This window comes from Arvicola amphibius, chromosome 2 (genome assembly GCF_903992535.2).
Source record: "Arvicola amphibius chromosome 2, mArvAmp1.2, whole genome shotgun sequence".
Classification (NCBI taxonomy): domain Eukaryota; kingdom Metazoa; phylum Chordata; class Mammalia; order Rodentia; family Cricetidae; genus Arvicola; species Arvicola amphibius.
This window is the reverse complement of record NC_052048.2, coordinates 56,869,887-56,939,899: the sequence shown is the minus strand read 5'-3', so window position 1 is coordinate 56,939,899 and position 70,013 is coordinate 56,869,887. Positions and strand designations below refer to the sequence as shown.

Here is a 70,013-nt window from a genome sequence, read left to right as displayed (position 1 = left end):
CTGGATGGCTGCCATAGAGGACTCCTATGATGTCACAGGGAGACAGCCACAAAACTGTTGTGGCAGGATTGTAGCAGGACCGAGGAAACAAAACAGCTAATTGCCCTCAACCAAGAGACTCATTCAGCATGTTATAGCTGGGTTGTGGAATAGTATGAGGTGTTGAAAAGAGACCAAGGGAACCACAGGTGTTCACATGGACATACCCCATTTTCAGCGCCGTGAGGGACACTTACAGTATACGTCTCTATAGTGAGTTTAGGAACAGCCTGAGAGCTAGATTAGGGATGCATCCTGAGAGAGAGCTCCATTCAGGAAACAGTCATCCATCTGGAGGCCCTGGGAGAGGAGATCTGGGTGGGACATGGCTGCCTGCCACAGGAACCCCTTCCTCTATGATCACGTAACTTTAATCAAACTCCCAAAGCCCAAGTCATTCTCTCTCTGGTGCCCACATTTTTGTGATGGGTGTAACCTGATTGTCTTATTAGTCACTAACCACAGGCAACTGGCTTTATTACCAGACCCACCAAGTTCTGCTCTGGTCAAGCCAAGGTGGCCAATGACCATGGGAGATGTAATCCCTTGCGTTCTGATTGGCTGGTTTGTTAGAGAATAAAACTCTCCAGCTGGTAACTGGTCACTGGGGAACTTGGTGAAGCTCTTTGTACCTGTTGGGAATTTTATAGAGAACATACTTCTAAAATGTGTGTTAAATAAATATCCTGCAGAGTGCGAATCAGAGAAGGTACTGACTTCAAAGCCAGGCTGCTGATTGGCAGCTCAGTCAGGGCCATTCATGGATTCCTGACAAGTGGCTAGCCCTTGGAGGCTCATTCCCCACTCTACCTCCTTGCCTCAGGTTTTTGGAAGGGCAAAAGTCTTGGACTGAGCTAACCAACATAGCCCATTCCAACAAGAGTGATTAACCGGTTCAGGTATGGAAACCCACCTTAAGCCTAGGACTGCGCTTGGTGCCTTAAAGGCCGATTTTGTCACCAGAAGGAGTGGCCTTGGAGGAAAATCAAAGACGAGAGATGAGAGTAGAGGATTTCACTCTGGGGACACATTTGAACACCTGGATCCACCCTTCTATTCTAGTATGGAACCTCCTTTCCCCTTTGGCGTAAGTATGTTTGAGTCAAGCGCTCTGTGATTTGTGGAAGGTCTACCCAGCCCCTTCCCGACTCATCAGTGATGGCTGTTCCCGACCTGAGAAGTCCACCCCTGCTCCTCCCAGCTCCCAGCATCACCCTGGTGTGCACCATCTCGATCATCAGCACCTTCCCTATCTGCCTTTGTGCCCAGAAGCTGCCCTGGTCTGAAGCCTGGTATGTCATCTCTGCCTGTTCCCTTGAACCAGCCTCTTCCCACAGTTCCCTTGGTTCTCAGAATTCTCATGAACTTTTTCTACAGTGTACAGGCTGCCTTCTTCCTCCTTTTTCAACCCTCCCTCCAAATGACTGGCCTTCATGTCCTTGCCACTGCAATTGCCTAGGGCACCTTCTGCAGCTCCGCTTCTAGTTTCTTTTTTTTTTTTTTAAATACTTATTTATTATGTGTACAGCATTCCTTCCATGTGTGCCCACAAGCCAGAAGGGGGCGCCAGGTCTCATATCGCCCTGACACTGGAGGAGGCAGAATTGGTGCCCCTGCTTCCTAGAGGGGTGAGGAGTCCCGGAGAGGACAGACCTGTGCAAGGAGAATCATTTGGACCTCTGGGTTGCCCCACCTTGATGCTTCCTAGTACTTCTCATGGCCTGTGTCTTTGTATTACAGTTGGAGCTCTATGTGGATAGGGAAGAGCTCTGTCCGCAGGCTGCACAGAGCCAGGCACAGAATGACTGGCCAGACATTGCTTGGTACTGAGAGCACTCAATATGAACAAACTGTGTCCTGAGTATTCCATACATACATAAGCTCCCAAACACTGAGATTATTTTCCACGGAGGACTCCAGTAGCTGAAGCAGTTACTGCCCAAACTCACTGAGTTCTCCACTGTGCAGGAGAGACAATGTCTCTGGGTTACAGGGTGGTGAGTGCAGAGTAGGGGCCCAGACCTGCAGCTAGGCAGCCTGACCACAGCCTGGTCTGTTCCTTCCATGCTCTACCATCCTATCTGGATAGGTGGTGGGCAGATGCTAAGGTTGTGACCCCTTTGGGGGATCTGGAGCAGTCAGCAGGGTATAGAGACTGGTCTCAGAGCCCAAGCATTCGGGAGCCTATCCAGGACGGAGGGTGCTGAAGGAATGAAGAACCTCACCAGGGGATTCTTGGCTTCCAAGGGCTGGAGCCTGCTGGGCAATGTGATTTCCTCGGTATGAGTCCCTGACCGGTGCCTGAGTTTGGCTTTAGTAGGATGCCAGGAGGAAGAAGAGGCTGAAGGTCTCTAGGAGGAAGCTAGTGGGAATATACTGGAGGGAAACTTAGTACAGACAGCTGGGACAAATGGACAACCCACATGGAAGGCCAAGGTCCTGGAAGGCCAAGGAGGTCAACATGTCTGGCGCTTTAGCGTGGTCACTCCCAATAACTACTACCAGCTTGGGTCCTAAAGCCTAAAGGTGACAGTGTGGAAGAGAATCCTTATGGGCTGTATAGGCCATGCCAGAAGCCTGTTCTGCTCAGTCCCTGGTATAGCCCTGGGTCAGGGACATGAACTTAGGTCATGGAGTCCATCCAGGAGGAAACAGTCATGGATCCCAGACTGAGAAGGAGCAGACAGATGCGGAGGACCAGAGGGCAGTCTGCACCCCCAGCCAAAGTCACCCCCAACAGAGTCTGTGCAAAGAGGCTGTCTCCCACTGAGGTTGCTGTAGTATATGTGGGACTGTGGCATTCCTAGCTCCATCTGACTCCTTCCTCTGGGTTCAGCTGGATATAGGGTCTGAGGACTCCCACCCTCCCTACCCTGGGAAGGGGTTTTGCAACTGTGTCATGACTTGCTGTGCTTTCCAGGGTTGTCAGAGCTGAGAAAACATACCTTGCCGGGTTGGCCTAGGACTAAGGAGCCTGAGACTCCAGAGGAACCTGGGGCACAGAGCCTCAGTTTTGTCACCTGTGAAGTGGGGACATGCTGTTTAAGCTCCAGTGTGCTGGACTGAGACATGAGATGCCCATGTTGCAACATGAGCTCTAAGGACTGCTGGTTCTGCAATTGAGTTAGTTTGACTTGTTGTGGAGCTTGGAGAGATCTGGCCACTTGGATCAGGTGGTTCAGAGCACGTGAGCCTTGGGGAGCAGGAGAGGTGCTGCCGGCTGCACAGCTCTGACACAGGCTGGGATTGGAGACTGGGAGCTCAGGAAGGCTGGGAACGGGGCTCAGTTTCAGGAGACTCTGGCCAAGCTGCCCAAGCCCAAGGAAACTTCCTGCCGTTTCCTGGTGTCCCTGTGTTAGTGCTGCTATGCTGTCATTGCCCGACAGCAACACACAGGGTCCTCAGCTCAACTGCAAGTGTGGGAGTAGAGGGGGTCCATCACCTCTGGGGTGATGTGTTCTTGTGGCCACCGCAATCTTCAGGTGGTTATGACCCCGAACTCATGAATTCCCAAAGGTAGGTGGGGTATCCTTACAGGAAGATGGAGGTTGTTTGCAGAAGTCTCTCTGTTTTCTCACATTTCTGGCGATTCCCTCCTCTCACCCCCAGGCAGCATGCAGAATGTGGCTGGAGAGGCTTGGGTCAGGCTTCAGGGCAATTAGTAGATGGGTGGATGAAAATATGTGTGAATCTGGCTGTGTCTGTCTTAGAAGGGAAGAAGTCATTCCAAGAATTCCCGAGCCTGAAGTATTAGAGCAGTAGTTTTCGATCTATGGGTCGCGACCCCTTTGGGTGTCAAGCAACCCTTTTTCATGGGTCATCTACCAGATATCCTGCAGATCAGATATTTACATTAGAATTCATAACAGTAGTAAAATTGCAGTTATAAAGTAGCAATGAAAATAATGTTATGGGTGGGGATCACTACAACATGGGGAACTGTATTAAATGAGTTGTAACATTAGGAAGGTTGAGAATCATTGCCTTAGAAAAAAATATTGGTGGGTCCACCTTCATCAACTGAAAAAAAACCTACGTAAAAAAAGCACCTGACCAAAGTATAGGAGTGTTTGTAGAGAAAAGGATGAACCCCCTTTCTGTGCAAAGAATTTCAGAAAGAGTGCTCGCTTCGGCAGCACATATACTAAAATTGGAACAATACAGAGAAGATTAACATGGCCCCTGCGCAAGGATGACATGCAAATTCGTGAAGTGTTCCATATTTTTGCACAAGAGAAAATATAACTGTAGTGCCAAGGCTAAGAGACAAAACACTACCAGGACCGGGCAGATGAGGCACGTAAAAATTGTCTACCGAAGATTCAGACATGGATTCCGTGAAGGGACAATCTCTAAACCCAAGAGGGCAGCTGTTGCAGCATCCAGTTCATCTTGAGGATTTCAATCTGTCATAAAATAAATGTGCTGGTTTCCAAAATGAAAAAAAAGAATTTCAGAAAGAGTCTACTGTAGATGCTGAGGCACCCTTCCCAGAGTGAGGGTAGCCAGGAGGCTGGGCACCCAGTGCCAGTCAGCTCTTTGTGAGGCAGAGGAAAGTGTGCCCTTCAGGGATCTGTCAGCACAAGTATCAAAAGCATCTAGAGATGCATTGTGCCCTGTCCCACTGCAACTTCTTGGAGGTGGATAGGTGCCCAAATCTAAATCCAATGATACTCTTCAAATGATTTTTTAAAAAATAATAAAAACATTTAGAAATGGTCAGAATGGAAGGGACTTCTGAAGAGACGCTGACTGCAGCTGTGGGTGTTTGGGAGACACAGAAAAACGCCAGGGCAGCTCACAGAGAGACAGTAAGCAGAGTGTTTTGAGGCATCCACATGCTGAGACTCACACATTTATTCACACATGTATGCATAGATGCACTCATTGAGGCAGATGCTCATACTTAAATTTATTAATACATTCCTACATGCATTTATTCTTTCATCATATATACATTTGCATAAAACAAAAGTGATTGAAATAGATTCTTCTGAGAAGACATTTGCTGGTATAGACAGTTTGTTTTATATTCTCTACTGTATTTATTTAAATCAGAGCCAGCCGCTAGGATTTCACAGGTGGGAAAACTAAGGCTTAGAATGGATAGAGGCTGCTCAGGACTAGTGTTTCTGCCTCTGAACTGCCTGTTATTTGACCTTTGGCAAGTCTCTTCCCTCTCTGGGCTGTTCTGGAAAGGTAGGGGGCTCTGGGTATTCCCATGGTGAGATCTTCATTCTGAGTTTAGCACCCTACCCCAAGCCAAGAGAGCTGGCCTGAATGGCCAGGCTGGGTCAAGTCTTGTCCCTGGTGACCAGCACTTCTGAAGTGCCAGAAATTTCATCACACCAGGCAGAGGGAAGGGTAGGATGAATCAGCTGGACCACAGAGTCAGAAGCCGACCATTCCCAGACGGAGGCGTCAGGCTGTCAGCTTTCTTGGAACATTCAGGGAACTCACGGAAGAGTAATGACTCCCCACCTCCCCAGGGAGTTCCATGTGCTTTCAGACCCTCAGCGTACCTTGCAAAGGGGCACTTGGTTTTTCTTCATAGTGCTTGGGACAGTGGAGGAAAGGCAGAGCATGCTGGTTGCATGGGACCCTGCCTTATCATGGAGCCTTAGCTGCTTCAACTGTAAAGCTGAACCAGTGATGAAAATCTGGGCATTGTGGGGAGGGGCCTGAGAAGTGCATTGGGTGGGCAGTGGGGCCTGCACATGGTCGGCCATTTTGCTTCACTGAATCAAGTTTACAGCCAAACTTTTTTTTTTCAGGAGAATTTGTGAACAAAAAACTCCTGGTCAAATTAGCCAAAGCCTCAAATGAACAGTTAGTTCAAAATTGCAACTCGGACTGGCAGGAGCTTCCCGAAGCAAGTATTTCCTTGCCCCTATAGTGTAAGCCTGCTATTGGATGGCTCTGGGCTGAGCAGGAAGGACTTAAGCGTCTACTATCAGGAAGAGCTCCTGTGTTCCTGTGCTGCTCCGAGCTGGTCTCTGTTTATTCTTGGCAGGTCACGTGTAAGACCATGGCCACAAGCTCAGTCTCCATCAAGGAGCAGAAGCAAGTGTCCTCTTTGGGCTCCACGCGTACTGACCCTCACTTAGTTACGTCCCTTCCCTGATCCAACCACTAAAGCTGGGGATAGACTTCTCCAGCAGGCCACTCCTGGGCCAGGTGTCCAGCCAGAAAGTGGGGGGATCCTCCCAGTCCCAATGCATCGTGTAGACCCAAAATAGAGACAGGAAAGTTCTGCAGAGGCCCCGCTACCTGGGGATGTGACTGTTGAACTAAATTGCGGACTGCATAGGTCTTGTAGGAGCCACACACCCCATTCCTCCACAGTTACAGTATTGCACATCTGGGCTTCCTAGCAGAGAGGTTAGCTAGGAACAGGTCAGACTGCTGTAACATAGGGACCTGTGCTTTGGTGCATTTCCAAGTGAAGCACCAGGGTAGGTAAGGAAGCTTGTGATACCCAAGGGTTCCTTCCAATTGAACAGGGCATGACCTGTATCCAGCCAGCCGGAAGTGAAAGGAAAGGGCAGGCTTGTCTTTTCTTGAAGCTGGTCATATCATTCCTGCTCCTCTCCAGTGGTTCAGAATGTTTATGGCTGTGGCATCAGGAAATGCAGTCCTTAGCCAGGCTCACCTGCCCATATGAACTTACTATGGATACATTCTAACCAAGCAGTGGGGAGGTGTCTAGTACCAGCCACAGGTAGGAAGGAGTTGCCTGGGTGGAACAAATTCATGGTGAGCTGGAAGGCAGAGAAGTAGAGATGTCCCCAGGGGGGCAAACCAACTTCTCACTGGTGAAGACCACAGTTCCAGCCTTGAAGATGGGGGTGTGAGTGGGCGAAGGGCTAGAGAGGTGGGGATCCAGATCAGAGAGGGCCTGAGCCTGGCCCTAACCACTAACTGTGTTTCTATGTATCCCATACCTTGCTCATGTCAACTGCTAGTTCTTGTCCCAGGTCTCCCTGGGGTCCGAGATGTGTGGAGTGGTGGTGCAGCCACTCTGGGGAGGCGGCAGGGTGTAGGAAGGACACGCACAGGCAGGAATTCCAGTTGCAGGTGTACTACTATCTAGAAGGCTGGGGAAGCTTTGGGGGCTCTAGGTGGCCTTTCTCCTTTTTCTTGCAGACACCTCACCCTCTGTGAAGGGACAATGTTAGGAAGGCATCCTGTCCAGCTGTGCCATAACCTCTCAGGTACCTGGGAATCACTGAGAACTCAGATGCTCCACTCCACCCACTGAAGCAGTGGACTTAGGCAGTGCAGACATTTGTATTTCAGATAAAGACAGAAAGTACCAGCGTATCCTGTTCATTGGCATACACGGCTATCTGGGGTGGTGCTGCCCAGTGTCTGTGGGACAACAGGATGGAGGGTGATGCCCCCCCCCCCCATGGGTGGGCTGACCTCTGAAAGTCGCTGGCTGTCATCTTTGAAAGTTATCTTCATTCAGTTTCTGCTGCTGTATGAAGAAAAGAGTCTGATTTAGCTCAGACTCTGGGAGAGCTGCAATTACGGGGCCAGCATCCTGGGGAGGGCCCCTGGGCTGCACCACCTCATGGTGGAAACTCTGTGAGAGGGACAGATCACATGTCAAGACGGGAAGTCAGAGGAGGTGGGGTAGGCAGGCTGGGTCTTTACAACGGCTCACTGAACTGGGTCTGAGAGAGACTCATTAATCCCATCTGAGGGTGGAGCCCCCCACCTAACCACACTCCACCAGGCCCGCTTCCTGAAGATTCTATCACTGCAATATGTTCACCCTCAGATCACCCCCATCTCCAGGAACCTTGGGCACACTCAGTTCTCAGGAGCCTGAGGACACTTGAAGGGCATTCAAGCCTTAGCAGAGCCGTTTCTGGCCTGGAGAGACAGCGCTCTCCACTGGAGGGTCTTGGTGACTCTGACACCTCCTGTCCTCTTTTCCTGGGTCACTGGGGAACCAATGGACTGATGCTACCTCACTGTGGATGCAATGGTAAAGGAAGGGCAGGAGAGGAGGAGATGCGGCATGGGTGGGAACATCAAAGAGCCACTATTGGAAGCTGAGAGTCACATCAGTCCCCAGAGGCAGGAGGACAGCTTCCAATAGGAGTCCTGGCCCCTTGCTGCCTGCACCAGGATGGTAGCAAGATTTGGGTCCCTGTGGGTGCTCTTTTCCCTTCAAGTTTGAGTCCCACTGACATTACACCTTTTATCCCACAAACAGCCCAGGGTGAAGATTTGACATGAATATAGTCACAACAAACATAAAGCCAAGGGTTTAGCATGTTGAGGCATTGCTTCCAGCATCTTCTACACAATCTAACATGGGAACCCTGGAGCTGACTGAAGGCCACTCAGAAAGGACTTTAAGACAAGGCTGTCTAGCCTCAGAGCCTACCTTCTCAAACCCTTAGATGGTGTCCTATGCCTTTACAGAGGGGCAGAGGCCTTCCTGAGGCCACCAGGTATAGATGCAGTCCCCTTCCCTCAAAGATTATGAGCCTTTCCTTCCAAGTCCGGTTGTCTAGGTGGTATAGGTGAGCTCCGCGTCTGCTGTCTGTGGCGCCTCAGTGCCTGGGGAGGCCAAGAGATTGGCACTGGTGTGAATAACACCTCTGCCCCCCGTGACACTCTGTCTGGGCCTTATCAGCCTATAACTTCCTTCAACTCTGTATCAGCCAAGCCCCGGCCCCAAATTCCTGACGGGTGATGCAGACCTTGTCATCGATAAGAGTTCTGGCAGGCTCTAGGCGAGCCACATCTCTGGCTCAAATGACGGAGGTGGGAAACAACCTCTGCTTTATCTGGTGGAAAGACAGCCAGGCCCTGGCTCCTTGTCTGCAGCCTGAGCCTGAATTTTGCCTGTTGTCTCTCCTCCCTGAACATGGGACCTCGGACCTGTGGTGGGGAAAGAGTCCACACTTGCTGCATTCTTGCTTTTGGTCACCTGCTGTTTATTCTCATTAGCTAGTTACTGAGCACACCCCATTGGGATTTCAGCTCAAACCCTGCTGTAGGCTTTGATGTCTTTTTGTTCAATTTACAGTTGAGGAGGTCAGTCAAAGCTCAGACGGAAGTGACTTGCCCAAGTTCACATAGCTGCATGTGTTAGAATTCTTAGCCGCTAAGTTATCTCAGCCAGGGAGAGAATACAGCCAAGTAGCAGGACACAGTGGCTCTGATGAGGTCTCAGGGAAGGAAAGTGAGGATGTTGTAGCTTTCTCAAAGGGAGAAAGAGCCAGCACTTGGCTCCTGAGAGAGGTTTTCAGGCAGAGTTTAACAGCACAAACAAAGGCCCTGCCTGAGAGAGGCCTTTCTGGAAAGGACCCGCAGAAGAAGGCCTGTCAAGTTCAGATGGAAGCTGAGGCAGGCTGGGTGAGGCTCACTGTCTGCTTCCTATCATGCACAGACCCTTGGCCTGCTGAGAGTGGACAGTGGCAACCAGAATACCTGCCTCGTTTAAGGGGTGGGGAGACAAGGACCCAGTAATGGTATGCTTAGAGGTTATTACTTGACGTGTGTTGACTGCCTGCTGCGCCCTACGCTTTGGATAATAGGGTTCTCCACATCTCTCTACCTACAGGGGTCAAGGGTACTGGCCAAGGTATACCATGTACATGCAACACAACTAGGCTGGAGAAAGGGCAGGGTGATCTAGACTGTGGAGAACTGAGGTGTGGGTGCACCCTTGCCTAGTTTCTGCAGGCCTGCCTCTGGGCAGCTTTGTGCCTGGGCACCTCTGGCCATCACAGCATGCTCGAGGGTGCTGGGTCCAGAAGAAGTTGAAGGGGCGGCGCAGTGCTGAGACATCTGAGAGTCAAAGTGTAGCCAGGATGCAGAAACGTGCTGCCGATACGGGGTGCCGAGAGGGGGCTCAGAGACCCGAACAAGAGAGCCCGGCGCGGGTTGAGCCAGGGGCCGGACGAAGACGTCTTGGCAAAAGCCAAGCCCCGCCCTGAGGCGGGACCTGTAGGGCGGGGCCTCAAGGCCTGGCTCGTCCCGCTCTTCCCCGCCCCGCGCCGCGCGCAACCCGGGCTCTGGATTCACCGACGGCGGGTGCACCGATGGACAGACGGCGGCGCAGCACAGCACAGAGCACCGGGTGAGTACGGGGCCCTGAGTGTCCACGCCGCGTTCCCTCCTGGTCGGTCATCTTCCCTTGACCCCTGGCTGCATCTCTCTGGCCTTCCAACCCGCAGCCTTGTCCCTCGGGGTCTCCGAGGATCAGTCCCCACCACCACCAGAGCAGGGAAGACTGGGCCTCTCAGTCTGGCACCACCCCACCTGTAGTCACACACTGCCACACACGCACTCACACTCACGCTAGCAGAAGTTACCGCAAGCTCTGCAGAGGCGCAGGCCACCACCCCAACCCTTAGTCCAGAATCTCTCATGCAGGGGCTGTGCAAACTCTCCCCTCCCGCATCCATCCCTCTGCATGCTGTGCTTTAATGCACACCAGCCTGCTGTTCAGGCATCCCTCAGACACGCAAATGTGGCGTGTTACACACGTGTGCTTCCAACACCCATAACAAGTTTGGTCCAACACCGGTTGTTGTGGCATGCTTAGTGCCATCCACTGTTTCACACACATCTCCCACACTGGCCTGAGGACACAGAGGGTCCCCACACTCAGGTGCACAGACAGCATCATAGTCCCTAGCATCTCTGGTTCTCCTGGTAAGTGGGGGCCTTAGCTTAGTGGGAGAAGGAGGGTGGCTGCTGGTGTTATTCTTGGCTCACACTTACTGTGGCCTGGGTGGCTGTGGGGGGCCCGGGAGGGGCTCAGTCTTCAGGGGTGGGCCTGGCTCCTCTCAGCCCCTTGGTTCTCTTCTCCATCACCCTAGTTTCCTAGGCAACGGTGTCATATCTTCCTCCCCTGCTGTCCTGAGATCTTGCCCATCTGCTTTGTGATGATGGGCACTCAGGTTAGTCAGAAGTTGATCTGAGCCAGCGGGTGCCCTGGGACAGTTCAGAGAGACACAAAGGAGTCTGTGGTGTGAGTGAATGTTGCTCAGAGAGCGGTGAACCAGACCCCCCCCCAGGAGAGGCTGGGTGGCTTTGGCGGCAGCAGAGGGCTCCCTGGGCTTGGCACTGGCTGTAGCTGATGCATATTTGTGAAGGAATTATGGGAGCTCTGGGCCTCACCTTCCTGAGGTGCCAAGGGTGAGTGGGATGCAGGACCCCCAAGGGAAAAGGCAGAATGGGAGATGTTGCCAAGGGCAGGTACTCCTTGACTTCCCGCCCACCCCACCATCTAATATGTGGAAAGCCTCTGTCTTGAGACACAGACCGGCCAGCCCCAGCCGTGACTGGCTCTGCATGTTTTGCTTGGCTCTCGACATGCTATTATTGTTTTTAAAAATCTAATTAGCTGCCAGCATTTACTAACTGGCAGCTTTCACAGAAAAGCCTGGATTTCCGTCTTTTCTTGAAAAACACAAGCTCTGGTGGCTCAGGATTCATATGCTTTTGTGGCTTGCTTCAACCAGTGCTGGTTGTATGCCACCCTTAGGGATGGGCCAGGTGCGCTTTTGGGTGCAGTCCCCACCAGGCCTTCCTTATGCTCTCCTGTCTGACCTTTAGGGGCCTATTTGGCTGAAACCCTTTGACTGCATGTGATCCCTTGACTCCTCAAGGGTGGTCCCAGGCTAGGCTCTGCCATGGCAGGAAGCCTTCAGTGAGTCTTCCACCATTCAGGACCTTGTTCACTAGAGGTGGGAGTGTCCAGGGCTCGGGTCTACAGGGGATCCTTGTGATGGGGTAGACAGTTGGTGCTGGTCTATGGGGCTGATGGCCTGGTGTCCCCACTGGAGGAAGTTCAGAAATCCTGCTAGATTTGAGGTAGGCCTCGCATAGCATTCTTTTCTTCTTAGATCCTGAGAGGCACTCTCTGAGGCCATATTGGTTCTGATCGACAAACAGAGAAGAGAGGCTCAGAGAGAGTTCAGCAAGCAAGGCTAAAACAGAAAAAGCTCTCTGCCCTTCCAGCATTGAACCCTGAGAAAGGGGACCTTGCCATCAGTGACTCTGGAGCTTCCTGAGTCTGATCCGTCCTGACACACAGTAGGAGCCTGACAAATGCTCCCGCATGACTAAGGAGAGGGAACTGCTCCTTAGGATCATGGTGGATGGAGCTCAGGTGTGAGGTTACACACAGCCTTGCCCACAGGGCCCTATCTGAGGAGTGCGACAGTCCCCTTCGCTGTGATTCCTGTGGCCTCCAGGTGGAGAGCACAAAGTTTGGGCACACCCGTGGCACTGCTCAGGTGCCTCCCCTCAGACGTCTGCTGGCCTGACATCTTAGAGTTAGAAGCTAGGCTCTGAGCCAGTCTTCTTAGTATTCCCCCAGCTGGCCTTGGTGAACAAGATGTCACACAGAGAGGGGACTCAGGATGCTGGGCAAGCCAAGCTCACGTTCTTGCAGGCAGCTGCGGGGTGTGTAGTGCAGGGTGTGGTGACCAATGTGTTATTCTAAGCTGAAATTTCTGTGGTCTTCCACACTCGTCCTCTGTATGTGGCTGATTTCAGGTATCCCCTGTGACCTGTGGCTGCCTGTCGATGGCTCATGGAACATGGAGAGGGAGCAGCCACTGGCCTCCCTTAGCAGGTTTCCTGCGAGAGAAGTGGTCTAGAGCCTGGCTGCCCCCTGCCCGCCTGGGCCTCACCCTTCCCTGGGTCTCAGCATTTTCTTTTGTATCGTAGCAATGTCTGGAATCTTCTAGCACTTGTGAGCATGCAGTGAGAAGGTGGGGATGGGCCACTGGCTAACGTTTTGTCCAGGTCAGGTGTGGGTGCAGAGCTCCACGGGGATCTTTGAGGAGGACTCTCTAAACTGAAATGTGGTAGCCACGGTAACAGGTAGTGAAGGGGGCCTACGGTAGGATTCCCCTTGATGCCTGTGAGGCAGGAAAAGGGAAGAGGAGGAGCTTTTGTGGGAAGGAGGCTGTAGGGAAAGAAGAGGTGTGAGGTACGCAACAGGGAGTTTGGGACTTCCTGGGAGTTTTTTGTTTGTTTTATTTTGCTTTCTGAAACAGGGTCTTACTATGTAGCTCTGGCTGGCCTCAACTCACTACGTAGACCAGGTTGATCTTAAACTCCCAGTGATCTGCCTGCCTCTGCCTCCTTAGTGTTCCAATTAAAGAAGTGTGCCAACCTGCCCTGGAAGTTCCTGGAAGTTTTGGATCAGGAATCCCCAAGATACAGGTTACTGTAAAGATGCTCGGAAAGAGTCTGTGTTCCAGAGGCTTTGTGCCTCTGCAGAATGGTGCCGTGTTGCTGCTGAGCCCTCCTCAGAGTCAAGCCTGGTGGGCTACACAAAGCTTCCCGCGAGATGAAACAGAGGGAAGGCTGTGTGGAAAGATCTAGAAAGTCTCCTGGAAGATAAAAACAAAGAACTGCTGCTGTGTTGCCGTGCTGCCTTGTGTAAGATCAGAATACACATTCAGGGGCCTGCATGTGCAGCAGCCACTACCCTGAGGGGAAAGGCATGGGACAGTACAAGAGAGGTGAGACACCCTACTGCGTGCCTTGTTGTATCTGGAGTTTGGAGCCTTGTTGGTAAGGTTGGCTCAGAACATGCAGGAGAGGCTGGGGTGTTGACTAGTAGTTGAGTACATCACACAGAGCTGAAAGCTGTCAGTGGATGGGTGTTTCCTTTGAGTGAGGGCTGGTGTCCGTATCCCTGTGTTCATGACCTCGCTGAACACACCGACTTCTCCCTGGCACGACCTGGGAAAGTTTCCACAGAGATTACATTATATGGTGCCAAAGTCACGCTTTGCTAAGTCCAGCCAGTGAGCAAAAGGAAATCCCTCCCCTTTCTCCCTCCCTCCTCTCTCCCTCTCCTTTCCTCTCTCCTTTCCTGGGGTGTGCACTCCTGGTTAATCCCCGGGGGCTGTCTGGAATGGGCATTTGGCATTTGGTTGAGAGTGTGTGTCCTCATTTGGTCTTAGGTACATAGCCCAACTCAGGGGACCGGCTCAGACCCCACTCTCGCATGGGAAGAAGCTGGTGCAGAAAGAGCCTGTTTGGCCTCATATGAGATTCACAACGTTGCACTTGTTCAGGTCCATTGGCTCACTCAGTCTTGAAGCCTCAATTTCCTTCCTTTCTCAGCTTTGTCAGAGAAGACGTGCCTTCATCCTGCAGGTGTTCACCAAGTACCATTGAGTCCTGAGGATAATGCAGTGGTCCAGGCCACATCCTCCACATCTGGTGGGAGATGCAGACCAGAGGCAGGTGGTGCACATATCCATGTGAGCAGAGGAGCATATGAGGTTGCCTAGAACAGGGTCTGAGGGTGGGGTTAACATTAGGGACCCCACCCTGGGTACTGCCACCAGGAGAGACATTAACACAGAGACATGTCAGGAACAAGTGACCAGACCCAGTTATAGGATGAGACCCCTCCCAACGCCATAACTTATCAAGGTGGATAGTCGTGGAGGTGGGAGTGGATGGTCACTGAAGGTGCCGCACTGCTAGGGGATTCTGATGGGTTAGGGTGGTCCTGTTGAAATGAAAGGTCCCCATGACTGCAATCAAAACAGCAGGCTGGAGGTGACATCAGGGTTATCGCCCCCCCCCCCCATCAGGTTATCTCCTGCCTACTACTACAGTTGGAAGTTGAAGCTAGGACCAAAGTGGTCAGGCTGGAAATGAGAAGTGATAAGACTCTGGGTTCAACTGAAGGTGGGGGTGCTGAGATTCCTGCTGTATAGAAGTAGAGTGAGGGAAAGTGGAGGTTGGTACAAGACCCAGGGGTCCTCTGATGATAGCTCCATTGATTAGGATCCTTGTAGCATCTGGGTTCACAGTGGTCCAGTTCTCCGGAGGCCTGAAAGCCCCTCTGTATATTATACCCTCCCCAAAGGCTAGAACCTGGCAGTGGTGACGGTGGGGTAATTCAGTTTAATGTCCAGAAACTCTGTATACTGAAGGGGTAAGTGGAGACTGGGATGGGGGCTCAATGGGAACAGTGGAAACTGTGGCCACACTTAGGAACAGCTGAGAATCTAGTGGGCATTTTGTGGGAATGTCTATGGAGGTGCTTGCTGGAGTTGGGGCTCCTGACTTTGCTCCCTAAGCTTCCTTGCTGGGGAAGGTGCTCAGAGGGAGGAAGATATCTCTCATGGCAGTCTCGAGGGCTCTGGGGTGTGGCACTCACAATCTAGGTACAATCTGGAGTGATGGGAGTTCAGAGGCCTTGAAGCTAAGCCAGGAGGCAGCTACATTCAGCCAAACCTCAGGGGAGCTGGGGAGCTTCCTGGGAATGTGGGGGGACCACCATTTTGATGGAAAGGGAGAATGAGAGCCATTGGGACCCTGAAAAAAGCGTGCTTCCTTTTGGTGAGTGGATTTATCACGAGAGGGAGGTAGAACCTTGGGAATAGAGAACCCCCAGTTTTGAGCAAAGGACCAGGGACAGACACTTCAGAAGCTCTAAACACAGGAGGGACAAGGCCAGAACTCTTGAGAGTCTGTGCCTGCTTGCAGTCACACCAAGGAAGAAGAATGGACTGGAGTCAACTCTGTCCACCTCCATCTTCTCGGTGGTGAGGTGCTACAGGCCTCCTTTTGGCATGTCCTTTTCCAGGGTGCCTTGAGGGTCAGGCTGTGCGTCATTTGCAGCCATTGTCCTCGAAATTACTGTAACTTGGAAAGGGTTCAGAAATGCCTCTGCATGCAGGCTGATTGCTGCAGAGAAAGTGCAGGTCTCGGGGAGGTTGTTTCCTTCCTCGGGGTGGGAACCTGACTGTATTGTCCTTGGCCAGGGTCTCCACCCACGTCTTCCAGCTGGTGAGGAAATGGTGCCACCCCAGCACTGGGCAGAGGACAAGGGGATGGTGGGAGCCTCAGGAGGTGGGGGCTGGGGCACCGAGCACTCATGCTGCATCTGCGAGAGGACATTGCTTGAGGAAGACCCGATCCCCCTAGGTCTCTGAAGTGAGGACAGCACATTTGGGCCCAATGATGGCTTGCATGTGGAAAGAGGCCCTGGAGCGTGAGGAGGGCCAGGCGGTGCATAGGATGTATGGAGGTCACTTGCCTTTGGCCTTAGCCACAGGTTATCTCTTCCAGCTTCAGAGTCTCCATCTGGGGAGTGGTTGAGTGACGGTCCCCTCCCAGAGGCAGATGGAGGCAGAAGGATGGTCACAATCCATGCACCCCTCCCGAAACACATGCTGGGCAGGTGGGCAGCACTGAGTGGCAGCTTCTTTCTTGGCACCTGTCACTCCTTTGGTTGCTGAGGTGTCTTTGCCAAGTTGACTTTTGGCCTTGTGGTCCTGCTTCTTAGCTCTTGGTGCCCCCAGAGTCCATCTTCCCTTACCTGTGACTCCCCCAGCCTGAATGTCCAACACTGACTGTTTTTGATTTTTTGAGACAGGGTTTCTCTGTAGCTTTGGAGCCTGTCCTGGAACTAGCTCTTGTAGACCAGACTGACCTCAAACTCACAGAGATCCGCCTGCCTCTGCCTCCCAAGTGCTGGGATTAAAGTTGTGAGCCACCACCACCCAGCTCCAGTCCTGACTTTAACCCAAGGGAGCATTCAAGAAATCTAGAGCCGGGCGGTGGTGGCGCACGCCTTTAATCCCAGCACTCGGGAGGCAGAGGCAGGCGGATCTCTGTGAGTTCGAGACCAGCCTGGTCTACAAGAGCTAGTTCCAGGACAGGCTCCAAAGCCACAGAGAAACCCTGTCTCGAAAAAACCAAGAAACACATCAGAGAGCCCTTGAGCACCCTCCTTGCTATTCCTCCTGGGTCTGACCTTATTCTGAGAATGGATCCTAGGACAGTGAGGTGAGTCAGGAAGGTGAAGAGAGGATGCAGTGAGGAAGGAGAGGTCCTCCTGAGACCCAAGGATCAGAGCATCAGGGCAGGTGGTCAATGAAGAAGGAGATGTCCTCCTGAACCCAAGGATCAGGGCATCAGGGCAGGCAGTCTTGGTGCATGGAATGTCTTATAAACACAACTTGCCAATACACTCCAGTCCCTGACATGCACATAGGCATATGCACACATAAAAACACAGGAACACTCATCCATAGTCACATGCATCCATATACACATTCCCTCCTTCTAAGAGTTATTATTACTATTTATTATTGTGTTCCCGTGTCCATGCATGTAACTCAGAGGCCAGAGATGTCATATCTAGGGTTATAGGAGTTTGTGAGTTACCCGATGTGGATGTTAGGAATGAAACTTGAGTCTTCTGGAAGAATAGCAAATGCACTTAACCATGGAGGTATCCCCCATTCTTTCCCGTATACAGACATGCACACCCATTAGCACTAACAAAAACCGTCATGCTCAGGCAGTGTTCTCTTACACACAGCACACATTCCTACACCCAATAAGGCTCTCTCTCTCTCTCTCTCTCTCTCTCTCTCTCTCTCTCTCTCTCTCTCTCTCTCTCACACACACACACACCCTCTGCTCCTGGGTCCCTCAGGCAGTCTTCTACAGTTCAGATGATTGCAGTGGCTTGGTTCTTCTGCAGGGGAGAGTATTGCTGGGGACCTGGGTCACCTGCTTTTGAACTGCCCAGCACCTTGGATTTGATTTTGAGCCCTATCATCAAGAGAACCCAGCTTGGTCTTGATTCTTTGTCTCTGCTTCAGCTATGATTGCTGACTGTGTCAGCAGGGTGTGAGGTGGGGTGGGGTTTCTCAGACTCTTGGTCTGATGGTTGTACCACAACTGGGACCAGATCTTGCTGGTTTTCGCATACCACCTGCTCTCTGGAAGTCTTGAGAAATATACAAATCTCAGGTTTGTGCCAATAAATTGTTGCTTGGCAAAGAGTTGAAGAGGCCAGCTGCCCTCTCCCTTGGTTGACATCTCCATCCAGATGTGATGGCAGCTGGGGAAGATGGGTGTAGAGTGCCAGTCAGTCACTGAAGGACCCTGAAGGCTGTATGGTCTGGCAGAGGGAAGTGGGGCATGTTGGGGTGGGGAGAGTGGCTATGCTCCACAGCCAGGGTGGGAGAGCTGGCTCATACTTAGGAGAGGAAGTGGCCAGGTGAGGGGAGGCCATCACATGTGTGGCTATATATGCACACATGACCCTGGAAAAGAATCTTCATGTTTCCCCCAGAAAGGCCTTGAGGAAGAAGGAAAGACAGGCACTGTGAGAGACTATGGGGCCGTGTTTATGGCCACTGTGCTCCCTCCAGCCCTATCCTCCAAAGGGGTCACCTCATTGTCTAAGAAGAGATGGGCTAGCCCTTCTCAGAGATTTGAATCCCACTGTGTTGGATTTTATTGCTCGTTTTTCTGCATCTTGGGATGTTCAAATTTGCTTTTGGCTCTTGCCTGCCAGAATGGTGAACCGCTCTGACTTCCAGCCTTGTGTGGCTTCTGGCGTCCGATGCCACAGTAGAGAGTGGGCAGCGAGGTCTTCCCTTGTGCTGTCTGTGTCTGCTTTAGATTTTAGCATTTTCTTGGTTTTATAATGGGAGGAGGGGGGAGGCACATTCCATTTTCAAGGCCTGGAGCAATTTTTAAAACAATCTTTTAATAGGATGGAAATTTTGAGGGGCCCTGTCTGTGCTGCCTCAAGCTGGCCTCTGTCAAAAGACTTTTCGTTTCATTCTAGGTCTCCTGTGAGGACACTGGTGTTCTCATGCAGCAGGCAGGAGACTGAGTTCAGAGAGGTACAGCCTCTCACCTGTGGACACACAGCGGGGGAACTCACTCTGCTAGGATCTCCACCAGGCCAGTCGGACTCCGGACTCCGGGGCCTGAGCTCTGGTTCTGGTCCCCAGGGCAGGGAGCTGTCTGAGGTGCTGGCCAGCTGTGGAGCCCTGGGGCTTGGTCTGGACTGTATTGTGGAAATGAAGAACTCTGACTCACGACTTCCCTTCATCTGTGACTTTCATGGGCAAGCCTGACTCTTGATGCCCATTCATACAGTCACTGTCTACTGGCCCGTGACTCCATTCATCCTATGCTGATGTCCCCAGCTTCCACCCACCTCCATCCTCCATCTCTTCACCCACCCAGCCACTACCCCCACTGTCCTCCATCTACTCATCCACTCAACTACCACCCACCAACTTAGTGATACCCCCATCAGTCTACCTTCTCAGCCATCTGCCCTCCATCCACCAGCAACCCATCTACCCTGCTCCCCATGCTCTTCTCACCAGTATCTACTTACGTAGCCATTTTCTAAGTTCATGTGTCCATTAACCCACCCTTTCACCCATCTATCTTCCTTCTAATTCTTACCCATCCACTGACACATTCATCTCCACATCAAACCATCCTTCTACCTATACACTTACCTATGTACCTGTCCAGTCATTCACTTATCCATTTACCCACCCACCCAGCCACCTTCCCATATACCCATCTACCCATCTACCCTTCCACTCATATATTCATACACCCACCCATTCGCCCACCTACTAACCATATATCCACCTGTAATCCACTTTCCATCAATCCATCCATCCACCCATCCATCCCTCCCTCCCTCCCCCCTCCCTCCCTTCCTCCCTCCCTCCACCCAGCCACTCCTCCATGCCTCCATCTACCCACTACCTAGCTACTTATTCTCCTTTTATCCACTTCCTAACCCTTTGGACTTGATATTAAGCAAAGAATGGGATTAGAGGCTGCAATTTCAGAGGCAAGATATCTCAGGTTGGGGTAATGATAAAAAGGGAATCAGGAAGAATCTTCCAGTTTGGTGGGAATTCATTCTTTGGAGGGCTCCAGAGGGAGCCAACTTGGGAGAGATGGGTGAGGAAGAAGGATGTGTGCTTGTAAAGTGATCCTTGAGGTTTTCATTTTATGGGGGAAGGGCAGGGTCAAGTCCCTGTCTCCACAGAATATGCCTGTATGTTAAGACTTGGGTTCCAGGGACAGCCTGGTCCAAGTTAGCTTGGGTTAGCTCATTACAAGTTTGGCTTTTCAGTTAGCTTTAGGTGTAGCTAGTGTAGGTGCCCAGCAGCTGTGGCCATGCCTCTTTCTTTTTTCTCCTTCCTCCCTTCCTCCCTCCCTTCCTCCCTCTCTCCTTCCCTTCTTTCTTTCCTCCCTTCCTTCCTTTCTTCTTCCTTTCTTCCCTCCCTCTCCCTCTCCTTCTCTGCTCCCTCCTTCCTTCCTTCCTTTGAGCCGAACTGGCTCCAGTGTCTTCAGTCTCCTTCTGAGGACAGAGTGACTTAAGGGACCTTTGATGCCTCATACAAGGTGATAAAGAGTTTGTTCTCACTGTGTCCCCTGAGCTGGGTCCTGTGGGCTCTGACCGACTTGATATTTGTCACCGAACACTGTTCAAGGGATATGGAAGTGCTGAATTGCATGCTGTGGGCCCCAGAGGGCAATCCAGGAGCTGTTCTTAAATGGGCAGTGTGCAGGTCAGATCCATCTTTTGTGTCCCACAGAGATTTGAGAGCCCGCTAAGGGGATCCGAGGAGACAGCTCAGGCAGCCTGGCCCTTGAGCTAGCTCAGAGAGGTCAAGGGTGCATCATCATAGGCTGGAATGGGGCCCCAGGTAGGAGTGCTGAGATCAGCCTTGGCTCAGGCAAGCCCTTTTCACTGCTCCACCCTGGGACTGCTTCCGCTTTGTAGGCTAATAACTGGGGAAGGCGACGATGGAGCACCCCAGAGCCAAAAGCAACATTTTCTTTTCTCCAATGTTAATTAAGAGTGCTGGGCGTTAAGCTGTGTAATTTTTCACCTGCTTGTCCTGGTTATGAGATTAGCAGTTCATACCTATGAACCCAAGGTTCAGCCCTCACCCAACACTTGGCAGCATTTTATTCTTTTCTTTCTTAGGGAGGGGTGGAAAGGGAAGGTGAAGCCTGGCTGTTCCAATGAGAGTTTGTTTTTCCAATGTTCTCATGAGCTCACTCCATTGAAGAACAATCCAGGGGCTGGAGAGTGAGGAGCTGCCCGGCACCCTAAATCCCACATGGGGCCAAGCAAGCACATCCAGATTGTTTTGTTTTGTTGGCTTGTTTTTGTTTTTAAGACTTCTTTTATTGTTATGTAGCCCAGACTGGCCCCAAATGCCTGGCCTCCAGCAATCCTCCTGCCTCAGCCTCTCAAGTAGCTTGAGCCATAGGCATGTGCCATGACGCCTGGCTCTGGGTCACTAGTTTAAATTCATGACTTGCATTTGGACTCAGAATTTCCCTTCTCTTTCCAGGGTAATTGGGGTGGGTGTCCCAGTCCTTCTCACCCACTGTCTTCAGCCTGAACCATACTTCCTGGCCTGCCCCTTGCCCAAGTTCTGTGCCCCAGAGGACTCCAGACCCTTCTCTGAGTCCCAACTAATTTTTTCCCTGCACAGCCAGACTTGATTTGTGGCAATTACACCATGCTGTGTTCTGACCGGGTTACGGGCCATAAAGGAAGTAGAGCTTCAGAGAGAAACCAGACTCCATGATGGTTGGCAGTTGTGTGTGGCTTCACAGCCCTTTCCCAGATTCCTGTTCTCTTCCCTTTGTTGCCTTTTTCTGAAGGACTTGGTTCTTTTCCTTTGGTAAAACATCTTACTGAGTAAAAGCACATGTATGAAACATGCATCAGTGTCGGGGTAAGGCGGGAGGGCAGATCCTTGGGCAGCACCACCTTCATGTATCAAGAGGACACAGCTGTCCCTGGAAGGCACTGTGGCTCTGTGGACCCTTCCTCCAGGGGATTGGCTATGGGGAGGCAGGGTTCTTAGTTCTGCCTCCTGCCTCATTCTTTAAATAGGGATGTCCAGCCTTTGGCCATTGTCACCTACAGTTGTGTGGGCTGCCTTCAAAGATCTGCTGGAACCATGTGGAACCATGTGTCCTGCAGGATGGAGGTTTTCCAGCTTTTACTTGGTTTTCCGCTTTCTAGGACTAGAATTGTCTTCAGACCTTGGAAGCTTCTCTTTGAATTTCAAGCATGCTGTTTACCCAGTGACCTTAGGCAGAACAGTGCGTGCCCATGTCTGCCAAGCTCCCAGTGCACTCACTGGACCCGTGTAATTAAGGTCTCTTTCCCTTCCGCTCCTCTCCCTTGTCCCCTTACCACCTTCTTTCTTATTGTCTACTTCCCAGCTCCTGCTGTCTCTCTTCCATGGTACCCATGGTGTGCCAGACTGATTCGTGCCCAAGGGCTTTTGCATCTGCATTTCCTATGCCCGTTGCCATTCTCCAGACCTTTTTTGGATATTTTTGCTGGGTAAATCTCAGTTGAAATGTCACCCCCTCAGCCTCCTTGCTCCTCTTTTACCAAGGGTGTTTCCAGTTCACTGTTACAATGCCCAGATTGTCCAGATTGGCTTACTGATTTCTTCCGTGTGTTTTTTCTACATTATGTTATTGGTTCCAGAAGAGTCAGTTTCTCTCTCTCTGTCTCTCTCTCTGTCTCTCTGTCTCTGTCTCTCTGTCTCTCAGTCTCTCTCTCTCTCTCTCTCTCTCTCTCTCTCTCTCTCTCTCACACACACACACACACACAAGCACATTCCTTTTTTTCCTGATTATTATTTTTGATACTCGTTTCACTGTGTAGCCCAGGTTAACCTTGAACTTGTGATCTTAAATCACATTTTCCCTGTTAGGTATAACCCAGAGGGGGACTTCTGTTGGTCTTGTTCACTGTCCCATCTTGGTACTCGGCACAGGGCTGATGGGGGATGGGGTGAGGAGGCGCTTGCTGAAGTAAAGGACTTGGGCTCCTGTTTCCATTCAGATCTGGGTTCACATCCCTTTGTCACTCTTCATGTTTGTGGGTCCTTGGACAGATCACTTATCCCATCTGGGCCTCAGTTTCCTCATCCGTGAATTATAGCTAAATAAAATAAACATGTCTGGACACTCGCAGCCTGGTGTCGGCATTGTCTGCTCCGAGCAACTCAAATGAGGATGAAGCTGGTCAGCTGCTGAGCTCCTGACTGAGGGCTGGTGCCAAGAACAAGCTTATTTTCCCAGTGATCTAATGACTTCCTCTTATCAGACGAGGAGCACCGGGTCACCCTCTAATTTCCCTTTTGGCACTGGCTGCCAGGAAGCTTACTACTGAAGGCATGTTTCAGGGGCGGCACTTGTTTCCTGCCAGGTCTTACCTGTCCCCTCTCTGTGATCTGATCACTCTCTTTTGGCTTTTGGTTTGAACTGCATGTGTGAGGTGGGGTTTTTTTTTTTGTTCTGATTTGTAAAATATACACACAAGTATATTGAGTGTGTGGCTCAGTGTCATTAAGAGATGCTACAGTGTTGTGCAGTTGTCTCCATTTCTCTCTCTAGATCCTAATCTTGAGCAGAAATTCTGGCCATTCAATACCAGCGCCCCCTCTGTATCCTGGCACCCACCAATTGCTCTATGTTCATGCCCCAGGGCCCTTTCCCATGCATTTCCTCTGTCCGTTGCCATTCCCCAGAGCTTGGATGACTACGCATATTTTTGCTGGGTAAGTCTCAGTTGGAATGAGAGTCTCGCCTCTTCGTCCTCCTCAGTCCTCTTCTAACAAAGGTGTGTCCACTTCTCCATCACAGTGCCCAGATGGTGTACGTGTAAGTGGACTCTTTAGTGAGTGTCCATTTTGACTAGCATGTTACTGGACATCATGTCCTTAAGGGGCATTTACATGGTGGCCTGACCCAGAATGTCCTTGCTGAGGCTGGTGGCATTCCATCATCTGGTTGTCTTTATTGGCCTCTCGACAAGTGGTGGCATGCTGTGGTGAGTATGGGCATATGGGATTAATTTAATGAACATGGCCTTGACTTTCTGGGCCTTTGGTGAACCCAGGATAATCTATGCATTAAAAGTAGGTTCTGAACAATTTTAGAATCAAGCCATTGTCGGTGTGCATGTGAATTTGTCTCTCTCTGTGTGTGTTTGTCTGTGTATGTGTCTGTGTGTCTGTGTATTTGTATGTGTGTGTATCTGTCAGTCTGTGTGTATCTGTCTATGTGTGTATTTCTCTGCATTTGTGTGTGTATGTCTGTATGTGTGCATGTATTCTTTTTCTGCATTTGTGTGTGTATGTCTGTATGTGTGCATGTATTCTATGTGTCTCTGTATTTGTGGATCTGTGTGTGGATTTGTGTGTCTCTGTGTGTGTTTGTGTGTGCACATATTCTGTATGTCTCTGTGTGTGGGTCTCTGTGTGTGTTATATGTTTGCTTTTGTCTCTCTGTGTGTCTGTGTGTGCTAGGCACTGCATGGCTCCAGTTTCTTTTCACCTGGAGACCCCAGTTGGGAGGTGTTGACTGCTAATGATCCACCCCTATACTTTCTCCAGCTTCTCACTGTTGGCTGGCACGTGTCTCCTCATCTTGACATGATGAACGGTAGCTCTTCCTGGTCTTTGGTGGGGTGAGGGCTGGGTTCCGAAGCCTTTGCCCTACCCAGTCCATTGGTAGCCTCGTGCTGTGCTGATACCCTAGTTCCTCTCTTCTCTCCCTGTACCCAGGAGGTCTGGTCTGCTGAGGCCTATACACGTGCCCATATCCCAGACTTGAGGCCAGTGGGGACATGGGACACATCTCTTATCATTGAGGGTCTTGAGGAGCTGTAGGCTGTTTGTTGAATCTGAAGAGACTGACACACTGAGGGTGACTAGTGCTAGACACAGTGGCTACTGTGTAGAGGGGAAAGTAGAGGAAGGATTACCCTGAAGTTTAAGGCCGTCCTGGTCTACACAGTGAGTTTCAGGCTATCCAGGGCTACATGGCCAGACTGTGTCTCAAACAAAGGAGAAGCCCAAGTCCTTGTAGAATCAAGACCAGGAGCTCTCAGATCTTACAGAGAGCTAGGGAGGCTGAATCAGTCAAAGGCAGTGTGTTCAGTTTGGTGCCATAAACACAAGGTCCCATGGGTGGAGCTGTGTGCAGATGGACCGGCTGTAGGCTTGTGTTGTCCTCTGGTTGGATGAGGGGATGGGTCTGGCAGCCTTGAGGGCAGTACCCTGGCCAGGTGGAACTGATTGCTCATGTTCTGACTGGCCAGAGAGAAGGGCTTGTGTGTTTATTTCTCTGCTGTCACCCACCCCCCGTTTGCAAGCCCCAGGGTTTTCTGTAGCTCCCTGTCATTTAAAGGAGATTGATTCCGAATGCTTGAGAAGTTGTAAGGCATACCAGGCCGAGACTTTCCTCCAGAGCTGCCCGTCCAGTGCAGGCTGCCAGTTAAAACAAGATTTCAAAAACCCACCAAGTGACTATGATCTAATTATCACAGGGGTGTACTCATGCTAAACTAGTGTTCACTGCTGTCTGAATTCCCAGTGTGACTGGGTTTTTATTTCTTAGTTCTAGCAGGTCTCTTCTTTTCAGAACCAGAAGTTTGTAGAAAATTGGAGAAGCAAAAGACCCATCTTACTCTGTAACATGCAGAAGACTTGTTGATAGCCAACAGTGGCCCAAATTATCAAGTAGAAAATCTCAGGACTAGACATCACAGGTTTGAAGTGGTGTGCATTCTGGGGCAAATGATGACCTCTAGTGCCTTCCTGCCTGGGACCTGAGCCATTCTGCCCAGTGGATCCATGCTGTGTTCACTACCCTCCTGCTAGTCACTTAATAGGGTGTGACATTGATATAGAACTTGCCTTTAAGCGGTCCTGTGCCACTTAAGTCAGGGCCCCAAAGCACAGAAGCACTGATGCTGGTGATCCATATGCCGAAGAGAGGCAGAAAGTACTCACTGGAGGGGAGGGGTAAGTAAAGGAGAAGCTTGCTGGCTGGGCGCTTTGATCTAAGTCAGGATTGAAGGATTTGGAGATGTTTGAGGTCTCAGGCATCACCAGGGATCCAGGAATCCTTTGCTAGAGGATAAGGGGGATTGCTGGGCATTGCCATAGTGTGGTCACCACTCTCATCTGGATAGACCCCACTTTTACAATAGCAACAATAGAATGTCTTCCTGGGGCCACTCTGGCCTTCCGGTGCCCTTGCCAGCTCAGAGTTGTGCAACAATGTGGAGGATAACTTGTCAGTCACTTCACTGGAGGGCCATGGTTTGTAGAGGGTCTGGAACAGTGGGGACTCAAGTGTGGCCAGTCACAGAGACCAGCAGAAGTCTAAGCAACACCCTAGAGCACCCGTGGCTGATATGCCAGAGACCTGTTCCTCTTGGGCATCCTGCTCACCAAGGGCTTTGTGTGAGGATGTGGAGAGGGAATCTCCAGTGGGTACCCTTGGAGAGAGAACTGTGCTGAATGAGTCTCTAACCCCAAGACCCTGTCCATGTGAAGTCAAGTCATGTGTTTCCTGAAAATTAAAAGTTTTGTGTATGCATGTGGTATACGTATGTGCATATTTGCAAGTGCGCGTGTGTATGGAGGCCATAGGTCAGCGATGAGTGGCTTCCTCTTCCTCTTGCCCCACTTTACTTTTGAGACACAGTCTCTCTCTGAACCTGGAGCTCACTGAGTCACCTGGCATGGCCCCAGGGATCTTCCTGTCTTCTCTTCCCTAGAGCTGGGATTGTAGGTATGTGTGGCTGCATCCAGCTTCTTAGATGGGCCTTGAGGGTCAAACTCAGGTCTTCGTGCTTGGGAAACACGCAAGGCTGGCCCAGCCCCCAGCTTCCTGAGCGTGTGTCCCCTGTCTCAGGAGTATGCTTGCTTTCCACATGGGCTGCCTCAGTGACTGTGCTCCTGTTCTCTTCCCTGCTCTTCCCACTTAGCTTTCCATTTTGAAGGTTCACCAGGCCTCTGCTTTCCATGCTGTGGGGTCCATCAAGGAGAGTGCCTCTCAGGCAGCAGGCAGGGCAGAAAGGGATCTGTGGTCTCCTGGGTCTGGATGTCAAGGGGCAGCCACAGAATCCAACAGCATCTGTGACAGGAGGAGTGAAGAGCGAGAGAAGAGGAACTGTGGCCACGGGGAAAGGTGGACTGCCATGGTATCCCAGAGGGACAGAGGGAAACAAGCAAGGAGTGGACACCCCAGCCTCTCTGTCCCTCCCTTTGACTGGACAGGAAGCTGGAGAACCAAGATGGGGTCTCAGCAGAGTCCAGTCTCCCTGGCACAGAGTGGCACAGCTGGGGATGGGCAGCCAGAGAGTAACTCCCACAGTGACCCCACCACCAACCCGCAGACCACCCCAGTGCTTCCTGGGTGTGAAGTATGTGACAGCTGCACGCGGCGCTCTGTAGTGCAGGCAGCTTCAGAACATATTGGATGGAGTTGTCCTCACACGATGCTATTCTAGCTTGTGTCCTATCTGCCTCTTACCTCTGGAGGGCGGGGCTCCCAGGGGAAACTCTGGCTAGGTGTGGTTGAGAACTTACTCTGGGGAACTTCATCCATGCATGTTAAGAGACAACTGGGAAGGCTAGTGAAGGGCCCTGAAGGCCTGTGGGGTTCACTGGAGGTTTGTGGAGACTGGAGGCTGCTTAGATCTTCCTTCCCCTTCCTACTGTCACCTCTGGAAGGATGAGTGGTTTGTTTTTTTTTTTTTTTTCCAAAATATCAATCGCTCAATTCTACCAATAAAGACCCGGAAGCCAGATGCTGAGGGTGAAAGCCTGCTGTCTCAGAGAGGCAGAGCAAGCACCCAGCTCACCTTCCTTTTTACCTACGTCCCTGAAACCTCCAGCCTTCCCTACACCATCTCAAACCAAACTCCTCCAACTGAATGTCCCTCCCTTCTACTTCCTGTGCATCTCTCTATCTGTTCTCCTGATTCTCTCTTACTCCATATGGTCTTTTTTTCTTAATAACCATTTCCTGATTATTATTTTTCTTAATAATCACTTAACAATTCAACTCCTGTCGACGGATTACTTGCTCTGCCTCTTGACCTATCATTGACTTTATTTAATCCTGTTTACAGTATTCAAGCAGAAAGCTCTTGGATTAGAGGTGTGTGCTAGAGCTGAGACACATCAGAGATAGAAACAGGTTTTTGCAGTAAATAATGTAATCTCGAGGTTCACAGTGTGGCAATTATCCCGCAGCAGGTGAGGACTGAGTCAGCTGGCATGAGCTCCCAGGGCTCCAGAGATCCCCGATTCCGTGACTGGCATGGACACAGGCTCCCTCTTTCAGGGTTATTTTTATGGTGTGGTTCCTGGCTTCCCAAACCCTTCCCAGTCCCAACAGGACTTCACATCTCCAGCACATCCATGGACTCCATCCGTTGCTTCCTCTTCTAGGCTTCCAGAACCCCTCCTCTTTCCCCTCCCTGACCAGAGTCTGTCTGTCTGCATACTCTGTGGACTTGATCTTCACAGCAAGCACCTCCTCCCACCTTCCTTCTTCTCCTGGGCCACACTGCACTTCTTGTTCTCTCTGTCTTCTGTTGTACTCGACACAGGTAGTCCACATGGTTGTCAGGTCCCTGGGCTGCCAGGCACACCACGTCCCTCACTTGGGAGAACACACTGCTCAGCTTTCACTACTGTCTCCTTGCTCACCTGTTGCCAGCCCCCATCCTCCTTCCTACCCAAGACCCTCCCTGTGTCCTGCTGCTCCTGCTGCAAGCCTATGCACTTGCTGTCCCTAGCCCAAAGCACTTTGCCTCAAGTCTGTCAGACAGCACCTCCTGTCTTTCCTGAGTTCCCAGGATAGTAGGCTTCACAACCAGACCCTTCCCAGTTTCTCTATTTACTGTTTTACAGAGCCACATGGGTGATGGTTAATCTGGGAATCAGGCAGGGCAGGTGTGGCTTGGGGCAGCAGAGCAGAAGAGGGCTGACCCTGGAGATGGGCAGGACAGGGACAGCAAGACACTGTGAGAAGATGGCAGGACGTCCACGGTTGACCTTGGAATTCCAGGGTCTCGTGGGAGAGATGATCATGAACTCTAGATCATGAACTCTTGTGGCTGGGATGCAGTATACACAGGGTTGCATGGCTGTGCCGGAGCCTAGAGGGGGCCTGTTCCTGCCCTGTGCACCTCATCTCTGTGTGTGTCCTTGGCGTGATCCGCTTCCTCTCCATCCTTCCAGGGCCTCTCGAGACGTGATGCTGCTCCAGGAGTCTACAGGAGTGTGGCTGGCATTGGCCCTGGTCACGGCACTGACTCTAAGCCCAGGAATGGCAGTCCCGTGGCAGGACTGCACAGGCGTTGAGTGTCCACTACTGGAGAACTGCATCGAGGAAGCCCTGGAGCCAGGAGCCTGCTGTGCCACCTGTGTGCAGCAGGGCTGTGCCTGTGAAGGCTACCAGTACTATGACTGTGTGCAGGGAGGTTTCGTGGACGGCCGTGTGCCAGCCGGCCAGTCCTACTTCGTGGACTTTGGTAGCACCGAGTGCTCCTGCCCACAGGGTGGTGGCAAGATCAGCTGCCAGTTTATGCTGTGCCCTGAACTGCCACCCAACTGCATCGAGGCTGTGGTGGTAGCTGATAGTTGTCCTCAGTGTGGCCAAGTGGGCTGTATCCACTCTGGCCGTAAGTATGCAGCTGGCCACACTGTCCATCTCTCACCCTGCCGGGCCTGCCACTGCCCTGATGTTGGCGGTGAGCTCATTTGCTACCAGCTCCCTGGTTGCCATGGGAACTTCTCAGATGCAGAGGATGGTGACGCTGAGCGACAGTACGAAGACCCCTACAGTTATGATCAGGAGGTGGCTGAGGCAGAAGCCACCATGGCCACGGTGAATGAGGTCCAGGCAGGTGCAGAAGGCCCCCCAGCTGCTTTAGGAGGCGGGAACCTGCCACCATCCTCCATCCGAGCAACTCCCTGGCCAGCTGCCCTCCCCAGACCCACAGCAGCTGCTGCCCTGGGTCCCCCAGCACCCATGCAGGCCAAAGCCAGGAGAGTGACACAGGACATTGATGAGGAAGAGGAGGATGAAGTGGAGGAGATGGCGGTCACTGAGCCACCAGCAGCAGGTGACCCCGGGAGGCTGGACAACTTGCCTACAGTATCCCCAGCTGGACCTGACCTCCCTGTTCAGGAGAAGGAGGCTGAAGCCAAGGCAGGACCAGAAGAGAACCTTATTCCTGATGCCCAGGCCACTCCTCCCAGTGCAGGGCAGGAGGGTGGTGCTCCCCTGCCTAGGTCAGGCATGGCTGGTCTCATTCCATCTCTGGCCACAGACAGCTCTCCCGAGGACCCAGTGAAGTCCAGCAGCTACCCCACCCTTTCCACACTGCCACCTGACAGAGCTCAGGTCACATCCTCCCCAGAGGTGCCTGAAGAAATACCCCAGCACCCGCAACTGCGACCTCGATCCCGGGCAGAAGAGGACACAGACCCGAACTCAGTACATTCTGTCCCCAGAGGTGGTCCTGATGGTAAGGCCCTTTCCTGTGTCCCTGCGGGACAACTGAACCTGGAAGGAACTGTCACTGCCTATGGGTTCCTTTCAGCTGCCATCTCTCAGGCCTGAGACAAAGTGGTATAGGTTGGTGAAGGTTTCCATGGTGCTTTCTTGCAGGCCTAAGACAGAAAGACATTGGCAAGGGATCACAGCAGCTGCCCTTTCATAGGCTTGGCCGAGGGGTACAGAGAGGTCATTTTCTAGGAGGTACAGGGTCCCTGGTGGGCTCTGGCTGAGGGCACAGAAGGTTTTCTTCATCAGAATAGAGTACGGTCCTGCCTACTAGGGTCCAAGGGTGTCTCAGCAGGGATCACAGGGCTCAGCGGGTCTGGTCAACTGTGCGTGAGTGTCCTCCTATAGAAGCTCAGCAGTGGGCTGGTGGCAGAGGGGACATTGTAGAAGGAACTGTAGATGGAGCGGTGGGGCTGCGTCCCGCCACCCAGCTAGCTTTACCCGAAATAATTATACAGAAACTGTATTCTTTTAAATACTGCCTGGCCCCTGGCCCGTTATCTGTAGCTTCTTATTGGTTGATTCTCATATCTTGCTTTAACCCATATTTAGTAATTTATATAGCACCACGAGGTGGATGGCTTACCAGGAGAGATCCTAACCTGCGTCCATCTTGGAGAGGAGAGGCATGGCGACTGCATATGGCGACTGCCTGAAGCGTCTCCCCACTGCCTGCTACCCAGCATTCTGTTCTGTTTACTCTGCCTACCTAATTTTCTGTCCTATTGGGCCAAGCAGTTTCTTTATTAATTAACCAATGAAAGTAACACATAGACACTCCTCCATCAGGACATGTTCTATCGTGGCTCTAACTCTGCTGCTCCTTTCAGCCATGAGTCTGGTTAATGCGTCAGCCCCTCAGTGGCTCACACCTTATACAAAGTAGATGCTAAAGTCCCCGTGGTGTCCACATGTCTTTCTCAGCTGCCCAGAGACTTCCTCGCCTCCTCCCCTGAGCCCCTCACTCTCATAATTATCTCAGGCCCATTATCATAGTCTTGGCCAGGCAGCCTCTGGTCCTGGGACCTTTGCACGTGCCACAGCTTCTATCTGAGATGCTTTCCCAGGTGTCTGGATGACCTAGTCCTTTGCTCTGTGACAGGTCGCCTCCTCAGGGTGCCCTCTCTGCCATCTGCCTGCCTCCTTGCAGCTTTGACCTCTCTCAGTTATAGGCATCATCACTTCGGTCCTTGCTTATTTTCTGATGTTTAGCATTATACCAGTCAGATTTGGGGCTGAGCCCAAGGGCTCCCGTACCTCCTGTGCACAGCTGGTGCTCTATAAACATTGGATGATGGCTGGAACCGGCGGGAGACCACTGCCAGCCTCTCTTCCTCGTTCTTCCTCAACTCTGTCGACTCACTGTCTCCCTGAGAATCTGATCTCCTGGTTGTTCTTAGCATTTGCTAAGCTCAGACAGCACCTCCTCCAGGAAGTTTTTCCCGAACAGTTGAGTCTTGTCTCCCTCCAACCCACCAACTCTATTTTCTCCCATTTTCCTTACAATAGTGCCTGGGAAATTATGTGGTTTCCCAATGGCCAGAGCCTGTGTCTTGTTCAGCCCCATGCTGAAGGGTTGTCCGTGAGCAGACCCCGGGGAAAGCAGGAGTGGGCTGGTGTGGCCCTGAGCCTTGGGCTTTGAGGGATGGATGTTAGGGAAGGGCCTGGGAGGGCTTTCAGAGAGAGTGGGTGAGGGGCTCTGAGACAGTCATCTTGTGGCCGTGATCCTTTCCTGTTGCTCTAGGCTCTGTGGCTGTGAGTGGGCCACAAAGTGTGTCTTTTATGACTAGGATGGCTTCGGGCCTCTGGTCCTAATACCACCAGCTTCTCTGTTTGCAGCCTGCTTCCCTTCCCTGTGGCTCCCTGTTCCCAGCCTGCTAGGGAGGTGTGGCTATAGAGGAGGCCTGTGACTGACTGGGCCTGGGGCCAGGTTGTTCTCCGCCCTGAGCCTGGAAGTGCAGGGGGCAGGGAAGGGCTAATGAAGTGCATGTGTGTGGGAGGGCTCAGTGCCCTTGGCCTGCAGCCTCTGGGTTTCCAGGATAGGAAAAGCCCTGGCTTCCCTGGTGACTCCAAGGGATCTGGGAGCAGATTTGCTCACCTGGTGCATATCCATGCTGGGCTTTCTCAGCTGTGTTTGGGCTGTGGCTTTGATGAAAGTTGCTGGAAACTAGGCCTAAAGTACCCTCACCTACTGCAGGGCCATCCTAACAGGGCTCCAACTCACACAAAGGCCCAGATTATAGTCAGCAGGGCCACGATGGCCCTGCAACTTCAGCTGAGGAAGAGGAGGTTTAAAACAGGACCCAGAGCCCTCCATAGGCAAATGGCTCGGCCCTTTGTGCCTCAGTTTCTCCATCGGCAGACACTGTAGAAGCCCTACTTCAGGGCCGTTTTGAGGCCGCAGCGAGCTCCTCTGTGGTTGACGTTGGCATGGAGCTGAGTGCTCCCAGAGCATGAGATGTGACTGACTACTCTCGTGGGTCCTTCAGCCACAGCTCTCTCCTCCGCAGGCATTCGTGGGGCCCAGCCTCTGTCAGGGGCAGTGTTAGAGAGCAAGGCGGGCTCAGCCATCCCTTTGGGGGGCTAGCAGAGTGGAGTGCATTAAGCAGATAAAGGCAGCCAGCGGGGCATGCAGCTGGTGAGGGTGGGTGAGAGCAGGCCTTGTGGGTGGGGCTTTGGTGGCCTGCCAAGCCTCTGAGAAAAGTGGGGTCTGAAACGTAGAGTCTCCAGGCTGCTATTGGAGGGGAGTTTGGGGCTATATGTGGGGGAGAAGCTGGGAGAGACAGCTTTGCCCTACTCAACCTTCTGGGCTCACTGAGGGGCAGGCCGGAAATGACCCTAGCCCTGTTGCCATGGCAGCTCTGGGGCCTGGAGAAGGTGGTTTCTATCCACTGTCTGGGCCTAACTGGGGCGGGGGTCTTGCCTGGGAGTACCAGGGATCTCCACTGCTTCAGCTGGGCTGTCCCTGACTGAGCATGTCCAGATGTGGCCTAAATGGAAGCCACATGCCTGCCTCTCTGGGCTGTGGAGAGGGGCTCTGATGTCAATTTCTGCTGTCACTCAAGGGACTTTGGGAGGGTACTGATTGTACTGGACTGGCACAGCAGAGGGAGCTGCAGAAACAGCAGGAGGTGGCTTGGCCTTGAAGAGGCTGTCAGAAAGCTGGGCAGGAAGGGCTCCCTTCCTTGGGGCTACCTCATTCTGCAGGGCAGGTGTCTATCTGGCACTCAAGTACAGGTGCAGGCTCCTACCTGTCACAGGTGCTATCCTCTGGGCACAAATATATAAACTCAGTGATGACTAAGCCATTTTGTTCCCACCAAGGCCCAGAAGGTTCCAGAGAGCTCTGCCTTCTTTCTGGCCTATGGACATAGTGAGAGAAGGCTGGCATGAGGTAGTGGTACCCTGTGCCCATCTCTTATGGGTCAGGGAGACTTGCTGCAGGGGAGAGTGCATGTGCTTAGTGTTGTTGCCCCTGGAGGGCTAGGATAGGAGGTGTCTATAAAGTTACTGCAGCCAGTAGGAATGAAATCTGACTAAGAGGAGACCCTCTAGCTCATATGAGGAAGAGTTGTTGGTGCAGGGACAGAAACCAAACCCAGGGCACCATGCTTATCCTGGGATGCAGATCTGGGCCCAGAGCCATGTCTGGTGAGGCATAGATATAATCTGTTACTTAGGAGTCTGGGACAGTGGGGCTGCAAGACCAGGGCCAGCCAGGGCAATGTATTGAGACCCTGTCCTCAAAGGAAAAGGTGATAGCAAAAGAGCAAGGGGTGTGGCTTAGTGGCAGACAGAGTACAGCCGGGCATGTGCAGGGCCATCTCTCCTCAGCACTCCGCTTAGCAAAAAGGTCTGGGCCTGTCTGAGCCCACAGGGGTTTTAAACCTGTGAGGTGTCTCGGGCATCATGAGGATGAAAGGCTGTGTATAAAGTTGTTCCCTGCAGGAACTTGGGAATCCTCTGATTCCATTCCCCCCACCCACTGCCAGCTCATAGGGCCTGGACATAGGATGTGCCAGGGCTGCTGGGTGGTTGTGGTGCTGGGAGGAGCCCAGGGCCTCCCCAGCTTCTGCAGCCTCTGCTGTCCTCAGCAAAGCCCTGAGTACAGCTCAGCTGTAGCGAGTGTGCTGACCTTCCTGTCAGAGCTTTGGAAATGCAGAGGACCCTATGGTCTGTGTTTCCACCAGCATTGGTTACAAAACATTTGAGACAAGAATTGAAATTGTGTGGACCATGCAGTTTGGTCATTATGCCCTAAACAACATTTCACACAGCATAGTGATGTGTGAGTATAGTCTAGAGATGATTTAGAGCATACAATGGATGTGCAGAGGCCAGGCTGGCTCATATGTGGGACTAGAACACCTGCTGTTTGGGGGCTGTGCCAGGGCCTCCTGGATCCAGTGCCCTTAGGATCTGTAGGGACAACTGAGCAGTATTGTCAGAGGTGCCCTGCTTCTGTTCTGTGAACCTGCCATCCTGGCCCTCGTGGTCTACCTGTCAGCTTCTCTACAGAGCATGCTCGTGGTCGTTAGAAGTGGGAAGGCCTCTGGGAAACTGCACTTCTGCCTGGTGTTGTTGAATGATAGGCAGGTGTGACCATGCTGGGCTCACGTACCACAGGCCAGCTGCTGGGCAGACAGAGACACAGCCCTTCCCACTGGACAGAGGTGGCTGCTAACCCTCCGTCCCAGCTATGGTGTCACCGCCGGTGGTTGGCAGTTGGATTTGGGTCTGTTACTCTGGGCCACTGTTTGAACCCTGGAGTGACACAGCTCTAGTGACACAATGGGGAAACTGTCTTCCCAGGTCCAGGGGCTTCTCTGAAGGTCACACAGAGGTGGTGGCTGTGGGAAGAGCGGGCTCGAGTTCCCATGGAGGACTCACAGGTAGCTCATATGGATTTCCTAGGCGCTATCCTCTCTCTAGGCACTGGTTACATTTAAAGTTTTCCTCACAGTCTGAAGCCAAGCACCATTTCGGGGGGGGGGGTCTGTTTTGTTTTGAGACATTTTTTTCACTGTGTAACCTAGTCTGGCTCCAAACTGGCTGTTCCGCCTCAGTTTCCCAAGTTCTGGAATTAATAGGTATTGTCCTGTTTGCTTTCTGTAGCTGTGATAAACACCATGATCAAAAGCAAGTTGGAGAGAAAAGCACTTATTTGGTTTATACTTTTAGGTCACAATAATGTCATTGAGGCAAGTTGGAGCAGGAACCTAAGCAGAAACCGTGGAGGAACACTGCCACTCGGCTCAATCTCTCACACACACTTGGCTTGTTACCTTACATAGTCCTGACCCACCTGCCTAGGGGTGGTGCTGCCCACAGTGGGCTGGGCCCTTCACATCAATCATCAATCAGTACAATTTCTCTCAGACATGGCCACAGGCCAGTCTGATCAATTGACATTCCCTCTTCACAGGTGACTTGGTTTGTGTCATGTTGACAGTACAAACAGTCCAGCACAGATATATACCGCCATGCCTGGGGGAACAAGACCATGGGCATCAAAGTTTCTCTAAATATTCTGTCATCTTTATGAGTGGGGTATCCTCATGGTGTCTCTGAAGGCTGCCACTCTATGGGGACCAGCTTTCTCTAAATCTTCTGTTTCTTTAATGTCTTTCTTTAAAAGCAGATTTATAGAGGTCATATTTATAGTCATAAAGCCCTCTGCATTTGAAGGCATAGTTCAGTGGCTTTTAATATATTCACAGTTATGCAGAAATCATCTAGACCTAATTCCAAATTATTCTCATCATGTGTGGATTCCACATCCTGTCCCAGCTGCTTCCTCGACTTATGACTGCTACCTCCCTCCTGCCCACTGAAGTGTGGATTCCTGATGGTCTAGGATGCTCAGGAGCATTTCTGCTGGGTTTCCCGACCATGTGCCACCTCCAGGGCTGTGGGGTTGCCTCTCTGCCACTCTCCCAAGCCACGCCACTGCCGGTGCTTCTGGTATTCTTTACAGATGTCTCCTCTGCCCCACAGGGTCTCATTTCTGCCCTGCCTGGTCTGATTCCCATGGTCTTGCCTCTCTTCCATTTGGTGTTGTTTTTGGTCCCCATGGTCTCATCTTTGACCCACCCTGACTCATCTCCGCTCCCCAAGGTTTCTTGTCCTCAGCTGGTATGCTCCAGCCTATCCTAACCCAAAGATGCAGAGTGCACAGTGGTCCTGTGTTCAGGCTCAGCACCGGTGACGCTGCTGCTGTTGATGCTCTCCATAGCCAGGTCTGTCAGAAGTCTGACCTGAGGAGAGCGGCTGCAGAGTCCTCAGCAGGCCCTGAAGAATGAGCAAGAGAGTGAGAGTGAGCGGTCTCTCTACCCCTGTGTGCCAGCCCTCAACACCGTGGCAGGAGCTTCAGGGTCCCCATCTTATTTGCTCCCTACAACAAAAGCATTTCCCCATGATCTGCACAAGGGCAGAGGATGTGCTCTTGCCGCCTGGCCTGCTGGGAGGATCCCAGCTTGGATGACTCAGATCTTTCTCACTGCATAACCTTCAGGCAAATTACTTGGCTGTCCTGTACAAGAGCCTTACAGCGGTCCTTCTGCCATCCTTTGTCTGCCACTTGTCTTTGCAGGACTCTGCAAGGCCCTCGCCCCTATAGGCGCACAGTGTTTCCCAGCTCGGTGCCAAGTTACCCTGGGAAAGAGCCCAGTATGACTCTCAGGGAGTGGATTCCAGCCCCTGCTCCTCCTGGCTGTGTGACCGCAGGCAAAGGAGTCACCCTCTCTGAGCCTCAGTTCTGCATCTGGAAGATGTAGGAAGCCCTGTTAGGGATGCAATGTGGACCAGATCAGAGTGGCTGCAGAGCTCTGCTGTGTGGCGTGCTCCCTGCTTTCCCTGCAGGGGTTGCTGTGCTCTGGGGAGTGCAAGGAGCGCGGATTTGTGCTTTTGTTTGGACAGATCTGTGTCCTTTCTGCTGGTAGGAAGCCTGTCCCTCCTGCCAAAGAGCCAAGGGGCCAGGCCTGCTGGGGATGGGCTGGAGTGTTTAGCTGCTCACTTCCTGTCCCACCCATGTGTTTGTCATTCCAGCTGCCTCCAGATGTGCAGCTGAGTGCTCCTCCCTGCCTGCCCCCTCCTTGTGCTGTGCTCCCCTTCTAGCCAAGTTTTCCTCCCTACCTGTCATTCACTCTGTATTCCTCTGGCACGCCTTTGCCAGCCATGAACAAATGCCTAGCCTCTAGTCCTTTCTACCTGTAGTGTTGCCTGTCTGTGAGGTGACATTCCATTACCAAGCGAGTGGATTATGTATCAGGTGCTGGATTCAACTCTGGCTATGTATGGATCTTTTCATTCCTTGAGATATCCTCAGGGGTTCACCGTCATTATACCCATTTTATAGATGGGTGATTGAGGCCCAGGGAGGTTAAGGTAACTATCAGAGGTTCCAAGGCCAATGAAACAGAGAAATGTGCTGACTACCCACTTGGCCTTTTGCCCTGGTACTTCCTAGCCCTGCATGGCATCCCCCTGAGTGCCCAACTATACTGTACAAGCAAATGTGCCTCTATTGTCCAGATGGAGGCTCTGGAATGATTACAGGGCGCTGGGCCCATTGGGCAGAGCAGGACTGGTGTGTAGCTGGCAGACTGCTGGCCATTCTCTGGCCTCTGGGCTGGACCTCTTTGCGTCATTCAGTCCAGGGGCCAGAGAGCCAGAGTCTCTGGGATGTAGGTGGTGGAGTGTGGGAAGCTGAGCACAGGGTCTGACTGTCCTGCTCATGCTTAGAGAGCTGCTGAGCTTGGGATGGGATGGGCCAAGCTCCTGGATGGTGTTGGATGCCTGGGAGTCAGCAGTGAGTGAACAGAGATGAAGGCCTACCCTGCAGGAATGGGGTCCAGCTGTGGCTCAATGCCTGGGGTCCACTAGACCTTTGGGAGGCTCCTGGCCCGGAAGCAGTTAGAGATGCCGGGCTGGTGGAAGGTCAGATTCCCCTTGTATAGAAGCTGCTGGTTCTGTTGTTTCCTGGGCTGGAGAGACTGAGCGTGATCACTTTTAGTTTTCTTCAGAATCCTGGTATCTGGAATTTCACCTGGAAGCTCCCAACATGTGAATATTGGCAGTTTATTCAAACACTTTAAAGCACTAAGAAAGTGTGCAGTGGGCCTGACCTTGCTTCTGGGAGTGTGGACTGCGCTGCTACTTCCCATCCCTAGGCATACAACCAGAACTCTAAAGAGGCTAGGGATAGGTAAGGAGGCTGCCAAAGGCCCAGGGAGCTCCGAGATGGAATCAGGAGTCCTGACTCCTAGCCAGGGCTCCCTTCCCTGTGAAGACCCTCCCAGCTGAGCCATAGCCCATGGGAAGCGCTTTCATGAAGGAGACTGATTGGATATGAGGGGACCAATAGGATCCTGTGAGGGGTGAGGGGACCTATTGGATCTAAGGGGACCAGCAGAATCCTGTGGCTCAGGGATGGTGGCAGTTCAGCTGCCATTAGGAAACCGGCATCAGCTCTGGCTGTAGCTTGAGGAACAGAAGCAGTCCGGCCAGCATGTTGTTGAGATTCTAGGCTTCTGCCCTTCTGGGCTGTCTCCCTGCTGAGCAAAGAACAGGGCTGAGCAAGGTAGAAGGCCAGCTTGGAAGAATGAGGAGAGGGTAGTATCTGGGGAGGACGGTCAAGTAAGTGCAGTTGGCAAGGGATAAGGAACCCTCTTGTGCCACTTCCCAGGTATGGACATAACAGCACACTTCCTGATAGAGATGGTCTTCAGTTGTGTGCTGGAGGTTTTGGTGTGAGGTGTAGACACCTGGGGAGAGGCCATGTGATCCATGGGAGTCTGAAGCTGAGTGTCTGACAGTTTGGGTCTGGACTGTATCCTAGAGGCTCATGTAGAAAGGCTTGTTTGTAGACTGAAGTCTCTGTCTTGCCTGGTCCCACAGCCATTCAGTTCCAAATAAACATAGAGAGGCTTATTTTAATTATAAACTGTTTGGCCTATTAACTCAGGCTTATTACTAACTAACTCTCACAACTTCAATTAACAAATTAAATTAACCATAATTCTTGTCTATGTTTAGCCATGTGGCTTGATACCTTTTCTCAGGAAGGCATTCTCATCTTGCTTCCTCTGTGCCTGGCTGGTGACTGACTCTCTGCCTTTCCTCTTCCCAGAATTTTCTTGGTCTGGTTACCCTGCCTATACTTCCTACCTGGCTACTGGCCAGTCAGCGTTTTATTAAACCAACATGAGTATGCAAAAGCATTATTTCACAGCCCTTGTTCCCACTTCAATGCTATGAAAGATGGAACTTTTAAGAAGTGAGACCTGGTGGCATAGTGGTGGCGCATGCCTTTAGTCCTGGCACTTGGAAGGCAGAAGCAGGATCTCTGTCAGTTCAAGGCCAGTGGTCTACAGAGTGAGTTCCAGGGAAGCCAGGGCTACACAGAAAAACCCTGTCTTGAAAAACCAAAAGAAGAAGAGGAGGAGGGAAGAAAGAGGAGGAGAATAAGGAGGGGGAGGAGGAAAAGAAGAAGTAGAGCCTAGTGGAACGTCTTTAGGCCTCTGGGCACATGCCCTTGACCATGGATGCAGGCCTTCTCTCACTCAACCCATGGTGGGCTGCTAGGACTGTTTGTGGGACCATTACCATCCAGGGCAGACTCACTTGATACTTACAGAGACACATGGGTACACATATATTTACATTTGTGTTAGCATTTTCCTGGGGAGGCATGAACAAAATGTCTATTCACCCCAGTTGAGACCATAATGACAGACCAAATGATTCCACACAAGTCCTTGGTGAACCCATGGGTTTAGTTGGGGTTACAAGAATATGAACACAACTTAACGTGCGTCCCCTAATATCTGTTGTTAACTATTGGTACATCTTTGGGGAGTGGGCAGGGTTCGTGCCTCACTTCCACAAAGGAATGCTAGGAGGCCCAGCCTTCAAAGGGCATTGTGTGGACAATCACTGCAGCTTTGATTTCAAGGCAGCAATAGTGTTGTTATGCCTAGAGGAAGCATCATCACCAACACACCAATACACACACACACACACACACACACACACACACATACACACACACACTGTGTTCTGGCTAGTTTTATGTCAACTTGACACAAGCTAGAGTCATTTGAAAGGAGGCAACCTCCACTGGAAAAAAAAATGTTTTCATAAGATTCAGTTGTAGGGTATTTTCTTATTTAGTGATTGATGGGGGAGGGCCCAGCCCATGGTAAATGGTACCGTCCCTGGGCTGGTGGTCCTGGGTTCTTCTATAAGAAAGCAAACTGAGCAAGCCAGTAAGCACCACCCCTCCCTGGACTCTGCATCAGCTCCTGCCTCCAGGTTCCTGCCCTGCTTGAGTTATTGCTCTGACTTCATTTAATGGTGGACTATGATCTGGAAGTATAAGTCAAATAAACCCTTTCCTCCCCCAGCCTGCTTCTGGTCGTGTTGTTGGTTGCAGCAATAGAAAGCCTAACTTAGATACTCACAGAGTTAACACACAGTATCTTCAGGGAATTGATTCCAGGGACCTCCAGCCTTCTTCTTGGGTACCAAAGCTGAAGGACGCTTAAGTCTCTATGTAAAACCCGTGACCAGATCCTGTGCGCATCCTACTTTAATTAATTCCTGCAGATTGCTGGTTATTCTGAGGTAGGGTGAATGCAATGTGTTCATAGCAGCTACCCTGCACTGTCTGGGGAACAGACACCAGGAGGATGTCTGTGCACCTTTGCTCAATACAGATACAGGTCTTTTGGAAATATTTTCCTATATTGAGTTGGTTGAGTTCACAGCTGTAGAGTCAGTGGAGGAGAGGGCCAGCATATAGACACATGCATGCTGGGAACATTTCAGTCTTGACCCTGTATCTTAAAACTCTAAAAAAAAAAAAAAATAGATGCTACATCTAACCCAGTTAATTCCATAGTGGCATCTAATGCTCTGCTTTCTCTTACTGTTCCCAAGGTGGGCTGTAAACTTGTTTTGTAAAGGTAATATCTAATCAAGGATGACTAACCAGCATCTGGTTTACCACGGTGGTTGTATTCCCTGGGTTTGTTATTCCAAACACTCCCCTGAAGCCCAATGCACACAGTCTTAGGTGTCTTTTAATGTAGCACAGGCCTTCACTAAATGTCCTGTTGGAGCCTAATGTGCAGACAGCAGTGCTTCAGGTCTCAGTGGACAGCGCAGAAAGGTCACGCCTGTGCACACACGTGGCCCTTCAGATGGAGACCAGTGTTCCCTGGTGATACCTCCATGTTGTTAGCTCTCACTCCCTCCTGGCCCCATTAAAATCATTGTTCTGACTTGCCAATGCCCTGGCCTACTTGTTGTATGAGCCCACTTGTTTGTTTCCCTATCACCCGGCTGCCCAAACTTCCTAAATAACCACACAGGAACTGTATTAATTAAATCACGGCTTGGCCCACTAGCTGTAGCTTCTTATTAACTAAATCTTATATCTTCTGTGCATCACCACGAGGTCGTGGCCTACCAGCGAACTTTCAGTGTGTCTGTCTCCTGAGGAGGCTCCAGCTTCTCCTGACTCCGCCTTCTTTCCCCCAGCATTCAGTTTAGTTTTCCTGCCTACCTAAGTTCTGCCTAGTGCAGGCCTAAGACAGTTTCTTTATTAACCAATGGTATTCACAGCATACAGAGGGGAATCCCGCATCACCTATTCTTGTGTTTGTTTTGTAGAATGGAATGATCCAACTTGTGTCTGGCTCTTTTGGAAGAACACATTGGGTCCTATTCACATTCTTATGTGTAGCAGTTAACTTGCTTTTGTTAGTGTTAATTGCCGCTCCTGTTGAGATGGCAAGCAGAATGTCTCAGTGCCTTTCTGCTGTGGGAGAAAATCATAGCTCGCTGATCTGCTCTGATGCCAATAGATATTTAGATATTGGCAGCATCCCTCTGTATCTCTGGAAAGCAGGAGGCATCCCTGTGTATTAACTGCACACCTAGGTGGAGGGCTTGTAGCATTGACTGATGTTTCTTGATGCTTTTCCAGAGTACCCCAAAGTTTACATGTGCTTGATTTATATGTGTGTATGTGGCAGGTGGCTTCCTACCACTCTCATTTCTGGTTCATCCCGGTGCCAGCTATCTTTCGTCCTTGGCCCCAGGGTAGAGCAGCATCTCCTCTTGGTTTTAAGTCACATTCGTGAGAATTGTGGTGCTGAGAACCTTTCCTTGTGGATGCCCCTTTTCATTCTCTTTTGCCTCTGAGTGTGTGTGGTATACGATAGGTCAAGCCTCTGTCTAGCTATCTGGAAAAGTGGCAGAGTGGCAGGACCCTCCTCTGAGGGCCAAGGGACGTGCCACAGGTGCAGGCTGCAGCCCTGCAGTTGCTGCTGGACTCAGACTCTGATCAGCATAGAGCAGGACCAGCAAGGTTGGGTGAGCATGATGGAAGGTAGGGGTGCATGGCATATGTGTGTTAATAGGTCTGGGAAGAACAAGGGGACAGAGAGTCAGATATAGAGAACCAAGGCTGGGTGGGCCTAGGTGGAACCCCCATCCTAATGGTTCCTTCTGGTTCCTATCACTCCTCTGCACAGTCCCATGAACCTGGGGCAGAAGGCAGAGCTGAGGTCAGGACCTCTTCTGATTTGTCTACTTCACAAGCCTCATAACAATGCTCAAGGCTCCTGGGTGGCCCAGAAAGGCTCCCCCTGGGTTGTACAGGAAATGTCACCATGTTCCTCAAGGCTGGTGGGACCCACGATGCTGTGTCATTCTCTGGGCTGTGTGCTGAAGCCCTCAAAGCAAACATCCTGTTGGGCAGGGCTCTGGTGGGGACTCCCACAGCTACCTTCCTGCCAGGAGAGAAAAATGAGCTGCAGTGGTTCAAAGCCAGAATGCTTCAGGGGCTTTCATGTCAGGGAAAGGGGACTGTCTAGGAGGTCTTGATGTCTGGGCTGGATTGTTTGGGACAGCCATTGTTCTGTGATCAAAGGAGGTTGTAGCCTCCGGAATCTCCGAATCTATTTACAAGGGAAGGGCTCTGGAATGGCTAATACCTGCCTGCAATATACAGAAGGCTGGGCTCCTCCCCACGACACCATCTGGTGCTGGGGCTTGGGTCTCCACTCAGATGCCTGGTGCAGCTCTGTGTAATCCTTTTAAAAGACGGACGGCAGTTTATATAGCTCCTGAACTCTGACTAAAACATGTTCAGGAATGACTTCATTTCATCTACACATCTGCCTCGGGCTCCCTGACACCTGTGTGTGATTGGCTGGGAGCCCCTCACTGTTTCATCTCTGATTGTTAGGTATTCCTGGAATCTCTGCTGTCACAAATGCATCATGCGTCTGGGACCCTCCTATCTGGGTTCATGGTGGTGCCTGTCAGCATATGAGATTCTTGGAAGGGAAAGTTCCAGCTCGCAGTTCTTTATATTATATTGCAATGTTTTTTTTTTTTAAATAGCATGAAATTTCCAAGTATGGAGCGTGCAGCTGAACAGCATTAAATAAAGTCACACTGGAGTGAGATCTCCCAACTTCTGAAACTCTGCCCCTGTTGAACACTCATCCCCACCCCTGGTGCCCACCGCGCGACTTTCTGTCTTTGAATCTGAGTGGAGGCATGTGCTTGCTGTCTGTGGTCTGTGTGTCTAGATTGTGCTATATCATTCCTGAGCCTCAGCCTTTACTATGGGATTTTCTAGTCCTGTTACCTTATCCTGTTTTTGTCTCTTCCTGTGGCCAGTCTTTCCCCATGTCATGCTTGTGGGATATGAACATGTCGCATGGTGGTTTTGGTCATCATTGGTCACTTGTTGCTGCAAAGGGACCATGTCTCTGGAGACATTTTTAGCATAGACTGTTAAGTGGCCTGGGACCCTGGGGCATCTATTTCTTGTTTTCCTAATAACAAAATTTCTGCAAAATGAGTTTGCACATCTTTTTCAGCAGGTGGCAGGGCAGGTTTTCCGAATTTCTCTCTTGCTCTACCACCCAGGGGTGTGAGAGGTGAGGTCAGGGAACAACCGTATTCTCTAGCTGGGAGGACCCTGAAGCCCAATACTCCAAAGACCCATAGCAGAGTGGCCCAGAGCCAGGCCAGTCACTGTTCACCAGGAGGTGAGGATGCCCTGGCCATTCTTGGGAGGAATAGGGAGGTGCAGCCATTCCAGAAGAGGCAGAAGGGCAGACAGCATCACAGAATGGGCAGTGGCCCAGCCTTCCATCAGGCATTGGTTCTATTGTTGTGCTGTGCTGGCTTAGTTCATTCAGCAGGGTGCAACACACCACACCATGTGTGCTGGAGGACAAGGGCATCTCTGAGCGGCCCCTTTACTACATGTATAGACATCATAGGCTGGTGTAAGCTTTAAATGCTGATGGATGCTGAGAGCCTGAATGACCCCCACCCTGAAGCAGAATTTGTGTTGTTCTTGGTCCATGCTGGGCCTCTGTTGCCCACTGGGGAAATGAGGTGACTCAGGCCCATTCTTGGACACAGGACTCTCCAAGGGTGTGTTGGGTTAAGTGTGTCACTCGGCGGGGATATCATGGTGCAATGTGTGTGTCTCTGTGTGTAGCCAGAAGTGGGAGCCAACTGACCTTCCTAGAGGCAGGTGTGTGCTGGCCATTTGGAGGGGCAGGAAGTCATATTGGATGGGCTTCTTAAGGACTGATGGGTGGGCATTCCCCAGGTGGACAGGAAGGAGGAGGGTGCTCCTAGCATAGTTAATCACCAATGAGAACAGCAACAAGCAGAGGCCCAAGTGACTCGGCAGAAGGTGAGAATTGCTTTGTAGACCTTGACTGTCACACCAGGGAGTGGCACTTGGTCCTGTAATGGCTTTCCATGGAACTCCAGGGCTCCTAAGGTGACTCAGAGTTACTTAAGGTCAGTGCAGTGTGAGAGAGGGTAAGTGAGGTGATGTGGTAGAATTGAGGTACACAGAAGCCAGGGGTACCCTCTCTGAGGAAAAGTAATCCCTGAAGAGGGGAAGGAGTTGGCCTGGTTGAGAGTAGAGGTGGAGCAAGGCAGGGGGAGGGGTGGAAGATTCTGGGCAGACAGCATAGCAAGAGCAAAGGCCCTGGGAAGAAATGAACCTGAGACACCAAGGAATAAGTGAGCAGAGAAGGAAAAAAGTGGAGAAGGAGGCAGGACCATCCGTGGGACCTCACAGTCATGAAGGAGTCCTCATCTGCTCCCTGTGTGTGGACAGTCACCTGGGTACCATCCTGAAAGTGATTGGAGGACAGATGGAAGCAGAGGGTCAGGGGTCAGGCAGAGCGATGAGGCAGGTGGGTGGCTCTGGTGGGAGGATGTATTTGACCTAGAGGGTCCTCAGGACACTCAGGGACTTCGCTGACACAGAAGGTCCTGTAAGGCAGCAGTTCAGGCATCAAAAGGAGGCAACCATCCCAGCCTTGGGAAGCCAGGGGCAACCTGAAGCAAGTCTACTGCTGGTTGGGCACATATTCCTATGACCAGGCTAGGTACAGAAGTGTAGGAGGGGTGAAGGCAAGGTGACATAGGAAGCTCATGGATCAGAAGATATCACCAGAGTCAGAGTGTGAGGAAGAGGAGAGGCCTTGGTGTACTCTCCACAGACCAGAAGCCAGAGAGCTCAAGAAATCCCCAGAGAGAGAGAGAGAGAGAGAGAGAGAGAGAGAGAGAGAGAGAGAGAGAGAGAGAGAGAGAGAGAGAGAGACTAGGGTGTCTGGGGTCAGGGAGGGAGCTAGGCCCATCTTGGGAATTGTGGGGTGGAGTCCTCATTGTGACCTTGCCTTCCATATCTTAGATGCTGAGTTCACATTAGACCCAAATAGGTTGACCTTCCAGCATGAGGTCACAGCTGCTGCCTTTGAAGTGAGAAAACTGGGGTGGGAAAAGCCAGAGGGGGAATAGTGGAAGTCTACCAAGTGCAGGCTAAAATGGTCTGAGACCAAGAAACTAGAAGAGAAGACCACCAAGTCCATGCCGACACGGCCCCTAGCATGCTGGAAGCTGTGTTCAACGGGTCTTTCAGGACTGGCTGGATCAAGTTGCCTAGAAGGGAAAGGGAAGAGAGGAAGTGTGGCTGGGCCATCTAGTTCCCACTTCCTCTGGTCAGAGGGAGTAACAGCAGCTGGAGTCTTTTGGCCCCATGCCTGGTTTGCTGCTGGCACTCAGCACGTCGGGACTGTCATTGTTATCTCTTAAGGCATCCATCATACGTTGCCTGGCCAAGACCCCAGGATCTGGTGCAATCTGGTTATCCCACAAGGCTTTCTTAGAAAAGCCTTACGGAGGGAAGATTCCCACCTATAGAAGGAAGACCAAGTGTTAGGATTTGGATATGAAATACCCCACCCAAGGCTCATTATCTCTTAAAGGCTGGGTTCTCAGCCAATGGGCCATCTCTGCCATACACACATTGTACACTGTGTGTGTGTGTGTGTGTGTGTGTGTGTATCTCTTTATGGAGCCCAGGTTCAAATTTGTAATCCCCCTGCCTCAGCTTCCAGAATAGTTGGTTTACAGGCATGTACCTCCTTGCCTGTCTTGTATACTTTTATGTAGTCACTTTTGTAAATGGAGGCTGAGTGGGGTGATTCGATGGGGTTGGGGTACACAGAGGTCAGGGAGACATTCTCTGAGGAGATTTGATTCCTGAAAAGGGAAAAGGATGGAGTCAGCCTGGTTGAGAGCCATGACCCTGCCCCTCTTTGTTTTTAGGGTTTGTTTTGAGACAGTCTCCCAATGCTGCCCTTGTTGATCTTGAACTACAATCCTGCTGTAGGGCTGTCTGAATAGTGGATCACGGGCTAGTCCCCCCCAGGCCTGGATATTTGTGTGAATTTGAGAATCACCTTGACAAACCCTATAAACAGATTGGGTCCTTGGTTATAATTGTATTAAAGTTATAGTTCTCATGATGGAGGGTTCACATCTTGAGTACATGTACCCTATTCCAGTATGTATACATGGTATACATACCATGTGTTTCAAATTCAGTGGTTAAAGCACTTGCTGATCTAGCAGAGAACACAGATTCAGTACCCAGAACCCACACAGTGGCTCAAGACCACCTGCAACTCCAGTCCTAGGGGATCTGATGCCCTCTTGTGGCCTTCATGGGCTCTGCACTCATGTGTGCATATACATGCAGCAAAATAACACTTCAATCTAAGGAGGAGGAGGAGAGAGAGAGAAAGAGAGAGCAATTCCCTTCTTGTTGAGCAACATGATTGATTACTGCTAATTTATTTCTAGATTTCTCTTTTAAATGGCATTTTTTGCTAAATTTCCTGTTGCTGTATTAAGAAAAAACATTTGCATACGTCAGTTTTGGTTTTGATCTTTGTATTATAATTGTTAATTAGTATTGATTTGTATTATACTTCATCAGTACAACCAAATCCCTGAGAAAAGCAATTTAAGGTAGCTTTTAGTGAACTCCCACAAGCCCCTAAAGCTCTTTTCTTATCTCCTGTCCCATCTAGGCTACTGGGGTCAGGTTCCTTAAAAGCAGAACCCCACTCAGGGATTCTTATGTCTGCAATGATTTGTTTAGGGACATATCTCAACAGAAACAGTCTAGAAGTTGGGGAAGGGGCTAGACAAATCACAGGTCAGAGGCTGCCTGTGCAGTCTGATCCTGTGGGCTCTGGAGTAAGCAGCCCACAAAATACACACGCACACACACACATGCACACACGCACACACACACATGCACACACGCACACACACACACACACATACACACACGCACACACACACGCACACACGTACACACACACGCACGCTCTTCCCATGCCCTTGAAACCAGTCATGGCTGCCCATTGTTCTGCCTACCCTGCAGTTCACTAGGGACTGAGTCTCCCTAGTGCTTCCTTAGAAAGGAAGAGCTGGACATGCAGGGCAGGGGGTGTTTGAAGGTTGGGGTAAGAGGTTTCCTTGCCCAATGCCTACAGTGTGTACTTCACTTGGCACCCCCCAAACCCAACCACACCTCCACATTGCAACCCACAGGCTCCACCAAAGACCTGATTGAGACGTGCTGTGCAGCTGGCCAGCAGTGGGCCATCGACAATGATGAGTGCCAGGAGATCCCCGAGAACGGCGCTGAGAGCGATGTCTGCAGGTGAGTGGCCTGGAGTGAGCGGACCTGCTCTTGCCTTCCCGGGGCTCCAGGTGTGTGAAGGTGACCCAAAGTGAATGCAGTGAGCCTTCTGGCTAGGCTGATGTGGGGAGACAGACTGGTCCTGAGAGTCAGATGATCGATCACATGACTGGTCCAGGGTGTCAGTTGCCACATGGATCTGTGGCTGTCTTGGTGGGTAAATACAATGGTGTGCAACTGAGAGCCAGTTCAAAGGAACATCATCACCTTGGGGTTTCTGGGTCTTCTTGCTTACTGTAGCTACCCCTCCCCAGTTCAGCCACTCTGAATGCACCAGAGCTGGCCACTCTCTGTCCTCCTCTGCCACCGGTGCTGTGGCTCAGATGTGTGTGCTCTGCTTCCCCTGCCAGGATTAGCCAGCTATTATCTCCCCTTCTTTCACAGCCAACTCATTTTTTGAAAAAGGAGAATGGAGTTCAGAGAGGCTGTGTGATTCACCTAGAGCTTCACAGCCCACCAGTAGTATGGCCAGGATTAGAACCCCTGTTTTCTAATGTCCAGCTCACTCTGCCTCTGCCTCCTCCTCCTCTTCTGAGATAGTCTCACTATGTAGCCCTACTGACCTAAAACCCTATGTAGACCAGGCTGACTTCAAATTCACAGAAATCTGCCTGCCTTTGCCTCCCAAGCACTGGGATTAAAAGCATATGCCACTGTTGTGGAATATTATTTTAAGGTGTGCTACTTTTATTTATGCTCTGGAACATTTATTTAATGATGCGAAGATGTGTTTGATTAAATAAAACTCACATTCACCTGTGGTCAGGAGGTTTGGTCAGCACTAGCTGATGAGCAGTGGTAGAGAAGAGCCAGGTGGAGAAAGTGTTTAAGGCTGAGGAGGAGACACATGAGGGCTTCCGGAGGAGACACATGAGAGCTTCCAGAGAGACACAGGAGAGGAGGTGAGCTTGGTGAGCTGCTTGCTATTCAGCCTCTCAGGGAAGCAGGATTCCACCTCAGCCTTTGAATCCTGAGTGACAGAGATTAAGACAAGATCCCTTTGTGGCTGTGATAGAGTCGGTGTGTCTGAGGGAACAGATTTCTCTCAGGCTGCTGGCTCTCGCAGCATAAACATTGCTGATAGCGGCAGAGTTGCAATTACCGATTCCAACAACCGTGGCGTAAAAGGCAGCAACGATTTAAAAAAGAGGACAGTACACCACCTTCTCTGACCCCACTCTGCCTTCTTTAGAGAAATTTAAATGCTAACCTTGTCCCTCCCCTTTTCTTTTTGCCATTCCCATTTGGATTACTGAATGGTCAGAGCACACTTACTATTCAGACCCCATGTGTCTTGAGCTTTGTGCCATAATACTTACATCCCTCTTGAGACGGAGCTGAGCTCACATCGACCATAGCTCCACTACTGGACAGCTGACCCCTGCATGTGTCCCTCCCATGTAGTGCTGAGTCCCGCCTCCCATGACCTAAGCTTTGCTGGCTTATCAGCCTCCTCATCCACAGATTAGCCTTGTGGAGAGGTATTGTGAAATATTGTGTTACATTTGTTTATGTTGTGGAACATTTGTTTAATGATGAAAAAATGTGTTGCATTCTTTTATGTTGCTTTTGTTTAACTCTGTGAATCTGTTTTACTGTACCTGTCTAAAACACCTGGTTGGTCAAATAAAGAGCTGAACAGCCAATAGCAAGGCAGGAGAAAGGATAGGTGGGGCTCCCAGATAGACAGAATAAATAGGAGAAAGAGGGATCAGGAAGCAAGAGAGATCAAGGAGTGAGAAAAGAAGGGACCAGCCACACAGCCAGACATGGAGTAAGAAGGAAAGAAAAGAGATACAGAAGTAGAGAAAGGGAAAAGTCCAGAGGTAAAAGGTAGATGGTATAATTTAAGATTAGAAAATCTGGCTAGAAACAAGCCAAGTGAAGGCCGGACTTTTATAAGAAAGAATAAGCCTCTGTGTGATTTATTTGGGAGCTTGGTGGTGGGCCACCCAAAGAGTAAAGATGAAAAAACAACCAACAGAGAGGGGCAGGTAATGACCACTCCCCCCACCAGATCTACCCTGCCCTTCCTGAGGTTGAATCTAACTTTCTCAGGATTGGTAGTGGGAACTCTGAATGCCAGTGCTGCTCTTCAGAGGTCAAGGACACAGCTCTGAGGCCAGTGTGTCCCAGGCCTTGGACCTGGTGGGGGTTGTGCCTGCCCCGCTGCCAGTACTGGTCCCTCTCGCTGTAGACCTCAGGTGGGGGCTGTGAGGTGGGGACTGTCACCCTCCTGGGGAGGGTTCCAGGAAGACAGGTACTGAGGCAGCCCCCTATTTCAGGATAGCCCAGAGGCACTGTTGTGTCTCCTACTTGAAGGAGAAAAGCTGCATGGCTGGTGTCGTGGAGGCCAAGGAGGGTGAGCCCTGTGGAGCCGAGGACAATGATACCTGTGGCATCTCCCTGTACAAGGCAAGTCCCCTGCCTCCGCAACTGTGGCCGAGATGGGTGACCCCCTCATCTTGGGGGTGGGGTGGGGGCAGACTCACTGCCTGCCCAGGAAAAGCTAACAGTTGTGGCATTGGCTGACAAATCCACAAAGTATGCATTCAGCTCCACCAATAACCCAGGTGACTTTGCTTTCTCTGAGGCAGGTCTGGTTGAGGGTAGCAGGGTGTGCCTGAAGAGGCCTGCGGGTGGAAGTCTTGGTGGAGTACACAGTGGCCCTAGGATCTGTGTGGCTGCAAGCAATGGAATGGCCTAGAAGCTGGTTTCCCCTTGCATGTGTATGCTGGAGACTAGAGACAGGCAGGGCCAAGCTACACCAGGGACAGGGATGAAGCAGAAGGGAGGGGAAGAAGGGGGGGGGTAACCTGGGATTTGAAGAGGATCTTGCTGCAGGCAGGTCTCGAGTCCGGCTTCTGTGGTTGGTTACCTTTAATCCAGGTCAGTTTCCCTTCTGTTGGCCTCAGTTTCCATGTGCACAAAACAGGGGCAAGGAATTGCCCCTCCTGGGGCGGGCAAGGCCCAGTAGCATCACCTGGGACTTGTGGTCACATGGTCTCCAGCAGTGGGTATTGCGGCATCAGATGAAGGACTGGGGTATCGCACACCACAGCTGTGCTTGTGACTGGCTTGGCATCAGCAAATGTTCAGCTGATCCTGTGTGGCTATCACTGCCAGGACTCTGGAGCCAGGTGATGCAGGTGACCCACAGCTAAGCTGTCTCTGTTCTGGGAATGGAACCTTCTCTCCCACAACGGGCTGCCTGGGCCTGGTTCAGATAGAGCTCTAAGAAAGAGATGGGCAGCTTGTGTTGCTCAGCCTCCCTCAGTGTGACATGCCCAAGATCACCCCGTTATGAGAGAGTGGAAGGTCTTGGTTCAGTTTGTCTGCTTGGCCCTGCTGCCTTTGAGATGGCAGCATGGTATGACGTGCATGGTAGAATCAGTTGCTCACATGGAAGAGACCCTGTGTCCTGCATTCTCCTTCAGGGACATGTCAGTGACCTAACACCTGCCACTAGACTGGCCCTGGGCCCTGGAGTAGGCATACTCCAAACTCACACTGTCATGGCATGCAAGACCTTTGGAAGCCTAGGTTCAAAATGGGCACATGATCGATCACCTTTACCCTGTGACCAAAGCAAGTGATTGGTCACCCCAAGCTAGAGCTCACTGAGATGTTGAGCTACAGGCTGGGTACCAGGGAGGCTGGCCAGCTGGTGCTGTTGCCACACCCAGCCTACTGCCACAGTTTGACAATGTAAATCTGGTTTCCCTGTGGCGGTTGGCAGTCTTCACTGGGCGGGTCTGCATATCCTTAGGGATACAACTGCTGTTTTTTTTTGTTGAATTGTCATTGTCCGGTGTTAGCTTCAGGTCCCTTCGTGACCTGGCATGACACCAGATCTGTCACATATACACTGTGAGGAGGAGCAAGACGGGTACACTCCCAAGTAGACCCTGTCCTGAGCACTTTATGAAGTCAATGGGATTACAAGGGCCCTTGAGAAATCCAGGTCTGCTTCTAAGGGTGGGGCATGGTGAGCAGGGCTGGGCTTCATTTGTAGTTCTTTCCAAAGGGACATGTATTCATCCATTAAAGAAAATTAACATTAGTCCTAACCTTCTCCAGACTTGGGATGTAGGCCACCTTCCAGCCTGGGAGAGCATACAGACAGAAGAACTAGACGATGTTAATTCACCCCAGAGCCTGCCCCAGGCTATGTCCATGGACCCTGAATGAGTCACAGGCACGCAGACCATGGGAAGTCAGGCAGGCTCTGAGGTACTGATGCTCTGTCTTCCTCAGCAATGCTGTGACTGCTGTGGCCTGGGACTCCGTGTGCGGGCTGAGGGCCAGTCGTGCGAATCCAACCCCAACCTGGGCTATCCCTGCAACCATGTCATGCTCTCCTGCTGTGAAGGCGAAGAACCCCTCATAGTGCCTGAGGTCCGCCGGCCACCAGAGCCTGAGGCTGCCCCACGGAGAGGTGGGTGATACTCTCCCAGGTGGAGGTAGTTAGAGGAGGATGGTTAGGGCTCTTAGATTGGTTGGGCTGGGTGGCCTCAGGCTGCAGTGGGGACCCTGGTCCATTGTTGTATGTGGTTTGAGCTCTGCAGAGGTTCTGTGACTATTGACTAGACTCTGACCCTGTTGGTGCTGGCATGGCAGTCCCACACAGTTCTCTGTACCCATCACCAATGACCATCAACACCTTGGCTGCTCTGGCCATATCCACATCCTTCCACTGTTTCCCCCATTGCACCATTCAGGTCTGCTTATCTATTTCTCCATCTGGTCATCTGGGCATCAGTCTATCATTTATCTGTCATCTATTCATCCTTCCATCCGTCCACCCATCCACCCACCCATCCATCCATCCATCCATCCATCCATCCACCCATCCACCCATCCACCCATCCATCCATCCACCCATCCACCCATCCACCCATCCATCCTCACCCATCCATCCACATCCATTCATCCAACCCCATCCATCCATCCCCATCCATCTCCCATCTCTCCCTCCCTCCTCTTTCCCTTTCTCCCTCCCTCCCTCCTTCCTTCACTTCTCCATCATTACCATCCGTTGAGCCTCTGTTGCTTTCCTGGATCCTGTGGGCTCAGCTACCCATTAGTCAAGTTGGCTATGTTCCAAGTGCTGACCAACCACCCCAGTTTCAGAGGCAGAGATGGCAAGCCGGGAGGCCCTGTCACTGAGCACAGAAGCGGAACTTCCCAATAGCCTGCCAGGAGATGACCAGGACGAGTGCTTGCTGCTCCCTGGGGAGCTTTGCCAGCATCTGTGCATCAACACTGTGGGCTCCTACCGCTGTGCCTGCTTCCCTGGATTCGAGCTGCAGGACGACGGCCGTACCTGCCGCCCAGGTGAGCTGTCGGCAGTCCAGGCTGTCCTGCCAGTGGAGGGGCTTCAGAGACCCTCTCCCTGCCTTAGTTGTGTCCCTAGCACCGTGCCTTTCTTCCTGTCGACTGTGTGGGGGTGGAACTGCTTTTTAGTCTAGATACCTGCTGCTTCTTTCCCTGTTTTGTCTTCTCCCAGTAACTGAGATAGCTCTTGCCCAAGGTGTGTGTGTTTGTACCCAGAGCCTTGGTTTCCTCCTCTATGAATGGACAAGGGGAGTGGTCAGTGAGGTCATCCGTCAGTGCCTGGTGTGGTTGCTTGTGAGTGTCCAAGGCCAGACTGAAGATGTAAGCCTGCCCCCTGCTGTATAACTCGCTCATAACAGATAGAGGCGCCCCTCAGTTGGACACTGCGCGGGAGTCTGCACCAAGGCCTGCGTCTGCCCAAGTGTCTCCCAACACCATCCCACTGCCTGTGCCACAGCCTAACACCTGCAAAGGTGAGTGGAGGGATATGCTCTCTGCAGGGAGGGCCGGGAGGGCCTGAGCTGTAGAAGTCTGGGTTGTGTGGTGTGGTGGGCTCTGGGGCTGGTGTATGCAAGCTGGTCCAGGCCGTCAGATGCCTCTGCTTTGTAGAAGGGTGGGACCTACCTGGTGATGACTGAGGAGGAGGAGGGAGAGAAGGAGAAGGTGACATTAGGGGAGTCTGGGTCTCTGTGTGACCCTGGTCAAGTGGGTCACCTGTTCGATCTCATTTCTGGAAAGCCAAGTCTTCATTCAGGAATTCTGGGAAGTCTTCCCTTTCTGCCTTTGGCCTTTTGTTCCTCACTGTCCTCCCTGGCACTCTAGGAATGGCTTGGCCTCTGGGTGGAATGTCGGAGAAACCCAAAGTACTGTTCCCAGTGCCACCTGGGACTAGAGCCACTTCTGGGGTCCCTGTGAAGAGCCACAGGCATGGGGTTCTCATTTTTTCACATCTCTGCCTCCCCGTGCCTGCAGTGGAGACCTCAACCCATATCAGAGTTGGGGGATAAGCAGTGTGGTCAGGGCCAAGGCCTATGTATTCTGACTACAGGAATCTTCCCTCAGACAATGGGCCCTGCCGGCAGGTATGCCGTGTTGTTGGAGGCACAGCCATGTGTTCTTGCTTCCCTGGCTACGCCATCATGGCGGACGGCGTGTCTTGTGAGGGTGAGTACCTCGGGATTACCCTCTAACCTTTGTAGATCAGGTTGTCCTGTAGTGAGGGCTTAGGGCAGGTGTGACCAGGACATCAAACGCACACTGATCATGAGATTCAGCTGTTATGACAGAGAACCCAGCAGAGCAGTGTAGGTGGTTCCCTCTGGTATCACTGAGCCCTTGGTATGGGCCTCCCATGGTGCTGGAGAGGTCCAAGGTCCCAGCTCCTGTCTGGTGGCTCTGCTGCTTCCTCGAGGATGCTTCACAGAACTGAACTTGTCCCGTGTCACCTGGAGGCCCACTGAACACAGATTCCTGAGAACTCTACAGGCTCCCCAGACGTCCTGATTAGGGGGTCTGGGAAAGCTCAGAACATGTGTTCTATCCAGGACCCATGGCCATACTACCCCAGACGTGGGCCATACTCAACTCACTGCTCCCCGAGGGCTGGGCTGGTCTGTGGCTGAGCTTGTGTAGTGATCTGAGTTCATCCATGCTCAAGCCCAAGGTGGAGAAAGAGAAGGAAGCGATGTGTCAGTGTGTCAGGGGCAGCATCCAGAAGTGGCCTCCCCCCAACAACACACCCCTCACGCCTGAAGTGGGAAGAACTTCAGTCATGGAGGGAGAGTTGGCGATGGTGACAGCTTCCTCTGCCATTCACAAGCACATGGAGAGTGAATGGTCACAAAGTCCCACCCCCTTTACCCCAGTGAGCAGCATAGATGAGGTCCTGTCTCAGCTGGGTTGCTGAGTACTAGAGCTTCACAGTATACAGTGGGAACAGTAGTTCTGACACTTGCTGGTTGGCTTCCTCAGTGAGTTTTGTCTGAACTAGCTTAAGCTGTCCCAGGATCTTACCCCCTCCCATCTGCACAGAGGCAGAATAACGAGCTACAAGTCCAGGGCTCAGAAGACATGGTCTGAGTGTCTGCATATGATGACCAAGTCTATCCAAGAGGATGCCCCATTCCTCTCTGAAACTCAGATCCCACGTCCAATCATTCTGGGGACTCAGTTTGTATATGAGTGATGTCGTCCTGTTAGTCTAGAGAAGGTAGCTAAGGTGTGCAGCATGGTGGCAACTGACCGACCTTTCTGTGGGCTCTGATTCTCCCCAGGGCTCTGGGGACTAAGAAAGGTATCTTGATTCAGAAGTCTTCAGATCTGATCCCCACCAGGGACCTGGGACCAGGGTGCCCAGTATACTGCCTCTGCTGGCCATGCGGCTTAGCCAGTGTTCACTTTCTCCCACACACCCCTTCTTCCCAGGAGCTCCCCAGCAGAAGGGCTGAGGGGTAGGAGTCAGAGGTTACAAAGGAGCATCTGTGAGGGCTCGTGTAGCTCCCACACAGGAGAAGGCCTGCCCCAATCTGTTCTCAGGAACAGTCATGGAATTCTCTGCTGGGACAGCCTGAGAATTTTAAAAACATTTTCAGATTTGGGTTTCTAATGAAACTTCATAAACGCCTAGCCTGGCAGCCTCAGGAGGCCCCCCCACCTCCTTCTGTGAATGCTGCCAGCCTGGACCCCCAAAGCCCTTGAACTTGCAGACTCTTCTGCTGGTAATGCCTTGGCGGCTGCAGACTCAGGCGTTACAGAGAGTAGGTTGGGGCAGCTTGCTGCCTGTGGTATGTTCCGTTGCTTGCCCTCTCGTGAGTCTTACTCCATCTGCTCTTACTAGGCAGCGGGAGTCAGCTCTCTACCAGCTTGAGTTTTACAAACTCAACTTGGGCCCAAGGTTCAGCCATCGTACTGACAGGCACACATAGGGTTTTTGAGGGTTTTGTTTTGGTTTTCTCTCTCTGTCCCCGGGTGCCCCTGGCAGCCGTGCGTCTCTAACGGCCTCTGTTTTTCCTTCCGTGGCTGTCATTAGACCAAGACGAGTGCCTGATGGGCACTCACGATTGTAGCTGGCAACAGTTCTGTGTGAACACCCTGGGATCCTTCTACTGTGTCAACCACACAGTGCTCTGTGCAGAGGGCTATATCCTCAACGCACATAGGAAGTGTGTGGGTAAGCTGGAGCCCCTGCCTGCCGCTCATGTCACGGCTGTCTGTGCTGCTCCACGCCAGTCCACCACACCATGCCACATGCTAAAGGACCGGTCCTTTGCATGTGAGCTCCCACACAGCGGCCTGCTGCGCTCTGTGTCACACCCTTGTGTCCCGGTGTTTTGTCCCGCTTGTTCTCAGTGGCTATGTTCCCAGATATGCCTGTGATTCAGAAAACGAATGGGATAGCTCCCTGCCAGATGTGGGCAGCAGGGTTATGCAGCAGTGTGGAGGTGGGGAGGCCTAGACTGGAAGCAGGACCCAAGTGGCTCTGGACCTTGCCTTCTCTCAGCTATTGGAAGCTGTTGACACCAGGAGGATTGTGGGACATATGCAGTGTGCACACAGCCTGGGTCAGGGAGCCTGTCACCTCAGGCACTTAGATTGCCTACAGATTTATCTGGAGTCTCCCAAAAGGCGAGTGAATTGTACTGGGTCCAGATGACCCAGGTCAGCATCCATTTGCTGTGTGGCCCTGAGCCACACAGATGGCACTTTCTACTCTGAGTCTTGCCTCAGTGGACACGGAGAGTGTGGGCCCTGTGTCAGCCCACACATGCCTGGGCCTCTTGTCTCCCTATATCTGTGTAGGCTGGGACTCTGGGGTTCTGTGGACAAGGATGGGCTTCATGCTGCCTTGTGTCTGGGTCATCTGATATTCTCACTGAGGAAACAAAAGCCCTGGACTTGGGCATCTCAGCAATAGTGGGGAAGTCAGAAAGCCTGGCCAGTGTTATGACAGGGACACAGGCAACAGATGTCATTCTTGCCAGTGGCACCCAGGGGAGGAGGAATCTACCCCTGTTTCCAGGAATGGGCGGGACTTGGAGAAGAGGACAGGCACAGAGCAGCAAGGAGGCAGCTGAGGCAAAGGTGTGGTGGTGTGAACTGGGCAGAGTGCTCAGGGCTTGCGGCCAGAGTCCTGTCTGTCTTGTCTGTGCTTGGGGACCATGTCCAGCCTGGACATGTCCTCTTACTCCTCTGTACTGCTGGGCAGCAGCGCTGGCCAACATGTTTGCCTGGCTGCAGCCGTGGTACAACATGACCCTCTGACGTGCTTGCCAGCGGTGGCAGCTCCTCCTGGGAGGGCTGGGTCTGTGTGTGCCTGTTGGGGGGCATGTGAGCCCCTTCATAGGATGTCTTCCCATCTGCCACTCCCTGGCTCAGCAGCTAAGACCTGTGCTTGCAGGGTCCTTAGCAGCTGGAAGATGGGCCCGAGGATAAGGAAGCCAAGTTACATTCCATTCAGCAAGATTTATGAGCAAGCTCTATTTCTTCCCTCTGTATTCTGCAAAAACTGTCAGCCCTCTCTCCTGTTTCATACAAATATCTCTTGGGGGCTTGGGGGTTCCCCAGTTGCTCCACTGTGGTGCAGTAACCCAGACAGGGGAGGGAGAGGATCATGCTAAGATGAAGTGTGGCTTCGCTGACATCCACTAACCCCTCTGAGCCTTAGTTTCCCCCTAAGAAAGAGATATATGATGGTGTCTGCCTCTGAAGGCCACCATGGAGGTCAGATGCATTAGTTCCTGCGAGGAGCTCTGGCAGGGTTCCTAAGCCACTGAGGCTTGGAAACTGGGGACGGGACTGGGTGTGGCCTCTGCTACACAGGCGCCCCCTGTGCTTTACTCTTATGAAAGTTCCCAGCTGGACTGGACGGTGGGGAGCTGAGATGGTGCAGCCTCGGCTCTGCCCCCCCCCCCCTGCAGCGGGAAGCAAGCGGTGAAGAAAGGGTGTAGCTTGGACCACGTGCCCTGACTTCATCCTTGCTGACTGCATAACTCAGTCCAGTGGCATCCCTTTGGGGAGAGACATTTCCCCGTCTGTGAAAAGGCCACCCCGTATCACAAGAAGTCTCATTAGTTCTCGTAACTTTCTGACCTCTGTGATCCTCTGAGGGGTAGTTGTTGTTGTTCAATAATGAGGCTTCCCAGTTGTGGGAAACTTCTGGGGTCCTGGGTGTCTGCTTCCCTGGGCCAGTCCAGCCCTAAGTCCGAAGTCTTTGTGGTGGCTGTTCAGAACCGCCAATTCCCTGTCCCCATTCCTGTCCATGCCATCTCCTCCTAGAAGGGCCTTTCCCTCCCCCACTTTCCTACCTGGTCCCCTAGTTATCCTCATAGATTCAACTCAAATGTTAGCACCCCGAGAAGCAGCTGGCATTGGTCCTGGGCGGGCAGTCCTCTGAGCTGAGCCCCGGGCACCTCACACATCTTCATCTATGTCTTCCCTGCCTGTCATGATCCAGCCATTCGAGTGGTCACTTGTGAAGGTCAGGGGCTGTACTGACCCACTGTGTGGTCCCAGGAACATGGCACAGAATAAGCACTGGCCAATGTGGCACTGAGCAATTAGACTGTGCCTAGTGCCACTACCTCCCAGGTACAGGCAGGAGAAGCAGGGCTGGTTAGAGCCTCCATGGGACCTTAGCCTTGGCCTGGAGGCAATTTTAGGTTGGTAACTTCTGTTTCCTTTTGTGTCAGTTCTCTGTCCCCTCTTCCCAGCTGCTCATTTCTAGAGTGTTCCTATGTCCATCCGTGGCCTCTTCCTCATGTACCCATTCCCTAAAGTGACCTCAGCCACCAGACCACTCCCCTCAGCTCCTTCAGTGAGCCCAGAGGTCAGTCTCTAGCCCCAGACAATTCTGGGGCCTTTCTCTGCACACCTGCTCCAGCCGGCTGCCCCTTCCCAGGTGCTGGCATCTACCTAGCTGCTCGACCCCAAAGCTTGACTGACTTCCTGGTTCTCTGCCCATCAGTGAGTCTTGTTGCTCCTGCCCTCTCCCACACCCAGTGGTACCAGCCACCATCCCTCTAGGGATAATTATATTTCCTCCTAAACTGCTCTTCAGCTCCAGCCAGGATGCCCTCACTCCTATACCAGGAGTCCTCTATGGCTCCCATCCTCTGCTTGTCCTAACTTCATCTGCTCACATTTTCTTCTCTCCTCTACAGCCACTCCTGCCACACCTGCCTCTGGGCTGGTCCTGAACTCACCTGGGCTGTCATATAACTGTTCCTTCTGCCTGGACTGTCAGAGTGGCTCCCGCTGTCACCTCTTCACATTCTTGCTCAGAAGCGTCCTTCTGACAGTGCTCCTCGTCCCTACCTTAAACTTGCTTGCCCTGTCTACACCTCAGCCCGCCCTCCTCCTCCCTGCTGTGGTCCCCATAGCCTTCTTGAGCAACCCCATTGCATATGCCAGCATCTCCAAGCGGCTACTCCAGGGGCAGGTGTTTCTGTCTCGCTCACTCACCCACCCCTCTTGCCGAGAGCCCTGCTTGGCATGTAGAGGGTGTGATAAATCTCTGTTGAATGAAAGGGATACTTGGATGAGGGACATCAGCCACGTGCTTCTCCCTGCATGGTGAGTACCTGAAGTCAGCGAGCCTGGGGTTTTCTGCCTCCTGGTACCTGGTTGTGCTAGGCCTGTGTACCTGGAGCCCCTGTTGGCCGTGACAGCTGCTTTGATCTCCACACAGACATCAACGAATGTGTGACGGACCTGCACACGTGCACCCGGGACGAGCACTGTATGAACACAGCGGGCTCCTTCCAGTGCTTCAAGTCTCTCACCTGTGAGCCAGGCTACGCGCTCATAGATGGCGAGTGCACGGGTGAGAACGCGCCGCGGCCCAGCCTTACATCTGCACCCCAGACTGACGACACCCCAGGGATGTCCCTACCTCTGTCTCTTCCCCCACATCCATGCATTTGGCTTCCCTGTCATCTGCCCCTGGCCTTCCCACCACCTGCTGGCCTCTATGCCAGTCTTTCCCCTCCCTGTGCCTCAGTTCCCTGTTTGCATGTGGAAACGGAGCCCCACGGAAGACCGCTCATGTTCCTTTCACTGGGAAATTCTAGCTTTCTAAAAAGGAGAGTTTTTTTTAAAAGCTTCTTAAGTATTTATCAAACTTCTTTTAATGCCAGATGGGGTTCTGGGTACCAGAAGCACTGGTGTGAGGTGACCTTTCTGTGACCTTTCGGTAGGGGGAGAGGGGGCTATAGAGGTGGCAGGGTGGCCATGGGAGGTGGAAGGGTGTGTCGTTAGTGCAGATCTATAAGGCCCATGAAATCGAGAGTGCAGTTGAGAACCAGGTGATGGTCACTTACCTGGAAGGGTGTTTTTGGCCTACGGAACAGCAAGCGTAGAGGCTTCTGATATGGAGGAGGGATCGTAGCAAGGGCCCCAGGTTTGAGGCCCTGTGCTCCTCTCTCACATATTTTTCTGTCTGCGCCTAACATTCTATAGCAATGAAACCTTGCCTGTGCCTCAGTTTCCCCCTCAGGAAGATGGGCTAGTCACAGGATCTGCACTTTGTGTTGCTGTGAGGATGACATAAATTACCTCATATGCTTTGAATAGTGGTGGGGACCATGAAGGAACTTGGGGCATGGAGGAACTTGTGGATGGAGAGGCTCGGGGCATGAAAAAGCTTTGGGGCATGGAGAAGTTCGGGGCCATGGAGGAGCTCAGGGCGTGGAGAAGCTTGGGACCATGGAGGAGCTCGGGACATGTGGTTATGACATTTTTACTCCTGGGACATGAGCCTCCCTGGTGACTAGGCTCTGCCACCTTGCCGGAATGCAGACCTCTGTGACTGCTGAGGTTACAGCGGCGTGAAGATGGGACGTGTGGCAGAGCTGCTGGATGTGAGGATGGGGCCCACCTGCATCTCACCCCTGATGCCTGACCTTTGTATGACAGATGTGGATGAGTGTGTGACAGGCACACACAACTGCAAGCCAGGCTTCTCATGCCAGAACACCAAAGGCTCCTTCTACTGCCAGGCCCGGCAGCGCTGCATGGACGGCTTCTTGCAGGACCCCGAGGGCAACTGCGTGGGTAAGTGGGCTGTGGGCTGTTGCTCCTGGGGTCCTGGTGATTCTAAGTGACTGCCCCCTTCTCCAAGCCTCCATATCTTCATCCTTTGAGTGTGGGTGGTTAGGACATATGCAAAATGGTAGCTGTTCTGCTTGCCTTGGAGGTCTTCCTCTCAAGGCCTCAGTTTACCGTCTTGTGGGGCCACACTGGAAGAATGCAGATCACATGTTTTTGACCCAGGTGACGGGAAGAATAGTCTATGATGCAATGTCACGGGGTTCCCGACTGTAGTGAAACCCACAGGAACCTTTACTGTCAAAGCTCAGTGAAGCTGAGCTCTTCTAGATCAGCTTCATGCTGTGCTTAGGGTAGGGACATCCAGTGTGACAGATGCTGGTCACACTGTCACACATTGTCCTGAGAAGGTCGGAGATGTCACTCACTTCTCCCAAACAGCCAGGACAGGTCACGTCCTCAGAGCTGCTGACATGGCTCCTGTCAGAACACAGACGGCAGAAGGGACGATGAGAGAGGCAAAGAGCTGGCAGTGTGCAGGAGACAGGACTGGTCAGGTGACAGGCAGTCTATGTGACAACAGTAGCTAATCACAAGGAGACCAAATGGCAGAGGGGGTTCTGCCTGTCTGAGATCTTCTTCGAGATTCTGGAGTTCCCTCAGAAGCCTCATTGCTGGACCCCTTCCTGCCCAAGTGTTGCCTTTAGTGTCTTCCAGCACCATGTCCCAGGGCACATGGGATCCTTGAGACCCTGCAGGCCCTGGGACCATCCTCCAGGCCAGAGTAGGCAAGGAGGGGAGGATCTGACATACCCACGCAGCTCCTCAATGGTTTCTAAGTGCCTCCTATGTTCCAGGGTTCTAGGTAGGGCAGCCATAACATTGGCTGAGCTGTTTCATGGGGAGGAGACCAAATAGGCAGTCATGTTCATAAGAACATCAGTAATTCATGTGTAGTCTGATAAATAATTAACAACCCTTGAGGGCCTCCTTGAGATAACACTGGCCAATGGCCTGAGGAATGAAGTAAGCTAGCACTAGAAACATTAGGGACAGTGTGTGGCAGGTAATGGGGCAGAGAAAGAGAGAGAGAAGGGGAAAGACGGGGAGAGAGAGAGAGGGAGAGAGAGAGGGAGAGACAGAGAGACAGAGAGACAGAGAGCGCTGCAGAGTTGAGGGAGCAGCTGGCAGGCCACTGTATTATTGGTACTGGAGACACTGTTTGGAAAGCAAGAGCAGGGGCCTGCCATTCCAGTCACCCCGAGCAGCCTGCCTTCCCCTTGCTTTAGCTGTTCCCCTGGACGGATGTGGACAGTTGTAGTCAGCCTAGTGGCTCTGGCTTCTGTAGGTGGGACTATCATATACCAGGGTTCAGGGGTGGGATGGTCTAGGCTGAAGGCCCAGAGCTGGTCAGACGAGCGTAGGAGTGGGTGAGACAGGCTCTTCAGCACCCTGTCCCTTTTACAGACATCAACGAATGCACATCCTTGCTGGAGCCCTGCCGCCCGGGATTCAGCTGCATCAACACAGTGGGTTCCTACACATGTCAGAGGAACCCACTGGTCTGCAGGCGTGGTTACCATGCCAATGAGGATGGCTCTGAGTGTGTGGGTAAGGTTGGAGCCTCCCTGAATCCATGCAGCCTCCCCATCTAGCTCTCTGCCCAAGAGGCCCTGTAGAGGAGCCATCCAGACCTCAGGGTGCCCTGCTTGCCTGCCCCACAGATGTGAATGAGTGTGAAACAGGTGTGCACCGCTGTGGTGAGGGCCAGCTGTGCCACAACCTCCCCGGATCCTACCGCTGTGACTGCAAGCCCGGCTTCCAGAGGGATGCATTCGGCAGGACCTGCATCGGTAAGGGATGCTGGAGTCTCGAATCCCCTGAGAACAAAGCCTGCCCTCTGTGTCCCTTCAGCTTTCTGGCCTGGACCTTCTGGATCTCAGCCTTCAAGCCACCCCTTCCTCCGTGCTCTAACCCTCTTGTCCTCCTTGCCTCTGCACCCATTACCCTGGGTACCTCTATTTCTGGACCACTTCCCTTCTGGTTTCCCACTCTACCTGCTTCTCATTGTCTCCCCTGCAGATGTGAACGAATGCTGGATCTCACCCGGCCGCCTGTGCCAGCACACGTGTGAGAACACACCTGGCTCCTACCGCTGCTCCTGTGCTGCTGGCTTCATTTTGGCTGCAGATGGCAAGCATTGTGAAGGTACTGCCCACCCTGACTTCTGACCCCTGACCCTTGACCTCTGACTGCAGCCCTAGATCCCACTTGGACAGACAGGCTCTGCCCCTACTGTGATCACAGGGAGTTTGCTGCCAAGATGCCACAAGGCAACCATGAGAGCTCAGGTGAGGGAGCAATGGCCACATGGTTCCCATGGATGATGACATCAATTCATAAGGTCCTGGAGAGTCTAATCTTTCTGGCTTTTCAGGAATTTCAGTATGAATGTAGAATTAGCTGCTACTTGCACATTGCTGATGGCATAAGCCTTGAGGTACACACTGACCTAAACCAAGTGTGGACACGGACTATGGCTGTGGCTCAAGTCTTCTCAAGTGTGATGGGCCTGTAGCTGGGGAAATGATGGCACACTGTCCCCACAGATGCCCCTAGTGCAGCTGGCTCAGTCTGCTGGGGAAGGCCGTCATGAGGCAGCTCAGTGAGAAGCTGGGTCATGGCATCTCTGGCCCCGTTTTCTTAGCGCTGTCTCCCTCACTCTTCCACATGAGACAGATCTGCTGAGACTTCGGTGGGACTCCCAGTCCTCTGGGCTTAGCTGTGGCAGGACACTGGTGGCATAGTGTGGGCATGCCACATCCAGGTTGGGTGTGAGCAGCTTGGAGTGGGCAGGGCCTCTGTCTCAGCATTCTGCCTAGGCACAGCTCCTACATTCGCCTCTGCACTCCCGCTGCTGCGTGTTGGAGATGTGGAGGTGAACTGAGCTTGGATTCCACTGCCCAGAAGCTTAGTCCAGCAGAGCGGACAAAACCACACATTGATACATGTCTTTGTGAATGACATGGATTTCAGGAATTAGACACCGTCAGGCATGGCTTGCCCTCTTTTATATTCCCCTCTGTCCCTCTGCCCTGTCCACCTTTGCCTCCTTGATGTTCCTTAAAAACACCCAGCAACTCCCACTTCAGGGGCTTTGCACATGCTGAGCCCTCTACCTGCAGAACCCCTTTCCCAGGTGGTCACATGCCCCTGTTCCTCTGATCACATCCTCCCTGACCACTTTAAGGCTGCAGCCCACCACAGGACCACTATGAGGAGCCCCTTCCCATTTCTCGGATGCTTTCCCCTTGCCACTTGACATACTTAGGCAGGCTAGCTGTCTCATTTACCACCCTTTCTCCTCCCCTCTTCTCTGTCCATGTGAGCTAGCTTTCCCAGAAGATTTTGTCTGCCTTGCTCATGTCCATCTCCCCAAGTCCAGTGTGGGCCTGGCACAGTCTATTCTGAAATGTTCAGTGGGCAGATGCTCTGAGGAAGTCATGAACTACCTTCCTGATTCACCCCCCCCAGCTCCTGCAAACCCCCTCCCCCCACTTTCATACAGTGTCAACTCTTGGCCTGTATTGCACCCAAGTGACTTGAGAGCCATCTGTTCCAGCAGTTGTGTGTCCCCAGCAGCATAGCACCAGGCTCTGCCTTGACTTTGTCCTGGGGCCAGAGGACCTGCTCTTACTGTGTTCCTTGCCTGGTCCCACCCTCACCAATGGGTGGCTGAAAGGAATGTCTGTCTAAACAAGGATACTGGTGAGCCAGCCTAACCCAATATATGGGCTGGGAGGATCCACCCTGATGGAGACTGTATCCCCACAGATGTGAATGAGTGTGAGGCCCAGCGCTGCAGCCAGGAATGTGCCAACATCTATGGCTCCTATCAGTGCTACTGTCGCCAGGGCTACCAGCTGGCAGAGGATGGGCATAGCTGCACAGGTGGGCACCTGCCTTCCCCAAGGACCCCTTTCCCTTGTGCTGGGATGAGTCTGAGTTCATATCCCAGCTTACAGTGTTCCTGCTGTGGGACCTTGGGCCTCTCTACTCTTACTTAAGGTTCCTCTGCTGTAAAGTGAGATGATGACCCTGATCTCAACAGGAGTGTATCACCCAAGTCGGGCTGGCACCTGAGTCATGATCAGTAACACACATTGTTGTGAGGTGCACTCCAGTTTTAGCCCCCATCATCTATGTGGCTCTGAGCAGTTCACATGCACCATTGGAGCCTTTTTGTCTTCCCTTGTAAATGGGCCCCTGAGATTCCCGGCTGTGCCAGTGGATGACTGGCCGAGGCTCACCAGCTGACCCTTTCTGGCAGACATCGACGAGTGTGCACAGGGCGCCGGCATTCTCTGCACCTTCCGCTGTGTCAACGTGCCCGGGAGCTACCAGTGTGCGTGCCCAGAGCAGGGCTACACTATGATGGCCAATGGGAGGTCCTGCAAGGGTAAGTGGACAGCCTCCACTCCGCCAGGCCTTGGATAGCTCTGTGCATGCACCAGGCTCTGCAAACTGCCTCGTGCTTGGAGAGCAGCACTAATCCCATGTGCTCAGGACAGCTGTGCTCGGGACAATAGTCCCGTGTCCAGATCTGGGGTGAGGAAGAGGATGGGCTTCCTGCCACTCATGCCAGAATAGAATCTCCCAGGCTTGGCCATGAACCTGTCCCCCTGCCCTGGTGTGAAGATGCAGGGAACTGTCTATGAGCCTCAGAGACCCAAGCTGATGTCCTCAAATTTCTGTCACACTGTCTGGTGGCAGGTTGGAACAGGAAAGTGTGCAGTCCACAGGCCGGCATGTAGGGAAGGAGTCCCAGGGAGGTCAGCACTGTCTAGTGCAGGTTGACAGCCCCCTGTCACCACAGTGCGAGTCAGGAGATAGGGGAGGTGGCTCTGCCACTGGGGACACAGAAAGCCCCAGCTTTAGCAGTTTATCAGATTTGCTACAGAGGAGATAGTTCTGGGATGGACTGGACCTGGGACATTGACTCTCCCTCTGAGCTGGATCCCTGAGCTATGATTCTAATCAGTGCCACTGACCACAAAATTTTGGGCCTGCCAAGACAGCAAGGCAAGGTGGCCGTGGGAGGGCCCCTGACTCCCCCTCAAGAGGAGCTTTGGACTTGAAGCCCGGGTGGGCTTGTGCAGTGAACAGATCAGTGGGTCTCGGTGGCTAGCTCTCCCTGCCCCTGTGTGTCCTGAGGGAAAGAGTGTCTTAGGCATGGGGAGGACAGGTGGGCAGCTCTGCCTTCAGTTGGTGGCTGTGGGTCCGGGGAGTTAGTCCAGCACCAGGTTGCATCCCCGTTAGTGGTGGCACTTGCTGTGCAGTGGGCACCTTGCACTTTGTTCTGAGAACCTGAGAAGCCAGCGTGGTCAAGGCCTGCTGCCGCTGTGTGATGGTGATGGGACTGGACAGTGAGCCATGCTCTTAGACCACACGGTATCTGGGACCCAGGCCTCCAGCCTGGGTGGGAGTGGTTCAGGCTGGGTTCCTATGTCACGAGGACTTTCTTAACAGCCCTACTTTCCCCTCCCAGACCTGGATGAGTGTGCACTGGGCACCCACAACTGCTCTGAATCTGAGACGTGCCATAACCTCCAGGGCGGTTTCCGCTGCCTGCGCTTCGAGTGCCCACCAAACTATGTCCGTGTCTCGGAAACGTGAGTGCCTTCAGCTCTGGTGTGATCCAGTGCCCTTCATGGCCCCTGTGCCACAGGCCCAATGGCAGGTGGTCCCTGCCATGGCAACCTCCTGCCCCTTCCTGTAAAGCACTATGAAGAGAATAGAGGGCTGTCACCTCCAAGACAATAAGTTTAATCTGGAGCCAGGTACGAATGACCACAGCCCAGAAACATGAATTAAGGTTGCCTCAAATAACATGCTCATGGGAGCAGTTTAATGAAATCAATCAGTTAATCAACCTTATAGAATCTTTAACACAGACATAGTATTTGCTGGGAACTTCAGTTCACAGCCTCACCTCCCTACACACACACACACACACACACACACACACACACACACACACCTCGTACCTCACCTACTGTGTAACCCCTTCCCCCCGCAGCATTTGACCCCTTGCTATAGATCTACTCATTACTTCCAGGGGGTTCTGGGGACCTGCAGCCAGAGCAGCCTCATGGTGCAGCTTCATGAGACAACCCCCAGTGGGGGCCTCCTGAGCACACCATCAAGCTGTTCCTGTCCCTACCCTGTCATCTGGCTGCTGGCCTGCATTTGTAGGATCCCGCCAGGCACTCATCCCTCAGTTCCTCGGCCCTCAGCCTCTCAAGGGCTGCCTGGGATCTGGCCTCCTTAATGCAGACCACCAGGTGAGGGAGATGCAGAATTTGTTAACTTGGAAGTGACAACACCCATCACTGCAAGAGGAGACAGGTGGAGTGTGGCTGCCAGCAGGCAGCAATCAGGTTGTATCAGGAAGTGGGGTGTAATAGGAGGGGAAGAAAGGAAGGAACAAACATGGATGAAAAAGATCTGCCGATAGGCCTGCCGGGACCCTTGCAGGGCACTGCCAACCATATACCCCTGGGAGACCATCTCATGGTGGGAACTGAGACCCAGAGGTAAAGTGATATCTAGACTCCTATGGTTCCTGAGCCAACTTCTGGGGTCTGTCCCATCTCTGGGATGGGAGTGAGGGTGCCCAGCCACTGACCAAGCATCCTCTCCTCACAGGAAGTGTGAGCGCACCACATGCCAGGATATCGCTGAGTGCCAGACCTCGCCAGCCCGCATCACATATTACCAGCTCAATTTCCAGACTGGCTTACTGGTACCTGCTCACATCTTCCGCATTGGCCCTGCTCCTGCCTTTGCTGGGGACACCATCTCTCTGACCATCACCAAGGGTAATGAGGAGGGCTACTTCGTCACAAGCAGACCCAATGCCTACACTGGCGTGGTATCCCTGCAGAGGTCTGTCCTAGAGCCACGGGACTTTGCCCTGGATGTCGAGATGAAGCTGTGGCGGCAGGGCTCTGTCACTACCTTCCTGGTCAAGATGTACATCTTCTTCACCACCTTTGCCCCATGAGGTGCCACATGAGCCAGTCCCTCCAGGTGGCATCTGGGCAGCTGTGCCACTGCTGAGTGGCTTTTACTGTGACTTTGTGACCTAACATAATCGTGCTGATATGTTGGTCTTCGGTCTTTGCCCTGGAAGGAGGGAGATGTTTCCCAGCAGGCAATGGGTACAGGTCAAGGTCACCCAAGACTGGATGATGGCCTGCAGACTGGAAACAGCCGCAAGGGGCTTCAGAACTCCACCCCATGACTCTGGCTAAAGCTGATATTTCATTCCTGGTTCCACTGTGTTTTTAAATTCAAAAAACAACAAACAAACCCATCTGTGCCTAGTGGCACAGGCCTTTAATCCCAGTAGTGGGGAGGCAGAGGCAGAAAGATCTCTCTGAGTTACAGGCCAGCCTGGTCTATATTAGGAGTTCCACCAGCTGGGGCTGCATAGAGAAATCCTGTGTCAAAAAAAAAAAAAAGAAAGAAAAAATTCATCTCAAGTTTTTTTTTGCTATAGTTTAATTATAAGAATAGTATGTATACATTATTAAAATTGATCAAATAGCACAAAAAGGTTATTTAGCCTCCTTGTCTCCTTTCTTTTGTAAAAATGTTGAAGTTTGGCATCAGTACCAGGACATCACAGGGTCCCTAACCTAGTGATGAGCTGAGAGTGAGATCCGAAGGTCAGCTAGCTGGCCCTTTCCATTACAAGTCCTCTCCTCCTGCCCACACTCGCTCCCTCCTGCTGCCCCTCCTCCTCAGATATGGACCCTCGCCGCTTGCCTTGTCACCTTGGATATGATGGCGGCAGGTCTGGAGTGGACTTGGGTGGGGCTAAAACAGATATGTATTTCTTTGAGCCTGTGTGACCTCAGCTCGGTTAGGCTTCAGCCAAGGAGGTGCCTATGAAAATGTGGGAAACCAGGGCCCTGAGCAGAAAGGCGGTGCCTAAGGTCTACAGTGAGGGTCAGAGTGGGCAATGCCAACTCCACTGTGCGTCCCCTGAGACGGGGTTTCTTTCTGGGAGCAGACTACAACAGTTACATGTGGCGAGCAGCAGTCAGAGTATTACTATGGTATGGAAACTGAGCTAGGTCAAACAGATCTGTAATCCCAACTACTTGGGACACTGAGGCAGGAGGATTGAGAGTTAGTGGTAACCCTGCCCCAAAGAGTGAAAAAGATTGGGTGGGGGGGCTGAGGGTGTAGT

General features: G+C 52.1%; 1 protein-coding gene and 1 non-coding gene across 3 annotated transcripts; both read left to right on the top strand.

Annotated features, from left to right (window-relative positions):
- The first annotated feature begins 4,159 nt into the window (after positions 1-4,159).
- On the top strand, positions 4,160-4,266 carry LOC119808619. Its single transcript, XR_005284528.1, has one exon. It is a non-coding gene; the product is annotated as a U6 spliceosomal RNA (small nuclear RNA).
- A 5,763-nt stretch (positions 4,267-10,029) lies between these two features.
- Positions 10,030-69,185, top strand: Fbln2 (fibulin 2). 2 transcript variants are annotated; one of them, XM_038319513.1, is made up of 18 exons: positions 10,030-10,144; positions 28,932-30,223; positions 48,223-48,334; positions 50,659-50,788; positions 52,631-52,811; positions 53,501-53,710; positions 54,070-54,183; positions 54,773-54,874; positions 56,739-56,879; positions 60,396-60,530; positions 61,622-61,759; positions 63,221-63,364; positions 63,478-63,606; positions 63,836-63,961; positions 65,588-65,704; positions 66,084-66,212; positions 67,302-67,425; positions 68,462-69,185. In XM_038319513.1, the coding sequence occupies exons 1-18, from the start codon at positions 10,107-10,109 to the stop codon at positions 68,817-68,819; spliced, it is 3,720 nt and encodes a 1,239-aa protein (XP_038175441.1). In that variant the 5' UTR covers positions 10,030-10,106; the 3' UTR covers positions 68,820-69,185. The 2 variants fall into 2 exon arrangements, with proteins under 2 accessions (XP_038175441.1, XP_038175442.1); XM_038319514.2 differs by lacking the exon at positions 56,739-56,879.
- The last annotated feature ends 828 nt before the right edge of the window (positions 69,186-70,013 follow it).

Bases quoted from the DNA above. Each gene is read 5' to 3' on its own strand.
- Fbln2 (XM_038319513.1), top strand. From the start codon at position 10,107: ATGGACAGACGGCGGCGCAGCACAGCACAGAGCACCGG. The intron at 63,607-63,835 runs GTAAGGGATGCT...TCTCCCCTGCAG, and splicing joins ATTCGGCAGGACCTGCATCG to ATGTGAACGAATGCTGGATC. The intron at 67,426-68,461 runs GTGAGTGCCTTC...CTCTCCTCACAG, and splicing joins TATGTCCGTGTCTCGGAAAC to GAAGTGTGAGCGCACCACAT.